A 69,459-nucleotide genomic window follows, 5' to 3' on the forward strand; every position below is an offset into this window, starting at 1 on the left:
AAGAGAGCTGTCAAGTAGGTGAGGGAACTGATCCACGGTATGCATGCTGCAAACCCTTTGCTTTCTTCCTTGTGGCTGCCAGTATACATGGAAATGGTTGTGTTTGGGTGCATGTGCAGGTTCATGTAGCAACCACGAAAGGTGCAGAGTTCGCTCTTAATGTTTGTGCTTACTGTTTCTTCTCTCTTTTTCTCCAGTCGAAGACCACCCCCCTCACCTACTCGGCCCACTGTAATTCGTCCATTAGATTCATCCCTGTTAGACTAAATGAAGTTTCTGGCATGCCACTCATTGTTAACCAAATATGTGGAAGCAAACTGCTTGATAACTGTTGCAATAACCAATGTATAGTCGCATGTATGGACGTCCATAGGCAAGTAACCAATTTTACTGATATATCTCTGTCCATTCCGCATTGTTTATGAGCTCTCAAATGTTTTGGGAAGGTCTGTGCTGTCTTGACTTTTCCTTCTGCGTAGCTGATGTTAGCTAATGTACTGACACACGTGTTCACCCAGGCACCCCTGCTCACAATCCTATACAGTCAAAGGAGGACTTGAGTCTGTGTTTGTGCACGTGTTGATTTTAGCTGCTTCTTTGTCTCTTACCTGCCGAAATCTTGCTTTTATTTGTACCTTTCATGTTTTCTGTCACGTGGTGTCTTACAGTTGTGCCCACTTTCTATGTTAATGGCTAAACTGGGCAGAGAAAAGCGTGGTTTCTTATCAAGCTCTTCTGAAGGCCTCACGCTTTCATCTCTCTTGCAAGAAGCTTGCTGGAACGCTGCTTCTCCTATCATTTTTTCTGATCTGCAGCTAAGTTTATAAGGAATATTGCTAAACTAGAAGGATGTGTGTGAGACAGTGTGTGCTTCACTTTCCTTCCCCTCTGCTGATTGATAGCAGAGCTGGTTGGGTGGCAGGTAAGGAGCAGGCTGCAGCACCCCGGCTTGTAAGGTGTGGAGCTGGCTCACCCTGCAGCAAAGATGTGAGAAGGGCATTTTGAAGAGCCAGTGTGTGACAGAGCAGGCTGTGCCAGCTTGCTTTGTCCTCTGGTAGCGCTCACTCACATCGGTCCTCCCACTGAACTCGTGTGAAGCCTTGTGTGTAAGTGAGAGCATGTAATATGTATATATATGCTGCGTGGAAGGGTCCAGAGAACTGAGAGATGTATATATGTATAAACATATGCACAGCTGTAAATGGGCCCACTGTGGGAGCCAGTTCAGAGCTATGGCCTAGATCTGCATCTGGGCTTTCCAAGCGATCCCATTTGGGTTTGAGATATTTGCTCACACCAGTCGATAAAGTTCCACAACGTCCACAAAGTATTTTCCCTTTGTGTCTCTTGACATTCTACTCACTTCAGATTAGGAGTCATTGTATCCAAAAAGGTGCTGAGAAATGCTCAGCTGTGCATCCTGGCCGTGCATTTTTTTTAGCAGATGTTCACTTTCAGAAGTTCTCTGCCTGTTTTACACTGTGTATTAATGTAATATAAAACCTTTTGTCTTAACTGCATTCCTTAACTTTAAACACTTAAGCTCAGCAACACCCCTGTAATTTAAAACTTCTTGAGTTGACAGGATTAAAACAGAGATGAATTTGGCCTTGTGTAGTCAGAAAATATTAATTGCTGTTATTGCAATTATGGTTACAGATCCCTAGGCAAAGCGATTGGTGGTTTCAAAGTCCCCCACTATAATCAGTCTAATAAATTCACTTATTGAAGCTGTATGTAGGGCTCCAGTATGCTGCAGCCCCGTGGTTAGGAAGAATCCAATCAAGGAGCCACAACCAGTGGGGATTTTGCCCATTAAATATTCCCAGGCTGCTGATTGAATAACAGTTATGTTCACTACCAAAGCAAATCGTGTTTCTGCTTGTAGAAGAGAAACGAGTTTGGGAAAGCATCGTGATTTGTATGCTAGCCTGACTTTAATTTCCTGTCAACCACACACTTGTGACACACACCTGGGGAGCTGAGGTCAACATCTGAAGCACGGGGAAACTTGTCAGCGCACCGGCATCTCGGTGAGCTCAGAAGATTGCTTAAATGGCTGCTGTTTGTTTGGGGAGTAGGCTTAGATCCTCCACGCGGAGCACACAGAATCAGCTTTCAAGGATGAAAAGGCTGTAAAGTCAACCACATTGTTCCACCTCAGCCACAGAAAGTCACCTTAATCCCAAATGTTGGTATTCATTCAGTGCTACGGCGAGCCCATGGGCTGTGTTTATCCCACTTTATCCTAAGCACTTGGCTGAGTTGTCCAAGGTCTCCCATTTGTTCTGTGGAAAGAGAAGGGATGACTCAGACTGGTGTAATTGCTTGGGAGATGAGGGTGGCAATGCCGGTAAGTTAGGAGCCTCAATTAAATGACGTAGGTTTTGACTTAAAAAGGTGTGCTTAAATCTTCTGTACTTGAGACTCCTTAATTTACTTTGATGACCCTTTCTGTCAAGAGTAAGGAAATAGCACAGCTCAGTGCAGTGGCCCCAGTGTCAGCAGCAGTGCATTCTGCACTCAGTTTTGAGCTCATGGGACGCGGAGTGCAGCTGCGCAGCCTTCCCATCCTCTACATCTCCATCACATCTAAATAAGAACCTGCTCCTGAAATGCAGAGCTTTGAGACGTGTAAGCTAATAACTGGTGTTGAGCACAGATCCATAGACTGATGAATTCACCTCGAATGTATTGCATATACACTTTTTAGAATAAACTATAAAGAATTGTTCCTAGGAAACATGCTGATTGCTTCCCAAGAAATTGCCACTTGCGATTGACTACATACTCTCCTCCCTAGCTTTGACCCATTTTCCTCGTGCTGTACAGTGCCTGGAATGTGTTTGTTTGTCCTGCTGGCTCCTGATTCTGGTAAGCTGTGTCTCTCCCATCCCTTGTTCTCAGAGGAGCAAGTTGGCAGTAGCTTGCTCTGTGCCTGAAGGACAGGAGGAAGAGCTCACCAGTATATTCTCAGGGATCTGCTAGGGGGACCGGCTGGCTGGGACTGGCCCCGGCCCCTCTGCAGGTACCCTTACCCAGGGACAGCTGAGCCTGGGCTCCCATAACAGAGAAGCACGGGTTGCTCTCCATTTGTTTGATACCCTCAGGCAAAGGGAAGATTGCCAGGGAGCAGTGGAGACTCCCGTTAAGCAACAGCAGGGTTTGCAAGCTTAGTGAGCTGGATGACGAAGGCAGCAAAGCTTCAGGAGGGTGCTTATCTAGTACTGCATGGAGGCTAAGCCTGGGCCTGTGCCCAGAGAACACATTCCACCTCACCTTCATATGGCTGACCAGCAGCTGAGGAGCTTGCTCACACTGTAAATAGCTCTTGGCCTTTAACGTCCAGGGATCTTGTGTTAGGATTAAAATGATTGTATGTTTGAAGAAAAGGCTTTTGTACATAGTTGATGTATGTTTGTTTTATTGCCGATCTCATTGCACTTTCTGAGTAAGCCTCATAAAAGTAGGTAATTATATTAAAGGAGATACTTTAGAGGTTATAGCATTTCATGTTGAAGTATAACGTAGAAAATATTATACTCTGTATTGCAGACAGCTACACTACATAATGTGTACAGCATATTAAGATTACTGCCTAGTTCTGTCTTTCTGTCTTAAAATAGTCCAAACCTCCTGAATTCTAAGCAGACCAATTTTGCACATGTGGCACTGGGAAGCATCGGCTCCTTGGTGTGCTCATGGCACACCTCCTCCCGCGGTGGCATTGAACCTCCTCCCCCGGGCTCTTGCAGAACAACTCCCTTGTGTAAATGAATGTTACTCTGCCTGTCTCTCCTCTTGCTTTGTCTGCAGGCGAGCTGATGCCGATGGCTCCTCCCGTCCAGACAGTCCTCCACTCTTGCTTGATATATGATTTGTCCCGTCTTGCTGGCCGTTTGCTTTACTTCCTGTCTCTTTACTTTTCCAGGATGGTGTAAACAATGACTTCTTTTTGTAAGAAGCAAACGCTTAATTTCTTACTGAATTTTGCTCTGTACGTTAATACCCTGCTTCATATGAACCAAAACATCTGCCTTTGGTTTCGTAGTCTGTAAATGGTATCTGGTGTTGATCTTTGAGCACAGCCAGTCTCGAAACCATGGTCATTACTGAGCATTGCATACACCTGCTGTAAACATGTTATGCTGCATTTCTGAACCTGAAATAAACTGTAACTCTTGATGGGCTTTTATTATTACTTTCTGATGCGCATGAGTGATCTCCAATCTGGCACTCTGCACCCTGCCTCTGTTGGGACTGCGGTGAGGATTGACCAGAGAGGTGTGTGCTGCAGCTCAGATCATACACATGTCGTGGAAGGGGCAGACAGAAGAGAAGCAGCCCATGGGAATCTTTCAGCATGCTGCCCTGCTAGGGGCTTGCAGAGCTGCAGGGGTATTTTGCTAAGTGAATGTTTGTCAGGCAGTGCATGCTGTTTGTTTCATTGCTGGGAAAAGTGTGTCTGGGGGGAGATTGAAAGCTGAGCGCAGGGCCAGAGCAACTTCTCAGGAGTTGGAGTAAAATTGTGCATGTGGACATGTCCTGCCTGGAAAGGATTTCCCCCCAGAGCGGTTGTATGTGCACATGCAGCTGCCTCAAAATGCCTTGATTACTCAGTTCCTCCTTCAGGTTAGTGTGAGCCAAGTAAGTGAAATTGGTGCTCAGAGATGATCTGCATGGCACAGTTATAACAGCACAACAGCAGGGGGCATTTCCCCACCAACCATCACCGTGCTGCTCCTCAAGTTTTGGGAAAGAGGGAACAAGAGGTGGGATGAGCAAAGCACTCACGTCCCCATTGTACTCACAGCAAATTTGGGAACCTTTTTTTTGTCATAGGCAGTCTGTGCAGCCTCCTTTGGTAAACAGCCACGTCACGAGCATGTCTCTGCCTGCATTATGTTACATACTGCTGTGTGAGCTGCTTCCTGGCATGCTGGCCAGCAGCACACAGGTGCTGTATGCCGGAAATGGGATGAGCAGCCACTCTCCTCCAACCGAGGCACTGAGGCACCCGCTGCCAGGGGTCACTCCTGCTCGTTTTTGGCAGCAGATTCACAGCAGTGCCATCACCCAAGCTTCTAACTTCCTGAGCAATGAGCAATCCCCCCCCCCTCCAGATACACGAGCGCAAAGATCCATCTTGTTTTATCACTCCTGATTTCATCAGAATCTCACTTGTAGAAGTGAGAACAGCGTTTGAAGCATATAGCAGTGCAAATTTTAAGGCTGGCTGGGGAAAGGCTCTTTTGGAGGATATTATTTCCTCCAAGAAAATTAGAAAGCCTCTGAGCAGCAACACACTTGCGATGCGATTGTCCAGTGTGATTGTTCAGTGTGATTGTCCCAGCTCTCTGGCGCCAGGACGTCAGATGGGAAGCGGTGAGGATGAAAGCTGAGGCTGTGCTGATAGCCAGCTGATCCTAATCTCGTTCTTGCTCTTTTCCTCACTGTGCATGTTCTGTGCCTTTTCCTCTTAACTCATTTTATTAAGATAATTTTGTATATGAGTCATTTTATTGTATCTTGAGCTTTTGTTTTAAATCTCTTCTCCCCCTCCCCACGAATTTTGGGTTATTTTTTGTCTTTTTCCTAGGCGACCTCCTCCAGCCGTTCCAGGAAGATCAGCCTAACACACACTTTGTTGTTGTTGTTGTTACATGCAGTCTGTCTTCTTTTTGTCCAAATTTATCTTTAATTTGCACTAGTCCATTTGTAAATGAAAGATTTTATTTTCAGATGTCAATGATAAGCTTGGATATAAAGAAAATAAAAATTCTGGCTACAAAATGAATGTGTGCTGTTTTTCAATGGAAGGGTCTATCTACTCTTTCTCAAAAGGAGCCATTAATGCTCCATGAAGCCTCAGCTCTGGGGAGACCCCCCACATCTGAGGTGTTGGAGGGAGGGAAGTGCTGCTGGGATTCCGTCACTGTATCTGAATTCATTGACCACCATGACTGTTCTTGTAAATGCCTTTGACTTAGCATCAGCAGGAAGAACTTCCAACTTTTTGAACAGCAGAGATTGCAAAAGGCTCCTGTAAGATGTCTAATGCACCAGCAGCCCCTGACTGTGCTAAGAAGGTTGTAGCAGTCTCTCCACTGATGAATCTGCACAATTGTAAACACATTGCAGCTGCTCTGACCACTTTTTTCAAGCTAAACCTCTGAATTCTCTGCAAGCTAACCTCACTAGAGCATCTGAGCTCAAGTATCTGTAAGTAGTTCCCTCTGGATTTCAAGTAAGTTTGACCCAGTGGTGTTGAGTGGAAGATAAAATCTGGAATTTAATATAATATTCAGAAGATGTTCTTGTCTTAGGTGCTAGAGAAGTATATAAAGAATAAGTCTTTAAAAAGTTTTAAATTTATGTTTTTATTGATTTATTTTTTTTCTCACATGAAAACAGTGAAGGGATATCTCACAAACAATACTGATAAATCAGAGGGAACTGCACAGACATGAACTGGAGGTACAGTGCAGCATCAGGATTCCAGCCTGTTCTTTGAAAGGTATGAACAAAACATTTCTTTATAGTAGGAAGGCTACAGTGAGAGCAAGCTGCTGCAGGGCCGCTCTGGGAGCAGACGAGCAGAGGAGATTCGTATCATGTGTAGAAGGAGCCTGACAACACACAGACTGTGCTCAGTTTCAAGCCAGGTCTGACACTGCTTAGTTGGGGCTGATTTACCTTGCTGCATCTCTCATCAGTGGAACTGGCTGTCATCAGATAGTAGCTAAAAAGCCCTCAGCAGAGTTCAGGAGTATAGAAAGTGGCATTTGTACCCGGCAGGCTGTTCAAGAGGCAAGAGGTTCTGGCCTTGCTTCACCTCCCAGGTAAGAGGGAATGGGACCAGATTGAATTTCACAAGCTACTTTTTTTTTTCTTCTTCTTCTTTCTGGGTTGTTGAAGAATTTGTTCTGGCCTGGGGGCAGCACTCACTGCTTTACCTCTATAGTATGGCAAGGTCCTGAGAGGGGAACAGGTAGAAAGTGGCTGATATTTTAATTCTAGAGCCTTATTATCTACAGCAACCCAGAAAGCGTTGCTGCTTTCCTGTCTGCCAGCCAGTGTCAGTGCTGTAAGGCACAAAGTTCTCTTTTAGGGGTGTTTTATAGTGTTAAATCGTTTACAGAAATGGTTACATTCTTCAGAAGTATTTATTAAAAACACTGTTGGAGATGGGACTCTGAACTTCATGGTTTTCAAGTAGCTCTTCTTAAAGTCTGCTGGGTACGGAAGGCATTGGTGATGAGTGCAGCAGCTTTTGTGCTGGAAAACTTTGGCACATGCTTTGGTATCAGCTCATGGGGTGACTTTTTAAAGAAGCTGCTCAACCCTGTGCTGTTTCCATTCTGCACTGGCATATGCTCTGAGTGTAGCTGGTGAAGGTGGAGGGTGCTGTACCCCAGCTGGTGGCATTATGCATCCTAGGTTTTCTTACAGGATGATTTCAGACCAAAAGCCAGTTTTGGTTTCCTGCTCACTCTGCTGCTGTGGCCTCCTCACAGCATGAACCTATATGATGTGCAGAGAAAAGCCTAGTGATTAGAGTGGGAACTGAAGAGATAAAAAGATCTTACCTTCAAAGACTAAAGCTTCACTGTTTCCAGGCTTCCCAGATGCTGTGCTCCCACGAGGAGGAGGGACAGAGGCCCCTGACAGCCTGTTGTGCCTGCTGTGGGTGGCTGACGCTTGCCTTTCCCTGCTGCAGATGCTGTAGATGGAGATTGCAGACGGCACGTGTCAGCGACTCCCGCAGGAGCACAGCTTAGCCCTGGTCAGTGTACAATTACTTGCATTTGGGCCAGATTCAAATCGAAAGAAAATGTCCTGCTGAGATACTGTATCTCAGTGGACTTGGGAATGGCAACTTTAGATAAAGGAACTGCACTTGTGGTGCAAACTAATGTTTAACTCTTCAGAGTTGCTTGATGGTGATCCAGTCGCATGCAAACCAAGATGGACCTATTTCTCTGTTTGGCCAAACCAGAGAGCTGTACACTCAGGTAGCAAGTGCTAAAAGGGCATGTAATTTCAACTCATCATTTACTGATGAGTTGAACAGTAAGTTGAGATCATTATGTTCCGTACAACATATTCTGATCTCAGGCATAAGGACATATTTATTGCAGCCATTTATTCCAGCAGTGTTGGTAAAGTGTGCAGGGCTGAAGGAGCTGGGCAGAGCAAAGAGGCCTGTGGCAACTTAAGGAGGTAAAACTGCTTGCAGCAAGCTGTACAAGACAAATCCTGCATCCTGGCTGGAGCAAGGAAGGTGTGGTGTGCTGGATCAAACAAAGGCCAGGGATCTGGCCCAAATGCAAGTAATTTTAAACTGCCAGAGATAAGCCCATTGGGTTTCAGCTGTGGTTGAGGTGACCATGGCACAGATACCACATGCCACAGCTGGCCTCCACTTGCCCAACAGGTCTCCATCAGCTTGAGGCAGTGTCTCCTCCTCCTCCTGGACATGACCATTCCACATCAGAGCAGGGAACCTGAATGTCCCAGCGTGTGCTGGATTGCTGTGCACCGAGCAGCACTGGGACAGCAGCTCCAGACAAGCAGAGAGCTCCAGTGAAGGTAAGAGCACAGCCTCTGGATCACCCCGAGTCCTTCTCAGGATCTGAGATGAAGCTTTGTTGGGGTAGCAACAGAGAGACGCTGTTTCTCTGCTCCTCCATGTGTTTCTAGCTCCCTTATTGCCCGGAGCCATGATAATCAGTGCCCATTGCCACATGGAATCATAACTGGATAAGCGATGTTTGCACTTTTCCTAACACAAAGCTGTTTAAGAGTCTGGATTTGAGAAGAGTATTTTTTTAGAAAACATTTCACTTTGGGTGAATGGGTCCAGCAGAAACTATACTTTCTTGTAGTCACAGGTCCAGGCTCAAAACAAAAACTCCAAGGCTACCTTGCCCCAGTCGCATTAGCCTAACGAACCACCAGATCACTGGTGCCTCCTTGGGCCACTGACAAGGGACAGCTGCCTCCTCAGCCTCACGTGCTGTGCCTGAGATGAAACAACTCCTATACACACTCCCTTTTGTCACCGTTAGCCTGGATACTGCATATTCAAAACGGAGTCAGGGCTGTGCTACATCTGAGATGCACCAGCAGTTGGTAACTGCAAAGGTTTAGGATGGCAGTTAACAACAGTTTGAGGACAGAGGTGTTTGTGCAGCAGCAATTTCAAGTAAACCTGACTGCAGAGAGCATGGCCCTACCAAGAGAGGCATTAACTGCAGGAGCCAAGAAAGCTACATTTCATTTGCTTCTTTGACAAACTGTTACTTGCCTTCTTAAATTTGATCCAAGCATACCAAAGCCTTGTCCAGAGATGGATTCTGTGAATTGCTGTGGATGGCATTGTTACAGCAGCATGAGTCTGACAGACTGGGGCATCCTGGCCACCAGCAACTGACTGACTTTCTTGGAAACCTCCTCATGAAGAAATAATCTTCTTTTAGAAGAACTGAAGACTGTCATCTTGATTGTGAGCATCTGGCTACTCTGCACTCCCTGTGAGCCTGGAGCACATACTCTAAACCTCTGCAGGTTTTCTTTAATTAAAAGCAAAATTAGATGTAGTCATCTCCATGACAACAACAGCAACATTTAAAACTTGGCAAGTTGTCGTAACAAAGCACTGGAGGTGTTGGGGGCTCTGCAGTGGGCTGCTCATTTCCTAAGAAGCTCATGAAGCCAGCGCCTGCTTGCTGGGATGAGACAACAGTGCTCTGAGCTGTTTGTCTGCAAAAGCCCTTCACACTCAATGGATTCAATCAATAGGTTCAAACCTGCACTTCTGCAGCAGAAGAGCTCCTCGCCCTTGTCATCTTCCACCACCCCTGAGCGTGCATGCAAAGCTGGTGCCACATCTTACTGGAGAAATTGGGTGTTTTAAACATCTCCTTGTGCTGCCTCCAGAGTAGGAGGGTTCTGACTCTGTCTTTTACTTTAAAAGGAGCAGTGCTTCCTCTCGTCTTAATGCTAGGGGTAAATACTGCAGGAACAAGCAGCTGTGGTCCCACAGTCTGCAGAGGTGCAGACTGTGTATTTGCTGATGGACATGGCAGTGTGGCTGTGCATGCAGGATGTGTACTCAGTGTACTCAGGCCTGTGTGTGCCCCTGTGCTTTCGGCCTCCTGCCCAGCATGAGGAAGGCTCTGGTAACAGGAAGCCTAGAATGCTATTCCTATGGCCAAGCCCATGCTCTGCTGGACCACTTGCCTCTGGAAAACAACAACACAGGGCTGGCTCATACGGAGATGCCCTCCAGTTTGACTTTTTTGCTTAGAAGACCCTCTGTTGTGGGGTGTGTGGAGTCAGACACCAGACATGTAAGTGCCAGGAAGGACTAGTGGATGTCCCATCACTGCTGCAGCACCCTGGGGCTGGGCTGGATGGCCACTGGGTGCCCACTGCTGGGACTACATCCCTCCACAGGAAAGCAGAGAGAGACCTTGCTCCATGCCTCTGGCTCGGTGGTTGGACAAAAATACTGCCATGGGTCTGCCAGCACCTCCCCGCTCACCCACAGCCCAGGGCAGTCACAGCACACACACATGCAGTCCCTGCTGTAGTGCGAGTCTTTATTGGGTTGGGTGTCCCCTTGGAGCTGTGCCCCAAAAAGGCCCCTCACAGCAGAGGGCACCGCTTCCCTCCTACATGAGGAACCTGGAGAGGTCCTCCTTGATTTCAGCCTCATCCCACGGCCCGTGGATGTTGTCCTTGAGCTGCTGAAGCCGGATGAGGCAGTAAGGGCAGAGGCAGGAAACAGAGAGCAGCAGCGAGGCAAAGAGCACAGCACCCACACTGGAGACGCTTGCCAGCCCCACAAGGGCAACCAATGCAAACAGCGTAGTCACCCCCACATAGCAGTATGGCGTCCGGGCCTTCAGCTTCTTCTGCAGCATGGGCCAGAGGGCAAAGATCTGCATTGCAAAGGTGACCATGACGAAGGCGTGCAGGGAGCGAGGCAGACGAGAGGCCAGGCACACCGAAGCGAAGATGGCCATGTTGAGGGACAGCGTGCTGGACACGATGGCGGCGTTGGCGCCGTAGTCAAAGAAGATGAGGTGGCCGAGGAGCATGAAGGCCGACATGGCGTAGATGGTGTCTGTGCTGATGGACTCTGTCAGTGTCTTCAGCACTGGTGAGAAGCCGTAGGTGAAGGCGGTGAACACCAGCGTGCTCTTCAGGTCTGCCCACCGTGTCCGCCCGCTCTGCCGCCGCCCGACCCCGGCGTCAACGGCATCAAAGAGGACGTAGCCAAGCAGAGAAGTGAGCAGGGCTGCCCCAAACAGCCCCTGCGGGCTCAGCACCCCGGCATCCATGTACCACCAGGTTACAACAAAGACACACACGCTGCAGAGCTGCTGCACCACCACCCCCGACTCGAAGACCACGTTCCAGTACTGGTACTGGCGGGCGTGGATGTTCTTCCGCAGCTCCTCCAGGAACCGCTGGTCCACGTAGTTATCGGGGAAGGGCTGCCGCTCGTACAGCACCTTCTGCCAGCACCGCCTCGGGCTCGTCTCCACCTGCGCACAGACCATCCTCCCACGGGCTGCCTCAGAGGAGGCCTGCACGCGGCTCCGCTCCTCTCCTCCGCTCACAGCCTGACGATGCTCTCAGAGACCTGGGAAAGAGCAGGGTGCGGGTTAACCGTGACGTAAGGTTCCCCCTTGGGCTGCGGGACGGCCACGAGATTCGGGCAGCCCGCCCGGGACAAAAGGCAGCGAGCGAGCAAGAGCGGCTGCGCATCCCTCCCTCCGAGCCAGCGATCCATTCTGCCGGCCCGCCCTGCTCCAGCCGCGAGGACGGCGCTCACCCCCCTCCCCGCCCGCCCGGCTACACCGCACCGCGCTCCGCGGCTCCCTCCGGCCGCCGCCGCCTCCGCCGGGCCCGGCGCGGCGCAAGGGACGCCGGGGCGCTCGGAGGCGCCCCCTGGCGGAGGAGCCCGGCCGCCGAGCGGGTGTCCGCTGCCCCCGGAGCTGGGCGGTGCTGGAGCCGGGCCGGAAGGGAGAAGGGCCGGGAGGGGCGGTGTGCAGGGGATGCTCATCGCCTGTTGGAGGCGATCGTAATCAATTTGGTAGCTGTGGGTAAATGAAATCGCTTACAAGCTTAGTTAGCGGCTTGGACTTTTTTTATTTTTTATTTTTTGCCAGAGCCTTCCCCCAGGTGCTGCGATCCCACGGCCTGGGGATTTGAGAGTTTGAAAGAAGCCGTGTTCCGCCGTGGCAGAAGAAAGCTGTGCCAGGGGGTGGACGCGGTGGGCCGGGGGCGATGGGCACCCTTGCCAGCCCATCCTGCACTGACGCTGCTTTCTGCTCACGTTCCAGGCTCTTGGCTCACCACCCACTGACTCCTGCAGCTGCGTCACAGCAGGCTTGGGTGCCTCCTCCTGAGACTGCTGTGAGTGACTGCAGTGCCTCGGGAATGGGAACACAGGGCACCTATTGCTGCCACTGCACTCGCATCCCTCTGGAAAACTCTCCACCCGCGGTCTAAAGGGCAGCTCAGCCCTCCAGGTGGCCCAGACTCTGTCTGCGGGAAATGAATCACCTGCCTGCACAGCAGTCCTGCACCTATGACTATGGGACAAGCCACGTCACCGGCTGTCCCTGCCAGTCGGAGGGAGCACGTGCTGTGGAGTCACCCCTCAGCCTTCCCACGGCAATGTGGACTTGGCAGGCATAGCAGAGCAGCTGGCAGAAGGACGTTCCTGTCACACCCCGAGTGGTGCCTAAGGTCAAGGATGCAAAACCCCTTTGTGTGTGTCTTAATTCCGTGCAGCAAGATCTCCCTCACCAGCTGCAGGGGGGGGTTGTGGACCCCAGACAGGCTGAGCCCTCTGTCATACAGCAACACACTTGGTGGTGCTACCCGTCCTGCCACACAGTTAGCTCTGAGGAGCACTTGTGGCTATGTTGCCATAACGCCAGCTCTGGGGGACGCAACTGCTCCCACCTGTGTTTCAGATCCACTTGAAGCTCACTGCTAGCCACTGTGTTGCACAACTGACCCCACTGCAGACTTGTTTAGTTTCTGCAGGGCTCCTGCACTGCAATATGCTGCTAAAGCTGTTTGGAAGCCATGCTGGAAAAGGTGACAGGCTGGGATTTATATAGCTGTGACTGATCTAGGCCTATGCTGAAGGTATTTGAATATCAAAGTATTCAGGGCATGGGTTGCCTCAGAGCCATGTCTGCATCTTCCCACAGTGGGACGAGTGTGTGTGAGCTGGCATTTGTGGTGCTCCTCCAAACAACTGTGCCTTGCTTGGGGACAAGAATGCCAGAGGCTGTGGGGACAGGCAGATCCTGAGTGTTCCCACATCCCTCAGCTCAGGCTCTTCCTCATCATCCTACGGCTGCTGAGTCTAACATGCCACCAAGTGCATTCTGTGTCCACAGGGTGTCCCTGCAGCATGGGCTCATTCCTTCTCACCAGCAGTCCTGAGCTGCTTCTGCCAGGTGTAGGCTGCAGGACTGGCAGGTCTGCCTGCGAGCACAGCTATGTGCACCCAGGCTTTGTTTCTCTGACAACCAATCCCTGAGTTTTTCCCTTTGACCCTGGAGCAGAAACCTCCCTTTGGAGGAATGTTTTTGGGGGGAGGTTGGCGTGGCTCCAGCAGCTGAATTTTTCCATGACCAGAGACCATTTCCTCCCTTACATGGCCCCAGAGCTCTTGCTGCGGCTGCTCTCCTGCAAGCACCTATTTAGGAATTTAAGTCCCGTGCATGCGGATGGGGGGTTGGAACTAGATGATCTTTAAGTTCCCTTCCAACCCAAGCCATTCAGTGATTCTGTGACACCAGGCCTTAAGCTCTGAGCAGACTTACAACTACAAAGCTGCTGGGGAGGGATGCTGGGGCTCACATGGCTGGTTGCCTGGGGTCCTGGATCCAGGGCCACTTCCTGGTCCCAGGGAGATGCCAGAAATGCCCTCACCATGGGCAGGTTGCGCTAAGGACAGATGCTCTCTTATGCTAGCCAAGAAGTGGTCTTTTTGACCAGACCTTCCTGGAGCTGCCCATGAGGCCTGTGAGCTCCTCCTCAGCGTCTGCCAGCACCTGGGAAGTCTGGAGAACTGTGACCTGCAGCATGAGGTTTGCTGAACCAGCGGCAGGGTAGAAGGATGGAAAAGGTGTTGTGGAGCTAGGGCAGGAGGGGTGCAATTTGGAGGGACGCACACACAGGGATGTGACCTCTGGCTGCAAACTGAGCTCCCTGATGCTGGCATTCCCCAGCGGTCAGCACATAGCTCTGAAACCCTGCGGCCAAACTCCCCCAGCACCCATGCTGGGAGGAGAACAAGGTGGTTCTGCTGGGATTTCCAGCCAGCTCAAGGACAGGGGACAACTGGTTCCTGTTTTGAAGGAGGCTTCTATGCAATTAATGTGGTGGGAAAGTTTTTGCTTTTTCACTGGCTTTTTAAATTTTTTTTTTTTTTTCTTCTTAAGTCCCTAGGAAACTGCCTCCAAGAATGATGTCAAGGATGTGCCCTGCCAGCTGCAGGTTGGGCAGCGCCGTGTGGGAGGAGGCCAAGTGTCAGCTGCCCAGGTAACCTCAGCTCAACCCACACTGTACGTGGCACATCCGTAGCACACAGGGAGGAAAACAGACCTCAGGGTGTGAGGATAAAAACCTGTCTGCATGAGCAGTGTGGGGGTAATCACTGAGGTTGAGGGTGAAAAAAGCCAAAGCTGTGGGAGTAAGGGGGGGCTCAGGTTCCCAACCCCAGACAGAGCAGGGCTGGGGCTCCCAACGAAGCCTTTTTGGGGTTGTTTCTGACTGTGTTCCCCTTTGTTTTGCCCTGAAGTTGAAGCGTGGGGATGGGATTTGAGGTGCTGATCCAGCTCAGCCATGATTGGTGACAACACATGGAGAGCTATGAGTGGTAAAACTCATCAAAAATCACCCCCTGGGGGGAGGAAAGCAGACACACAACGTTTGGGGGTCTTGCCAGCTGCAGTCTCATCCAGCAGCTGGTTCCTCCCAATGGCTCTGAGACACAGTGAGAGCAGTGTGAAAGGACACAGTGCCTCCCCACAAGGTTCTTCCTCTGTCCAGGAGAAGTTTTTGTTCTTTGGCTGCATAAGTACAAAGAAAGCCAGAAATAGACCAGAGGAGACTGGACAAAATGAAGTGAGAATGCAAACAAGTCATCTTTTGAAGGAAGCACAGATGGGGCTGTTTCAGAAATGCGAGCTGAAAGCAGTTGTAGGCAAGGTGCCACTGGCTCTGCCCTGTCCATGGGCCATGCAGGCACCATCCTCAACAAAAAGTGCATTCTGACAGCCTTGCTCCTGTCTGGCTTACATCTTATGTGTTCCTTGTGCCACTGCTAAGGAGCTGTTGAGGATGGCCCCAGTCCTGGGGTGCTCACAGGTTTGGTTTTGCCTTGACAAAGCGACAGATGTGCCAACTGTGCTGCTTTGCAGAGCTTTGCTTTGCTTTCACCTTGATTTGCATTAGAGCGTAGAAGGGAAACCAACACCATGTTGTGGTGCTAGGTGCTCCCCTGACCCCTCATCTTGTTGTGAGCAGCTTCAAGCCATGCTGTCCTCTCAGAAATAGGGACAAAGAATAGGTCTACACCTCAGTTTCTGTGATGAGATTTGGTTTCTCTTTTCCCAGATGGGCACAGAGGGTGGCTTCAGCAGCTGGATGGCACAGCTGGCTCAGAGCAGCGGCCTCTGCACTGGAGTCACCTGGGCCTGCAGGGCCAGGGATGTGCCCTTGGCTGGGTTGCAAATGGGAGATTGCCAGGGCAGCGGTAGGAGCCCAGGATGTGTCACACTGGTCACTCATCTGCTTTGACTGTGCTGGGATACAGCAGCATGTGGAGGCCTCTCTGGACCCCCTGGCATTACCTCTGCCCCTCACCTGCCCCTAGCACATGTGCATCAGGGCTTTAGGAGCTGTAGGACCATGCCACAGTCTACCTGTGCCAGACATCAAGGCTCTAGATCAGGGCTGGTTGGCCAGAGATGAAAGCAGTCACTCCCACACAGGGTCATGCAGTCCCTGCCAAACATCACTGATTGCAGTTCCCCTCCCCATCTGCCTGGCAGAGCTTCTCACCACCCTCAGTGTGGCCGCACACACAGATGAGGGCCATCTCTTTCCTGCAAAGCAGAAACAGTACAAAAGCATGCAGATGTGGGGGGCTGCTTGGGGACAAATGTAACTGTGGGGACTGGTTTGTGTTCAGAGTGAGAGAATGGCTCACTGCCCCATCTCGGGGTAACAACCTGTGAGCCTCCTTTAGGATCAAGTAGAACCACCCCAGGAAGCCACTGCTCTCAAGTCATGGTGGTCAGGCAGGGTCCCTGTGGATGGTGCAGGGGCCGAGGAGATGAAACAAGTGATATCCAGCAGTGCTCAGTGCTGCCCTGCATTAAGCAAACATAATGAGGCTCTGCACAGAGTGTGCCTCTCAGTGACCCAACCCCACTGTATCTGCCATTTAATCGGGGTCACCGTGACCGCTGTCTCACATCCAGGAGTCTGGCAGCCCAGCAGCATAGTGTGCCATTCTACAGGCTTGAAGCAGCACAGAGGACAGCTGTGGGAAATCAGCATGCATGCACATTTGGGATCATATCAGAACACAGAACCCGTGCCACTGATACCTACGGGGCCGTGCCATGGTGACATCTCCCTAACAAAAGCCCTGTACCTCAGGGTGAAACAGCAATTACCAGCTGTGCTGAACGCAGAGTTTCTCCTCTTTAGCTCTACAAGGAAAAAGATTCCAATCCCACTTCTTGCACAGCTCATTCCCCCTCATTATGAGCCCTGGAAGGTTTTGGCTTCCCAGATATTTCAGGATTGCTTTTAAAAGTTTTATACTGTTTTGCTGGATTCTCCCCTGACAGGGGGAATGGTTCAGCTGAAGTTAGAGGAAGTTATCTGAAGCAATCTTGAAATTTATAGCTCTTCCTTTACTAAGTAAGAAACGGTCAGGAAATTAAACAGGAAATTGCATCTGGAAGGAAAACTCAGACAAAAGTTGCGTTGTCAGAACAGGCTTAGGAGAGATTTGTTTTATTTTAACCAATAAGGAGCCAAAATTAATAATCAGAAAAGGAAGGAGCCTTGTGCAAATTAAATCACACATTAGAAAGGAAAAACACTTGGGGAGAAAAAAGATACCTTTGTGAAGAGAAGGTGTGGATATTCTATGCTAAATCAGAGATCAGAATTAGCATTTTCAGCAAACAAATACTCGGAATTGCTGAAACACAATAGCCCCAGCTAAGAGCTTCATCTCAGCATGGCAGCCTGGTTCTTGGCACTACCCTCACTACGCTCTCTCCTTATGGTCTTCTCTGTGTGAGACAAGGGACAGCCACCAAGAACTGGGCACAATGCAGCTGCATCTAGAAGGCAATCCTTCCAGCCACCCACTTCCAGCAAAAGCAACTGAGATGATGGGAAGGGAAAATGCGGCTGTGGTCACTGCTCAACCTTCTGCAGCACTTTTTAAGACTCCCAAGCAAATATTTGCTCCTAGATCACCTATGTACATTGTTCTCAGAGTTAATTATAGGCTCCAGTAGGGAGACTGGGTAATCTGCCTTGTTTTTTACCATTACATTCCTCATCTTATCATTGTTTGAGATGCAAACTCAGTGAGTGCTGAGCCATGCTGGTACGTCAGGGCTGATGACCTGCAGCCTTTGCCTGGCTGATGACACCAAAGGTCTTCAGGCATTGTACCTCGTGAGGAGTGACTCGAGAATGCTTTTCTCCGGGATCCTGCTCACTCACTGTCATGATTTCCTGAAATGATCTGTCCTCCCTGACTGCTCTTTGCCTGTGTTTGGTCTAAGCTGCATGTGATTAATCCCCTGCTGATAAGTGGACCGTAACGCATGTGGGAGCTGTGCCAGCCCAGAGCAGCTACGTCGGCTGAGCAAATGTGGCTTCAAAGCTTTTTCCTCAGCGATCATAAGTCCCTGCCACAAAGGGACCTAAAGGAGGCAGCTGTGGCCAAGGCTCACATGTCACCACGTCTCCACAGCCCTTTCAGGATGGTTTTGGGCACTCAAGGCACAGTTAAAATAGCTGTGGGTACAATGTGTGCTGTTACTGAAGTTTTGAGGAAATTTACACCACCAAGGCACCTCACTGGGGCTCAGCTGGAGGACTGCAGATTGGTTTTACCCAAAGGAAGAACTTGGAGCTTGATACGCATTTCCAAGGGGGCATTATAACAGAGGACTGCCCTCCTCCTACAGATGCCATTGTCTGAGCTGGCAGCATGTCCTGAAGGTGAGTGCTGCTCTCCTGCCATCTTGCCCTTTGCAGGAGGAGGCGGAGTAGTTTTGCTGCAAGTAGCACCAGAGAGGTCATCCACTGTGTTATCTCCTGTCTCTGCAGGAAGGTATGACAGTACAGAAGGGCAGACAGCATGAAACCATGGTCAGAAATGTGGTATGGGACTTGGCAGGCTGGAGAGCTGCACCACAGGGTAGCCCTGGGAGGGAGGTGGCAGGCGGGTAGCCCTCCTGCTATGGGTAGCGTGGCTAAGAAAGTGTTCTTTCTAAAGAAAATACCTCTGTGCCTGCATAGGAACCTCACCACGGAAAGCAGAGCACTGCAATCTCTTCTTTTGCTTAGCAAGCTGGATCTTCTGCTCTCCTCTCTCCCTTGAGTTTCTGGGCAGGTGCTTTGGTCTGTTTGGAGCTGTTGGTACGCAGAGCTTTCAGAAGCACTGAGGATGCCAAACGTTTGTGAAAACCCAACAATTTCAGGGCAAAAACCACCAAGGGCAGACACAGCGACTCTTGTGAGCTTTCCACCTCGCCAGCACCCAGCTCCATGTGAGCTGTGCTCCTGCACAGCTGGGGAGCAGGCACCTGGGGGCAGGGCAGGGCAGGGCAGCCCTTGGTGCTCAGGGCACTGACACACGTTCATTTCCAGCACAGCGCTGGTGACTCATTCACCTGTGTACGTGAAGGCTCTTCCCCGAGTATCACCTCAGAAAGGACAGCACTGGGGAAACCCGCCACCATCACACCGGTGGGTCCGCCCTTACTCTTTATTTAGTGAATAAATCATTTAAAAACTCTTAACATTTCTCTGGCGCTTTCTATGCCCGCACACCCGCGAGCTGCCAGCGCCGAGCCCCGACCCCCGCAGCCCTCTCGGGCTCACTGGCGCCCGCAGCAAAATGGCCGCCGGCCCCACTCGCCCACCGCAGGGTGGGCGCCTCCCGCCCGGAACTACAGCTCCCAGCAGCCCCCGCGCCCCGCCCCGCGCGGCCTGTTGGGAATTGCAGTTCTTCCATCGCCCACCTTCGGGCTGTTTTTCTGCCGGGGGGCCTCAGTAAACGCCAATCGACGCTCGCCTCGGCGGGGCGTCTCGCGGAGATGCCTGGTAAAAGAAACAAAAAAGAAAAAGCCGAGTCAGAGCAGAACGCCATTCCTTAACGCGCCCCTCGTTCCAGAGGTAGCCGTGCCTCCTGTTCCTCGCGGACTTGCCGCCAGCCGCCCCTTGTCGCAGGAGTGTCTCGCTCTACAACGGCCCGGCCTACGCGGACACCTCGGAGAGGTCCTTGGAGGGGCGGGGGAAGAGACGTCTGCTCTCTGATTCGCCGCCGCTCTGGCAGGGAGGAGCCAATCCGCGCCAGCAACGGGCCGCGAGGAGGCGGGGCTTACCCCCAGGCTCGCAGGCGATTGGTGGCGGCGGGGCGCGGAGCGTGACGCGTATCCTTCCAGCTCAGCGCGTGAGGGGCTGAGGGGCAGGGGGAGGGGCCGCCGGGCAGTAACGGCCGCGCTCGCGCCGCAACGGCCGTATCGGAGTCGCGTTAACGGCCGCGCACCTCAGCGGCCGCTTCCCGCGCTTTCCCCGCGCTCCCTCCGGCGGGGAGGATGCGCCGCCTCTCCCCGGCCGCGGCAGGTAGACCGGGGAGACGATGAGGGAGCCGCCCTGCCGGCTCCTGGCCCTGGGCTCCTGCCTCTTCCTCTGCGCCCTGCTCTGGTGAGTCTCGGCCTGGCCTGAGAGCGGTGTCGGGGGGAGAGAAGGAGAAAAAGGGGCTCGGCGGTAAGGGCTGGCCGGCACGGAGCTGCCGGGAGCGAATGGGACTGCGGGGTTTGGGGGCTGCGCCGTGTATTCCGTGCCCCTCTGCTATCCGCTTCTTTCCCTTCACACCGAACTTTGGCCGCGTTCTCCGGCGGGTCGCAGCGCCTCGTTCTTCACAGCGGTTTTCTGCGGCTGCTTTGAGTCGCGTTATGTGAAAGTCAAAAGCTCCGTTCGCTTTTTGCATTGATTGTGTTTGGAACTGTTCTCCTCAGCATCTCGTGTGCTTTGTTTTTCTGCATAACCTTACGGCAGTACAATATTAGGATGGGATAGCCGTACAGATTTGCAAGCTTTGTCCTGCTTTGAGCTGTGTGAGGTGGAGCGGCGCTGGCCAGTCCCAGCGGTGTGCCTGCAGCAGGTGTGGGCAGCCCGAATGGCAGCAGCTGCTGGAGTTAAGTCTTCCTGCAGATCGTTTGAATAGTCTGACAAAGGGTATGGGTGAAGCGCTCTTGAAATTTGTGGCTGTCTCAGCTGAGCCTGGCCGTGTGGCTGTGGGGAAGCCCAGACACCTGTCTGTACCCAGCTGGTTGCAAAACTGCTGCCGACGCTTGCGTGAGTGGGTTGTCCAGCTCTTGGTTTGTGTCATCGCACTTCTGGTTTCAGGAGACAGCAGCGAGTATGAAAACAACCTGAAAGCTCAGTTTCCTTGTTTGTGTTTAGCAAAGCTTTAAAAGAAATGAAAATCTCCTCCTGGCTGTGCTGATCTGACTGAGAACCTGGTTTGTCTGTCTCCAGGCAGTGCTTGGGCACTGCTGGAGGGTTGCATGTCTTATCACAGAAGATGCTTTCCTGTTTGGATTCTTATTAGGGTAATATATTTTTGCTTCTCGCTGTTAATAACCTGTTTCTGCACTGAGATATGTTGTTAAAGGTGCTGTTCTCATGTTAACAGTAGATAGACAGTGGCTCTTCTGTTGCTTTTAATCTATTACAAGAGAGAAAAAAATCAGGCATCTATTTCATATAGATAGAAGAATATCATGTGTAGCAAGCTCTTTAAATGAGATGCTTGCTCTGTAAAGACTACTTTGCATTCCTCTTGTATGTTTAGGAGAAAAACTGCCCTGAGATCTCTTCTTACTCTTTCAAAAGTTCACTCTTTCAAGAAGTTGTGACTGATCCTAGCTTGCCCTGTGTCTCCCAAAGCTCTTGCTATTGAAGTTCAGATTGTGTTCAGCACACTCACCCTTCCTATTAAGGAGCTGCTCAATTAATTCGGCTGCTGGTGAGGTTGCAACTCAAGTTCTCTGATCTGTTGCACAAATGCTAATTCTTGTGAGATAGTTTAAGATTCTGTTTGCAGAATGACACTGCAGCTTTGTTTCAGTAGCCACGTCAGGAGCATAGTTGGAAAGTGTCAAAGTCTTCAGTCCTTCATTGTTGGCTGAGCTGCCTAACCACGATAAGTGCATTTTACTTTTTCCCAAATAGAAGATGGTCACCTTTATGGCTTTACCATACATGTGAGCCATTACACAACTCTCACAGTAATCAGTGGAAGGCTTTGACTGCGTTACAGATGTTGGCATGAGTGCAGATGTTGAGTTCTTAAACCTAGCTGTCTTGTAACCTTGAAGGGATGTTAATGGTGGCAGAAGCAGGGCTCTTCTTACAGGTCAAAGTCATGGGCAGCAGGTGATCAAAGTGAAACAAAGCAGGAAAAAAACATGGGACAAACAGAATTACTGTAAGAATGCTCTTGGCCACTTGGACTTTGATTTTCTTCCTGGATACGTGCTTGCTTCCTTTATTTGATGAAATTGAACTTGAAATAGTTTCTCCAGTGGAGAAATACCCGTTTGGATAAAGGTGAATATGACAGGGATTTGACAGCTTTCCAGTCAGTTGAAAAATGTGGCTGTGTATTAGGAAACATGTAGAAACAAGAAGGTTGAGTTCAGGGACTCGTCAACTGGTGCCTTTTCAATAAAGGCTGCATGGTGCTCGTTGGGAATGCAGGGTCACTGTTACAGTTCTTCAGACTTCCTGAAGCAAACCACATGGGGCAAACACAACTTTCTGGGAAGCTGAGCCAGTGAGGCTGTAGCGAGGGGTTCAGAAGAGTGGAATAGCTGCAGGGTTTTAGAGAAATATTTTCAATGCAAGTAGGGCTTGGAATATGCAGCTCTAAAAATAATACTTCTGTGCAGATTGCAGCTTGAGCTATGTGACAATGATTCCTGTTCTGAATTTGCAGAGTTTTTTTGTTTGGTTAACCCCTTTCTGTAAAAAGGGGCTCATTATGTAAAACACTTAGAGAAATGCCATGTTGCATAGCTGGATGATGCAGGGGGAGCTGAATGCATGGAGGAGATACAGAGGCTCCCGGCTGGCGCTGTGTGAGACCGGCTGTGACAGCTGTTTGAGCAGGATCCTGGGCACATTGTTCTGACATCAGCTTTTGCCTGCCATCAGCATTTGTTTACCATGTTAGCTATGCATTTAATAAAGAAATCATGCGTGCGTTAATTTGTCTTTCTGTGGTTCATTCTGTTCTGGAAAGTGCTTTGACATCCAGATCTGCTGAGCTTTTATGAACCCTTTAAGAATTCTCAGCTTTGCAAATATGAATGAAAGGAAACTGGGAATAAAGTGCCTGCATGCACCGAGGTTCCTCAGTTGTAGCTGTGTGTGAGTGTGCTGCATCAGGGCAAGAAGGCTTGTAGCAAAGTGAGAGACCAGCAGCACCAGACCTGCCAGCACGCTGTTGTGCTGGGAAGCCCTGGAGCACTCTGGCTCTGGGAGCTGCCGTGCAGTGTGCCTGTGGTCTGAGCAGGTCAGGCTGGGCACGGCATGGCCAGGGCTAGTGCTGATACGTGCCTGCATTTCAGCGTTACTTGGTGTTCCTCCCTGTAGCAGCTTCAATGTGAGGATTTAGGCAAATCTTAACGAAAGAGAGTGGTTTAGGTTTCCTGGTCTTTGGATTGTGTTTATAGCCCTGTACATTTTCCAGGGAGTCCTTGTCGAATGCTTCTGCAATGCAAGAGCTGTAAAAGGCTGTGTTGTGCTGGCAGCCTGCTGGTGTTTGTTTTGCCTCCTCTGCTCGGTCCGGTCAGCAGTGAGGTTAGTTGGGTTAGAGATCACAGGAGCACAGGCCCTGCTAACGAAGCACTTACTGGCCCCATCGTTGGCTTCTTGCTTAAACCTCCATCTCACATCTGTTCATAGGGTACTGAGTGGCAGAGCTGGAGAATGAGATGGACTGAGGATAGCGTGGGTCTCGTGCTCTAGAGTGCGGTGCTCCTCTTGTCACAGAAGTCCTTTTCTCAGTGGGGTGAGGCTGGCAGCAGGCTGCCCTCGTGGTCTGGGTGAGTGCTGCTGGGTAACTCGTGTCGTGGTGCTCACAACTTCGTGTGGGGATTCTCCCCTTGTGTGAACACGTACATCTCCCCCAAAAAGACCAGTGCTGAAGGAAGCACTACGTGTATGTGTTTTGTGGCAGGAAGAAGGAAGTAATTTGGACACTGTTCATATAATCTGAACTCCTGCTTCGGACTGCTTATTTCAGAATGAAGAGTGTATTGTTAGATACAGAGCGTCTTGCTTGGAAATGCTTGTGCTCTGTAGGTGAAACTGGGACAAAAGCTGCATTGGAACTGTTGGGCTCTTAAGGTCTGGGTTGAATGCCTTGCTCGTCCTGTCCAGGTTGGAGGTGATGTGCACAGACAGGCTCTGGTGTCTTAAAACATGTCTCCATTATTTACCCTCATTGATTTTCAAAGAGTTTGGGAAATACTTTCATGCCACATCTTCTGAAAGCTTTGTCCTAGAAACTTCAAATTATTGCTTGTGTAACAAGCAAACTAAGCAGCATGCCACGTGGTGTGTGCCCTGTGAGGTGGCTGTGTGATGGGCCTGGCTTCAGCACTTAGGCACAGCAGAAGAAGACAAGACTTTCTCTAACCCGTTACCATTCTTGCTGTTCTCTGTATTTTCTAGAATGCTTTTTTGCTTTCTGTTCTCTTTGGCTTCCACAACTGAAGGGGAGGATGTACAGCTTCTTCTACTTCTGTCTGTTAGCAGACAGGTGCTGGCTCCCCTGTGCCTGGGGAGGGCGGTAGTTCTGAGTACTGAAGCTCTCATCTCTTCCAGCTGAGAACAGTCACACAGAGCCGTGAGCCCATCACAGAGTTTCTGTCAGTTCTTTGGGCAAATATTGAGCTGGTGGGATGGGCACCCCGATCCCCAGGCTTGTGCAGGGAACTTGCTCAGGGCAGTGAAAATGTTCATTGTAATGACTAAGCTGTTTTAGATTGAAATATCAGTAAGTGGTTCCTACTACTCGAAGTAGGTGTTCAAAGGAAGCTTCTTGGCTTGGATGGATTTTGGGATGGTAATCAAGATACTGTTGAAGTCTATTAAAAATGCATTATGAAATGTCTGGGAGTTGGCTGATAGCTGTACAGTGATGTAGGGCAAATTCCTGTTGTTAGATTTATGCAAGAATTCTGCTCCTTGGCACTGTGCTGCACTTACAATGGATTGAATGTGGGAGTTGGTGCAGGGCAGCTGATGACAATTCTGAGCCTGTCGCTGCAGCGTTGAGTCCGCGTCAACAAGAAGGGAGGAAATCTCCAAAGAGATCTCAGTTAAACTTTACTACAGACACTAAGAGCCTTAAGGCCTAATGGTGTCTATAGCTATTTTACTGTCCTTCTGTGTCTTCATGGTCACCACCAGATTTTAGGGGTCTTTTCCCAAAAACTCGAGTACGGAAGTAAGTACATGTGGACAGTGCAGGGAAGGTCTCCCAGGCCACGGTCTTGGTGCAGAAGTGTGTTACCAGGGGTCTCTTGGAGCTGCATGCTCTGTTCAGCCCCCTTTGGGTGGGACTCCTGCCTGCTGGCCCACGTGGTGCCCCGCTATAGGGTACCTGGGGACTCTTGCCAGAGGGGGAGGAGCAGCTATCCAAAGAGCAAGGCCCAGCTGCAGCCTGCCTTTGCAGCCTATGCGTGCTCATGCATTGAAGAAATGAGAAAGCAGTACTTTAAACTGCAAAAACTGACATTTCATTTTTTGAAGGTAAGGACTTTGGCATTGTCAGAAGTATCTTTGTGTTGGGCTCCTCTTGTAAGTGAAGTAACTCTTGTGTTTTGTGTAGCATTCCAGTTAAGGGACACTTGGGAGAGCACATTGTTTATAAAGAGTGGCAAAGATGCTAAAATCCTGTATTAACTGCAAAAGAACAATATGGTTAGTAAAGGCTTTGCAGAAAAGCTCTGCTTTCAGGTGGTTGTCAGCATATGAACCTGGCACATGAGAGCGTTGTGGAGTTGGTGGATAGTGGTAGGAAAAGAGGTGGTGTCAGTGCCTTTCTGGCAGCATCTGCTCCTCGTCTGTCTTCTGGTGCATCTTCAGCTTTCTTCTGCCTTAAAGAACCATCAGAACTTTTAAAATAATCTTGCTGGTGCATGCTGCTCTTCTGTGAGAATGAATGGCTTCTGATAAATGGAATGTGTCTCCTTTTTTTTTTTTTAATGAGCATTAAGGAATGCTAGCAGCTCTGAATTGTGCTTATCAACGCTTATTTCCTTTTCACACATGCAGAAGTAGTGCTATATGCAGGGAGGCTGTGCTCAAGCAGCCCATGCCTTGCCAGTGCCTTTCGTCTGGCTGGCTGAAGCAGTGTTGCCATCCTGAAAGCCCAGGCTTTTTTTTCTGACCTTTCCTTCCTTCTGTGAGTCCTTTTAAATGCATTGCTGTCTTGTTGAACTCCTCTGATAGATAGATAGATAGATAGATAGATAGATAGATAGATAGATAGATCGATCCCACTGCATAACTGGGACAGGGTGAAGGTTTACTCCTCCTTTCCCTGTCTGTTCAGTGGCTGAGCAGCAGCGTGCTGCTGGCTGGGGTCTGCCTTTGTGAGAATGGAGTGTGAGATTCAGTCTTTTTTGCTTCTTTGCAGTGAGGCGTGCAGAGACCTGCAGGGTTTATGGAAGGCAAACCGATTCTTCCTTCTGCACCCCTTCACAACTTACCTCCCTTTTTAACCGATGAATCCAAAGCTCATATCGAGAAGGTGGGTTCTGCAGCCATCAGATGGGCACCTCTCCCCCTTCTCCATCCTGCTCTGATCCAGATCCCTCCCCACATCTCTTGCAGAGGGCTGTTCTGAGCTGCTCCTGTGGATGTGCTGCAGGGACAGCTTTGTTGTAGCTGCTGGGTGCTGCTGCTTCTGCACCCATTGGCAATGCAACCCTCTGAGAGGTGTGGGAAATGTCAGTAGAGGAATGGCTCCTTTGCATTCAAGAGAGTCCTGGTGATGGGTGTGCTCGTGACAGCTTCTTGTTACCTTTCCTGTGCTTGAAACTACCTCTCAGGTGTCAACTTTAAACTCTGTGAACTGCTTCACTCCCTGCTGTCCAAAAATACGTCTTGTTTGGGGAGGATTTAAGAAAACTCTGCAGTCATTCAGAGGACAGATGTGTTTGAACTGAGTTTTGTGCAAATGTTACTGTTCTTGTATGGAGTCTTTGGGTAGGAAAGCTTAGGCTTTCCTCTGGGAAGATCAGGTAGTAGAAAAACTGCTCTTTCCTTTGGATTTTGCAAATTTGGGTCTGGTTTTGATCAGCTGCAACTCGTGCAGTTCATTTTTCTTAGCAGTTGTTTACCCTCAGCTTGACACTCACGCTTGTTGGAGTGGTCATCAATGACAATATCTGTATATACTGTAATAATAATGTATCAGTAACATACTGTGGTGCAGCTGCTGGGAGCCTGCTGAGCCTGCCTCTATGTGGAGGGCTGGGATAGGGCTGAGAACTGGATGGTGCTGCCATCCCAAAGCCACCTGCACCTTTAAATTTCTGTGGGCTCTCTTCCAAAGGGCTGACAGCCGTCAGCAGGCCTTAGCTAGTTTGTACAGCACTAAGTGCCCCTTGCTGTTACCGTGGGGGTGAGCAGGCCTCTCCTTCAGCAGAGAGCCACAGTGTGGGCCTGCCCTGCAAAGAGTCAAGATCTTTTTTTCCCTCCATGTTTGAGCTTGCAGCTTTTGCTTTTTGCACGTATCAACCTGAAAAGTTCATGGCATATTAATGGAAATAGCTTTTAAATACATTAATGATAATACTAGAAGTCTCGTGTTTAAATTTCTTTGTTCTTTGTGAGCTTTAATAGCATCTGCTATTTTGAGTCATACTTAGCAAGAATGGAACTCTTGCAAGCTTCTCTATCCCTGCTAGGTGACGATGTGTCGGTGAGGTGTTGGCAGCTCCCTGTAGTGTTTCTGCACTCAGCCAGAGCACCCCTTGTGCCTGAGATGCTGCGGCTGATTGAGCGATCGATCGGTGCTGTGTGCCGTTAGGGCTGCTGGCTCACATGTGGGCGTTAGAACATTGCTCCTGTGAGAAAGGGGAGGCCAGGTCCATGCATAGGCTGCAGGACCTGCTGTGCTCACTGAAGTGAGGCGAGTTTCTCTTCTCAGTAAATTTGCATTTAGCTTTTCATATTCGTTTTCTGGGGGAGACTTAAGGAAAGCTTGCAATGGTGCTTTGTTGGCAAGAGTTTTCTTATGGGCTGTATCACTTACCTGTTAATGGCTAAGGAAGGCCATTGAATGAACGGTAAAAAGGCAGGGAGGCATGAGGGGAAAACATAGTGCCAGTGGTTCTGAAAGGTGCTCAGTCTGCCTTCCCACAAAAGGGCTGGTCTGACACAGCCTTGGCTGCTGTGCATTTGCAAAGCTGTATGGCAGCTGTCAGTCTGCCTGCTGTCTGTTGCAGCAAGTCCCGGGCATTCCTGTGCAAGCAGCTTAAGCTGGAAGAATGCTCAGTCCCCTCCCTGGCTTGGAGGGCTCTTGGCAGACTTGCAGCATCGTGTTTGAGGTGGGGATTAGACCAGGAAGGATTTTGGGAAGATGTTGGATGCAGCTTATTATGTCGGACCCGCTTACATCAGCGAGCTGTCAGACTGCATTCTTCTGAACGCTGCTCTCTTGAGGCGTGTTTGGTTGTGTTTGAAGGCAGTGGGTTGGTACGTGTATGAATGGCACTGAGCGTATGCCTGCCTTCCGTGCTTGGTGCTTCTCGTGCCTGCAAATGCTCAAGTAGCCATCGGTGCAGTTGTGAGAATGTACCTTGTGTTCAAAATGCTGATTCATAGGCAGCTGTAACTTTGCTTTGCTACCATAAGTGGCTTAATATTGCTGTGTGCAGTTTCCTAAGATCCCCACCCCCCAATTAGGAGAAGCAAAATAGGAAATAACATTGCTGTGTATGTGTAACAAAGGGCTGGAGTGAGCTACCACAGGTTTGTTGTAATTGTTTGTCTTTACCTCGTATTTTTATGAAGAAATAGGGAGTTGCTATAGCTGGAATGGGACTTCAGTGGTGCAGAAATTAAAAGCATGAGGAGTCTCCAAAAGTAAGAGAGTTATTTTTCCAAGTGAGGGCTAGGAAATCAGATCAAGACAGGCCACAAAGTGTAACATTGACCTTAATACAAACAAGTAACTACATGATGGGAATTGAACGAAGCCCCAGTTCCTGTTCTGCTGCTCCGCTGGTGGTGAGAGGCCTGGCTGGGAGCAGTGGCACCTGCATACTGCTTCCTCTGGAAATGAAACAGTGGTCTTCTATCAGCAACAAAAGCCTGCTTTGGTGTTGGCTGCAGCCTGAAGATATAGTGCTCTGTACGGCTGTGTTTATGTAGGAGGAATCTCTGCTACATCTACTTCCCAATAAAGGTGATCTCCAAGCTGTTAAGGCAGGTGGTAATTCAGATTCTAAACAGTAGGCTTATGTGTAATGTAAGCAAACGCTGACCTGTTAATATTGTTTCTGTTACAACTGCCTTAAGGCTGTGTTTAGCTTTCAAATCTCATGTCAGATTGTTGCTGCACGCAGTGTTCTTATGCTTAAAGATCTGCAGACTTGTGTCTCTTCTTTGTCCTTTGTTTTTGTATTCAGGGTATGCGGTGGTTTGTGTGAGTGTGGGGGGTCTGAAGGAGCACCTGGCCATCATGTCAGTCACTTCACCACTGGTGACCCCTCTGCCTTTTGCTTTCATGCAGCAGGGGACTCTAGCGTTGGGGTACAGCTAAAACCACACACAGTGCTAGTTCCCCATAATATTTCTGTGCAATTCCAAGTCTGCGTGAAGACTTTTGGCCTTTGGGCCTCCAGGTGTAGATGAGTGCTGTATGGATGTTACTTACAAAGTGGCCGTGTGCTGTATGCAGCAAAAGCTGCTGCTCTGATCTGTTGTGTGTGGTTGTGTAGTTGTTGGCTGCTTTATTGCAGATCCTTTCTCATTTGCTACTTAGAAGTTAAGCTGTTTGAAACTGAAAATACAATAAAGAAATAAAATGACTGTGCAAGTGTAGCTGAAGTCAGTATCTGGTTTTCCATGTCTGTTTTCATTAAATTTTGCATGGACCTTTTTTCTAGTAAGCCTATTGTTGCTAATCATCTTAAATGTAGTTGATGCTGTTGACAGAAGAGAATTTTCTCAGGTATGACTTGTATAGAGAAGACAGGAGCCTTCTTCTTAAATGTTGAATTCAGCTTTTCCTTATTAATCGCTGCTAAATCTTTCTTTACTGTATGGCTAATTCTTTCTATCTTGCAGTAACTTGCATTAGATTCTACTTTGTGGTGTGGCATCACCACAGTATCTGTTCTGCTGACACTTTTGTCTTTTGAAAGTAGTAAATATGGAGTGTGCTTGCAACTAATTTCTTCATGTTTAGTCCTCCAGTAGCATTGGTACGTGAGTATTCACAAACTGCACATGGACATTTTTATTTTTAGGCAACTCTTGGTACAAAGAAGGGAGATGATGTTGAGGGAATACTAAAATATTTATTCATTTGAAATCAGGACTTTGACTTTTTTTTCTGTGTTCTTGAACAGGCTTCCTGTTTGGCACGTCTTTTGTAAAGACAGTCTTTTATCCACAGTGCAATATGCTTCAAGTGATGCTTGTGTCTTGGCCAACGATGGTGAAAATATCCAGGAAAAGGTATGTTAACTGGCTACTTAGTCTGACTTGGTATTTCAAGAAGCAAAATGATGCATATGCTTCAATTCATAGCCACCTTGGCTGAAATGTTCAGTAGTACTCACTAAATCACAGAATCACCAAGGTTGGGAAAGACCTTCAAGATCATCCAGTCCAACCATCCACCTATAACCAATAGTACAAATGTACATACAGCACAAATAGAACAAATGTGCACACCTCCTCTGAGAGGGGATGATAGCTGCCCAAGTTTTTCTTTTCCTTGTCTCTGTTGGTAGTGCAGCTTGAGGGTTTGCGTGTCGGAAGGAAACAAACAGTGAAGGTAGTAGTGGTGACCCAGCGTTCTTTTATCTGCATCATGGCTGTGAGAAGGGCCTTAGGGACAGTGTGTGGCTCTGTAGAGACCATGACAAGAGGAGGTGACTTAAGTCTAGACCAAGCATACTCATTGCATCTGTTTTGTGTTAGAAACCCTGTGTACAAATGACTGCTATCCTAAATAGATTTAACACAAGTCTGTCTTTTTCTTTTCCCCCCTGCTCATTTAATGAAAATTAACAGAGCTAAAGTACATTTTTGAAAATGCTAATAAGTAAGATTCTGTGCTGTTCTTACTTGCATTACTTGGCACTACTGAGAGCAATGGGTTCTACCATGAAACTTGTCATGTGTTCCTACATATTTCAGTTTCATAGTGAGCTTGCAGGCCACTGAGTCCTACCAAAGTCATGGTAATTCAGTTGCTTTATTTATGTGGATAAATAACAAATCCTGTGGTAAGCACAGATAACGTTGATGTTAATGAGCATCCTGTTTTCTCTCTCAGTTGGTAGTAGTGCCAGTTATGGTCTTCATTCCAAGAAAACTATGTGTCACCTTAAAAATAAAAAACAACAAAGAAACAAAAACGAAAGAAACAAAAAAGAAGAAAAGCACACCAAAATGTCTTGAGCGTTCTGCTTGGCTCAAGGAGAGAGCTGTCTGGTTAGGAAAAGTTGTATTTAATGCTGTCTGTTTCTTAAACATTTCAACATCTCGGGCAGCAGTATTTTATTTGTGTTGTCAACTCATGCATCCAAACAGCATTCAGTCCTATTCTTATAGCTGCCTGAATTTGGCAGGCAAGCTGTGGTTTTAAAGCCACAAGAACATGTAATGTGTGGGTTGTTTGTTTGAAGAAAAAAAGGATGTCCTACTCAAGTTCAATGGCTGATGTAATAAACCTGGAAAGATGAAGTGAGCTTTGATGCTGGGAAACTGCTCATGTGTATTTTCCTCTTTTTTTTTTTTTTTTTTTCCAGCATTCTTCCCTTCATTCCATTAACATCACTGCATTATTAAGCAGATTTCTCTGCTTAAAAGCCGAGGAAAACTCATACGTCATACTGTGCTTATTTTTACTCATTAAGCAAATGTCTCTTGGGTGTTCGAGAAGTCTTAGCGTGTGCCTATTGCTTCTAACTGGGCTGCTGGGGACGTCTGGCAAAAATGAGAGCGGCCTTGCAGTTCTTGTTCAGTTTTCCTTAGATCAGTTGTCTTCTTGAGGCACTGATGCTGTTGAATCTTGAGCCCGTTTCTGAGTCTGAACACTTTCAGTACTTGACAGGGATTTTTGATTGCCTTATTAAAACTAGGGGCATGCACATTCTATCAGATGTATTCATATATTTTAAGGTATTGCTGCAGAAAGGATGTTCTCAGAAATGGCTTGTACATGTTGTGGTCGTCCTCCTTAAAAATACTGTTTCAGAGAAAAGAAAATTCTTTAGTTCTATAATATGAGGTCTCTGAAACTTTTTTCCCCCCTCAACTGCACGTTTCTTTTTGCTCACTGAATTCCTTATACTTCTTTTTACAGCTGAAGATTTATAGTCCAAAGTTGTTTTGAAAGGTTACAACAGTCTTAATCTAGCTTTGCTGATAGGAATACTTCAAGGCAAATGTGCCAGGTGTTACTTTGCTGTACTTTTTAATGGTTATCTGTTGCAAGTCCTTGTAGGATTGCGTTCCCCTGTTTTGGGCAGCACTAGGAGGGGGAGAATTTGTCAACACTGTAAACTGTAGCAGAACAACTGATCTGCCTTAGCACACAAACTGGATGGTCTTCAATTCACCTCTGTCAGTTGAACTGAATTGTTTTACTGTGCTGTAGCTCTTGTACTGATGAGCATTTAAACATATGTGGGCAGTGGCTCTGCAGATTCACCTAGTTTAAGTTCTTGGTCATGTTTTTGGCAGTTAGATAATATTATTCAGTTGCTACGAAGGCTAGCTTTTCTTACTATAATAAAAGGCTTTTGTTACTGCATATTTACTGTTGTTTCCCCTGTTAATATACTAGGGGAAGGAGGCTGGTCCTGGGCTGGAGCCGGAGCATGCAGGTTCAAGTACACAGACCTACTCCACGGAAGAGCTACTTGGTGACTTTATAAAATCTGAACAGGCAAGTCAATTATTTCATTCACTATTTCCATACAGTCTTCAAATGCTTCTTGCATTTCTTTCTTTCCTTTGGCTGGTCTAAGGTCCTTGGAAAACATCTTTCCTTTCACTTGTGAGGTTACAGCCAGCTTATGTTTCTGTTGCAGGTTAAAACCTGTGAACCAACAAATGTTGCATTTCCCATGTTCATAAATAACTGTAATTTAACATTGTGTGTCCTGACTAAATCTTTCCAAGGTAAATTAAAATGTGGTATAATAGGTATGAATGTCTCAAAATACATATTTAAAAAAAAAAAAAAAAAAAAACCTTCTCAGAGAAGTCTTTTATGTAGGTCAGACTTGGTGATTGTAGCAGTTGTGCTTAGCTTTGATCTTCCGTGGCTTCTATCAGTTTTATTTCCTTTCTTTAAAACAGAAACTTTCCAAGGGGTTCCTTCAACTGTATGCACAGTTGATCATAGTAAGTCAGTACAGTTCATATTACAAAGCCTGCTGGTACCACCTTTTATTGGCTGTATCTTTCTGTCCTGTAGGTTACAAGATAACATAAGTAGAACATACTTCTGAATATACATTGCATGCTTTAAATGTGTAATGGAGTTGTTTAAACCTTCTCTAGAAGGCTCTTTGTGTGTAGTTGGCCGACTCAGAGCTCCCCTGGTATTGACAGGAGGCTCTTATTTGAAGAGGCTGTATACTCTTCTAGATCCAGAAGTGCATATTTCGGTAGTCTAACTAGTGCAAGTGCTTATAAAAACTGAAGAACAGTGTAAGTACAGCTCAAGATTACTAGGCTCTCAGAAATGATGAACAATTCCCTTTGCATCTGTTACAACGCAGAATAGACTTCTAAATGCATTCCTGACCTCCCTTATTTAAATGGAAAGCCTTTCCACCTTCCCACAATTCAGCTGAGGATGAAAGCAGTTTACGTAGATTATACTGTGTTGGAGCATGCAAATAGAACTGCTTGCTCCAGTTGCTGAAATTTCAGGCTTTTTTCTTGTTGCACATGCTTTTCCAATTAATATTTTTATGCTTTTGTTCTTGTGGACTATGAGAGAATGCTTTAACTGCCCTGATGTAGCACAGAACGCCAGCTAGGTTTGTGAAAAAAGAACTTGTTTTTGAACTGTCTTGCTGTCTGGTTTTCAGGTTCATTGTTGACAGAAATGCTAACTACTGAGCTGTTAATTTTCCTACTATATGTTCTTGTATGAATACATTCTCTATGCAAGTTTAGAAAAACTTAGTTCATCTGCACTGCTTTCACAGGCTGCTGAAGTGAGTGAAACGAGCCAGCCTGAAGCTCAGACTCCACCTTCAGTAGATGTAAATGAAGCTTCATCTAGCACAGTTGCAAGCACTGAAAATAATTCCAGTTCACCTACCTCAGAGATACCTACAGTCTCGCAGCCTGAGTAAGCTTTTCTGTTTTATTGGTTTAATCTTGGACAGAGTGCTACTTGATCTGAGGTTGCTTAAAGGGATTGCTGTTTAGATTTAGTAGGAATGAGGAACTGTTCTTCTCTAGACTGTTGCATGCTGGTTTTTTTGCAGTGCCTTTGTTTATGATGTCATGCTAATAGAATATGCCATCACTTATTTGGTCTCTGGAACACAGTGTGCCTATTTGCTTAAGAGTAACATAGTTGCCATTATCAGTTCTAAGCTGCTGCTTTCAGAGAGGAAAGCATCTCCAGCTACAGAGTCTGTACTACAGGCCTTCATCATCGGGATTCTCAAGTGTCCCAGCTGCTTGAGTGGTGGCCTCTGCGTTCAGTTAAGGAGTAGCTTTGAAGGATTTTGCTCTGTAAGACTTGCAATAGAACAGTCTTAAATAAGTTCAGGTATTAAAAGACAATAAGATAACAAAGTTTGAAGACAGCCAAGGTTGTTTGTACTGGCACTTAGTAGTGCAGTGCAGAGCTGCCTTTGCTGCAGACAGGCAGCTCCTTTAGGGCTCCTGCAGGACTTCATTTCCCTACTTTTGTTTCTGTCCTTGCATGCTGTGCAATGTAATGTGAATGGTAGTTTAGAAACCACATGTGCTTACTTCCAGGTGCTTTCACAAAATTCTCCTGGTCTTTTTAAATGTGTGCTAAAGGGAATGTGTTCCTCTGTTTAAAGATGTAGTATTTTAACAGATAAAAATTATCCCACTGAAAATGAAGTAGATTTTTCTTGTTCTCTTTTTTGTGTAAAGGTTTTGTTGGTTTTCTAAATTCAGTCTTTTTACCGTAGGAGGGCCTGACAATCTTATCTGCTGGCTGTTCTTAGTCAGTTGCTGGTGCTAATGCTGACTCGTGGTCCTTTGTAGAAGTTCTTCTTTGCAAGTCTTGGAAAATCAAGCTCCCAAAACTTACAGTTTCCATAAACCAAAGCTGGAATGTAATTCCTGTGTTTCTTTTTATAGCTTTTGTTGTCTTCTATACTGACTTCTGGTGTAACTAGATGCAGGCCATGTGCTTGTCAGGTCTTAGAAAGAGATTCAGGATCTGTGTTTAAAAAAAACACAAACATTAGCTTGGTGTCTTGTAATTGTTGAAAGTAGACTTGTGGAGTACTGGGGTGGTAAACTATGAAGACTCAAATTAGCAAGCAAATGGGTATTGAAACTTGTTTTGAAGCTCCTGATTTATGAGTTCATGCTGTGGGAAGTAGCGCTCTGGTTCTAGGACCAGTAACAGGAAGAGGGGGCAAGATGAGTTTAGGGTACAGATATATTTATAGGTGGGTTGGTTTTTTTTTTTTTTTTGTTGCTTTCAGATTTCAGTTTGGCTTTAAATAGTGATAGGGAGTCTCTTTCCATGCAGCCTAACTTCAGTATCAAAAGAGGGTGTAATCTGATTTCTTTGTTACACAGGATTTTTAAAAAGGTTCAGCTTCATCTGTTGCCATTAGACATCAGTTGTCTTGTTTTAGATGCTGGTTACTATCAAGTGTTACAAAACATGGCTTCCTTAGGTGTTAACTTGTCTGATACTGCAGCAGGACTTTTAGCTGCAGAATAATTCAGCTGATTTTACTCCAAACTACTTCATGATAAATCCTTTTTTAGGACAGCATGGCGACTGTAGCTTATCTATGCATACCTAATTTGGGGGAAGCTTATTGAAAAATAATCTGAGCTCCTCTTGTGGCTGTAAGGGACAGCAGCTGCAGTGCATAGTGAGCTTGGTAATGCACTTCAGAAGTGATGGTGGGGATGCTAACAACTGAAAGCGCCTGAAGCCGAGGGGATGCTGCAGCTGTTAGCTCACGTTATTTGCCTTCCACCAAAATTACTTAAGGCTGGTCAAGTACACCCTAATGTACACACGCACACACACACACACACACACACACACGTATGAAAGTTAATCCTTGTTTTGTATTTTATTCAGTTGGTATTGTTGTTCATCCACACAGATCAAGAATATGTGGAGCCTTTTACTGTTGAGAACAGTGGTTAGTTACTAGTGTTAGATGTGGAGCTCATCTGTGTATCTTGGATGTCTGCAAAACCAAAAAGATTGCCTTTCAAATTGCTGACGTGTTGTTTGTGTTTTTGCAATTCTGTGTTTTGGTTGAAATGTAGGAGGCAGAATAAAGGCTTTTGGTTAGATCTGGTTTACAACCTCCTAGATCAGCATCAAACTCATTCCTGCGCTGGAGAAAGAAGTAAAGTCACAGAAGTTATCAACTGAAAGTTACCATCTGTCCATCTTCCTCTTGGCCCCTCACCCCATCATTCCTAAGAAGCGTGTAGGAAGGCTTTCTTTGCATTTGCCTTAACACCTGTCTGATACAGTGTGTTTATTCTTAGTGGGAAATGAGAATTGGAGTAACGGGCAGATTAGTGAGTTCAGACTGTTCATACAATTAACAGGATTACCTCATTTTTATTGCACTGGTGAGAAAGAAGAAAGCTAATCGGAAAAAAAAAACAACCTTGCTGGTTGTGCTGCATGCTGTTGTGCCACACCATTCTTTGCATAGATTTAGCCAAGCTCATAGCTGGCTACTGATGTAGTAATGTTATTAGTGGTGGGACTCAGTTTCATATTAAGGTTCTCTTTCTTGAAAGAATAAGGTTGCTAGCAGCCAGGGAGGCATGAAGCTCTTAGCTGGTAGCGATGATGGGGAAGTTATCCATTGCAGTGTTCATAATATGTTGAATGAGAAATCTGGAGAAGGAGAAGCTGGCTTCTAGTTCTTCTGCTGGGACCAATGGGTGAAGGAATTCTGTTCTCGCACAGCTGAGAATGCTGTCCCACAAATATGCTCCATTCCCCTTCTGTTTTCTTAATTATTTCTCAAGCTGTTGGTTTTCTTTTTGTTCTTTTTTTTTTTTTTTTTCTTTTTTTTCTTTTAACTTTGGAATATCTTTAGTTTATGTAGTTCATTAGCAGGATTACTTGTTTTATCCAGAAGGGTAAAAAGCATGTTATTTTTTTCCCTTCAGTGCAATAGAAAATACCCGTGCTGATATCCCTGTAGTCAGCTCTATTGAAGCTGAGCAGTCAGAACCTGACTGTGATATTGGTGGGACACTTGAGGCTGACCCTCAGAGTGAGCCTTCCTCTTTTGTCAGTCCACAAGAGAGGTGAGTATTGAAGTAGGTTGTGAGTCTGAATAATTTAATGGTAACTATTTCTTCTGTCCTGGCCTTGCAACGAAGATTTGCATGTGCTTGCTTATCTCCATTTGCGTGTGTGTGTGTTTAATATTGGATATGAGTGAAAGGGTGATCGTTTTGTGTGTTCTAATGCTCTCAAAATTTCAGCCTTGCAGGCCAACATATAGAGAACGTATCATCTTCACATGGCAAGGGAAAGAAGACAAAATCTGAGTTTGAGTCAAAAGTCGAAGCAGCTGAGAAGGGGGCAGATCAAAAATCTGCTCTGAATGCCTCTGAGAACTTAAAAAGGGAGGTAAGCAGTACTGATATCATCCACTCAGCACACACACAGGAGCATAATGACCTTTGTTTGGTTTTCAGTGTTAAAGATAAGTGAGCTCTTCTGATTTCCACCGTATAAATTCACAGCTCTTATGTTGTGAGCACTGTCTGCACATCTAGTGGAAGAGCAGAGCAGCGAGGTTGGCGGTTTGTCACAGCTGAGTCTTTTCATATACAAGATTGAGGAATTGAAATCAAAGCTGTCCAGAGCAGAATCCAGAAGAACTGTCCTTCCTGTAATGGATAGCTAAGTTGGGACTTCCTGCAGGATGCTGACTTTCTGTACGTACGTTAAAGGAGAACAAAGAATAGGAGGAGGAATTGTGGTTCAGACCATGTAAGCCTGTAGAAGTCAGTGTTGGCTTTTGATTGAGGACTGAGTCAGGAAGTTCCTGAGTAGCAAGCAGATGGCAGGGGACAAAGATGGCACTTAGAGGACAAATAAAACGCTTGATGTGCTTTTATTATTTCCTGAGTATCTTATTTGGCACCTGATAGAATTGGGATACTTGGCTAAACAGGACTTTGTGTGACCTGTGTGACTGCTTTTTTGTTCTTACTGCAAGGCACTTTCTAAAGCTTACTGGTTTCATATAGGTAAAGAATGTCCATTGCCACAATAATGCTGTATTTTCCTATTTTAGGATCACATTTAGATTGTCACTGCTGTCTTGAATATTCTTTTTTAATGTGTAGTCTTTCTGAGAATTTTTTCCCAAAGGTATTGAGCAGGGCACATTGTGCCTTTATTATTAATGATGTGCAGACAGCAAGAGTCTTCTAGAAAGCTTACTGACAGAAAATTAGTGTAAACTTCTAAAATAAGTTCATTAGCCTTATGTTTTAAGGCTGTGGTGTAAATAATTGTCACTTTGGCTTGATGGCATAGCTATGCACAGGCATTATTTATTCAGTTGGTTGGGTTTTTTGACTGACTGCTAATTTCCATATAGTGCAAGGAAGACCATGTATTTCTGAAATGAAGAAGACAGGGTTTTGGTTCTCTCACTTTAAATTACGTGCACACATACCTGGATATGCCAGCTCTAAAGTTCTGTTGCACTGTGAGTCATGTGAAGAACTCTGTCCTGTTACTCTTTATCTAAGTAGGCGTTTCTTTTTTCTTTTTTGAGGGCTTTCAGCTGTAGAACTTTGTGGTGCAGTTCTTACCTTAAGTGCAGAGAAAATGTCAACCTTCAGAGCTGTCCTTCTGAAAACTGTTCTTCTGTAGCCAATATTTCACAGAGCTCAGTGCTTGAAATGTCTAGCAAAAAGCCTCAGCTCATATGATGATGTGCTAGGAGCGTTCTGCATGAAGGAGAGGTTGAGGCTTCAAATGATAGGTGTAGCCTATGATTCACTTAGAAGGGTCACTTACACAAAAAACACGTTGTTTTGGACTCAATATTAAATAACAGTTGTCAACTAACACCTAATTCTTCTGTTAATTTTTTGTGGTATTCAGAAACTCCAGAGAATCTCTGGAATTCTGTCATGATCAGCATTTCTGTTTGAAGTTTTCTATTACAGGGGAACATTTTTTCTTTAGGGAGAAAAGCAAGAATCTTGAAGACATAGCAGATGTTTTATTAAGCAGAATGCTTACGTTGTACTCGAAACATATTAGTTCAGCCACAAATATCATCACTGTCTCAATCCAAGTCTATAATTCTGGGAGGAAACCATTGCATGTTTATTTGGCTCGTGAGCATACCTTGGCACTGAGTTTTCAACATGAGTTCAGATGATGGATTTGCTTTTGACTTGATGTATATTATAAAGTTTGCTTTTGTTTCAGTGTTTGTATTGGAAAAGTATTTACAATCTGTGGCATGTTTTTTGTTTTTTTTTCCCCCCTTTCAGAAAGACTATAAAAAAACAGGAGAAATTGACCCTACATCTGTCATAACTCCAAAGGACCCTGGAGACATTCCGACATTTGATGAGTGGAAGAAGAAAGTCATGGAGGTAGAGAAAGAAAAGAGTAAGTTCAGGGTTTGTTTTCTTTAAATACAGACCACTTTAATATTAAATTTGAGTAGTGAAACTGTCTGAATTCAGAATGCACCCAAGAAGTTTTCTTTCCTACTAAAATGATGAGTGGTAGCATTCATTACGTAAAAGCCTTAAGCAGCAGTTTCCTGAAAGGGAAAGCAGTTATTGTGTAAGCATGATAGTACTGACATCTTCTTGTTCCTAGGTCAGTCAATGCACCCTTCTGCTGCTGGTGGACAGCATTCCACAAAAAAGGTCCAGAAAAACAGAAATAACTATGCCTCTGTGGAGTGTGGTGCCAAAATTCTGGCAGCCAACCCAGAGGCAAAGGTAAGCATTCACCAGTTATTATTGTGCATCTCTTCAGTTTGCTTACTCTCATGCAAGTAGTAATGCAAAATACAGTTATATAAAAGTGAACACTGGTTTCTGAAGTAATCTTTTATTTTTTGAGTTTATGGTCTATTCTTATAAACCCAAAGATCACCATAAAATACAGTCTGTATGTCTTAAACAACAGGGATTACTGTAGAGAAGAGTTTCTTTGGAAATATTTGGAAGAGGGAGCAGAGTCTGCTCAGTATGGAAACTGAATGAGACTGTGTTAGCTCACCATAGTAAAGAAGCTGTGATTGCACAAAACCAGCGTGGTGTTCTGTCTCCTGTATATTAGCATGCTTTGAATGTTATGAAGCCCAGTATTAGTCTATAGAAGTAATATTAAATTCATTGCTGGGAAGAGGAGGAAAAATCCTTGGCGTTGTCATCGTCTACTTGAAATACTTATTGTCCTCTTCTTTATACAGAGCACTTCAGCTATTTTGATGGAAAACATGGACCTTTACATGTTAAATCCATGCAGCACAAAAATCTGGTAGGTTGCTGAAGTTTGCTTGTATGCAAGGAATAATTCTAGTTTCTTATCGTGTTGGGAGTGTGTGCACTGTGGAACTGGCTGGATCTTGGTGTGTTTCTGCCTTTGAAGAACATGTAAGGAGATTTAATTGATTTAGCAGAGGACACTTAATTGTGTCCCCCACAGAATTGTCTCTGCTATTGAGTAGTATGATTAAGGAGATAACTTTATTCACTTCAGCATGTGTAGCTTTGACATAATTAACATCTTTCAAAAGAAGAGCTGTGTTCAAGTAAAGCTCTTGTTTTTTTTCCCCAGCTTTCCAATATTTGTAGGACTTTGTTAAAATTTGCCATATATAAACAACTAGTCTGTCAGGTGTGACTTACTTAATGGTTTCTATCCATAGTTTTCAGTTCTGTGATTTATTGGCTTTGAACACAAAGTGGATGAAGCTCTTCTAGCTGCAGGTGCTACCTGGAGTTACTAAGTTAGACACACGTGTAAATTTCACTGGAGTGTCACTAGTGATTGTTGAAGGGAGCAAGAATTGACACCTCCTTATTCTGCAGCGTTTCTGTAGTGTTGCTTTATAGCCAAGGAAGGATCCAGCAACAAAGTAAAGGGCTGAGGAGTGCAATTGGACAGGTGAAGTGCTTTTATTAATGTTTCCTTTTTGTCTTCAAGGTTTGTTATTGAGCTTTGTGAGCCAGTCCAAGTGAAGCAGCTTGACATCGCAAATCATGAGTTATTCTCTTCCACTCCTAAAGACTTTCTGGTGTCCATTAGCGACAGGTATGTTAACAGAACTAGCTCTGCTTAATGAAGAATTAAATAATTGCTAAACAGATGGCTTCAATGTATGGCTTCAACAGCATGTCTTCAATTTTGCAAATAGAAATGCGTTGTGAAATGACTTGATTTTTATTTTGTATATGATCATTTAATAGCTTCCCCCGCCTTCCACCCCCCCCCGGCTCTCTGTGTTTTGTTCTTTTTCCTTTTCTGTCTAGTTTCAGTCTCCCTCAAAATTTTACTGGCTGAATTTCAATAGGGTTTCCTCCTTTAAGGGTTTAAACACAGAATGAAGTATGTGAAGAGGTACTTTTGACTTTTCTGTGGTGACCAGAACCTTATCTTGCAATGCTTCTCTGCATTAAAAAGCACAACACAGCTCCCATGAAACTTCAGAAGTACTTTATTTCTTGTGCAAAAAAAAAAAAAAAAAAAAAGTTTTGGAAAGCATAAGGCTGTAAACAGTGTGTCCTGGAGTTTTGCATGTCTTTATCTGACTGTATTGGTTTTTTCCAGGTATCCAACAAACAAGTGGATTAAACTGGGTACTTTCCATGCTAGAGATGAGAGGAATGTCCAGAGCTTTCCTCTGGATGAGCAGATGTATGCCAAATATGTTAAGGTAACTGAATGCTGCCAAAGCATTTATGCTTCTCGGGAAATCACATGTTGACCTTACCTTTTGTACCAGCATCCAGAGACGTGTGTTATCAAAGCACATTTCGCCATTATCTGCACTAGTTTTGTTAATGTCCCTAAGGGCCACATGTTAAACCCTTATGGCACAGTCACAAGTGTGTTGTCCTCCTCAAATAGTAACTGAGTGTGTGTTGGAAAGTACGTGTTACCTTGTGTCTGAGAGCTTGTAATTGCTATATGAAGTAAGAAAAGTCCAGGCAATGTTCTGTTTCACTTGACCTAACGGCATATTCTGAATATATGATTAAAATTATCAATCCATTTTGTCTTTTGGCTGTACCTGCATGTGTGCATATGTGTGTATGCTCCCTGAAGCACAGATTAGAACGTGTGTATTTCCTGGTACTTTTGTGCTGTGTATGCTATGCAGTTTTAAGGAATCTGAAAGAATAAACATTTAAATTCTGCTTCTCATCAGTAGGCACACAGAGCAGCTTTGCAGTCAGGCAGTTGTAACTGCTGCTCATGTGAATTGTTTAGGCTTGCTGCTACTCAAGCTAAATAAATCATAAATCCGGATTTTCTTGACATTACTGTAACAGAAGTTTGTTTTTATCTGACCTTGTATGTGAACTCAGAGGTAAAATTTCATTCCAAATACTGCTTCACTTAGAACATCTTCACTGTGTAAAGCCCATAATGATAGTTTCATGATGCATTCAGGTACTTGCTAAAGTAAGCATTGGTACAGCATACAACTGAGTCTCAAAGGTGAGATTGTAGTCTGGTAAAGTAATAGAATCTGTTCCCTTCCTGTGTTACTGTGGCAGTTAGCGGAACTGAAGCAGAAAGCAGCTGCTGCCCCATGGTAGCTGCTGAAGTTGGGTTTGTCCTGTTGGTAAATGCAATATGGAAATCTTTCTGTGATCTCTGCCTGATCAGATATCTTGCAGCAAGCTGTTTTATTCAGAGGATTCAACCAGAATAAAATGCCATGAGTAATGTGGTACTTGGGTAGGGTTAAAAGCTTTAGTGAAAATACTGGGATGTGACAAGGCTGTAATTCAAACAGAATACAGGCTGAGGGCCTAAAATCCACCCTGTAATGATGGTGCTTGGAGGAAATAAAAATTGAATTGTGCTACTGACTTAAGATTTGTGCTCTCTTCAAGAGGTAGCTGGGAATTATAGTTATCTGTTGGACTTCTATATGTAGAAAATCTGCATGAGTCAAACAAAGGTTTCATGTATTTTTAATTCTGCTTTCTGGCTGAATTAATGCCTTAAGGTAGCCAGAACCTTCCTTGTCCCTGAAGTTCCAGAGTTAGCAGTAGATGCTTCAGCACTTAATCCTCTGGAGGGCACAGTGTTTTGCCTTGATTCACATAGCATGGCAACGCTTAGAAAGGATTGTTATTGTGATGTTTGTATTTCATAGCATGAAATAGAAGTGAGTTTTATGTGTGCTTGATCTACAGCAGAAGAAGAGTCCAGAAATTATCAGAATGTTTGATTTTGATTTTATTTTTTGAATTGGCTTAATGCAAGTATGAATTTTTTTTGTAGGAGTGCTTTCATGGAACTGTTATGTTGATCTCTCATGTAAATTAGTACAGCTCTTACTGGGAGCATCTACATAGTGTCTTAATAAATGCATTGTACATTTCTAAATTGAATTGAGACTAAATACCAGTGTGTAGCCACATTCTCCCTAGGGATAAATTGGATGAAGCTTTGAAATAAGGTGCTCTGTGCATCATCTTCCACTACCTTCCATAAATTGCTGAATGTGAAGCAGTAGCAGAGTGTAGAATGCATGCTATGATGGACTTTTTTTGAGTCACTTTCTGTAACCTGTGCTCTGTGAGAGAAAAAGCTACATAGTGAACTTAACTCACTTCACTGCTCTGTCTGGCATCAGAAAAATGGAATAACTTGACAGATTTCATTAATAAAACGTTTGTGTTGCATGTTACCTCCTATCTGCAAGGTGTGAAGACTAAATCTTGCTACTTAGGGCAGATAAAGTAGTATTGCAGCTTCATCCTTCATTACTTGTCTTAGGCATTATTGAACTGAATTAAAAACAGTAATGCTCTGTAGTTGCCTATGGCATGTGTTCAGCCTTTGTACTGACATCCTTTTTTTTTTCTTTTCCTTTTTCTTGCTTCAGATGTTCATCAAGTACATAAAGGTTAGCAACCTCTTCTTTTGGAATGCTGAATGCATAGGGCTTGGGGTGTTCTCTGCTGCGGCTCAGCACCTTAATGCATGGCAAGAATAAAGCTTTTGGCCTTTTCTGTTGTGGGCAATCTACAAATCCCCTGTAAACAAAGCTACCCTAAATGGACTCCGTGGGGTCTTTGGTCTTTTATTTGAAGTTCCTTTCATTCTTTAGGTGGAGCTGATATCACACTTTGGATCAGAACATTTTTGTCCCTTAAGTCTTATAAGGTAATGTCTTCAGTGTTTCGCTTTCGCTTTCTACCTCTTTGCAGTGAGACTTAGTGCACTCTAGTAAAGCTGAGAAACAAATTCTAGTTTTCAGTACACTTTAGCTAGCCAGAAATACTGCAAACTAAAGCAGTTGCCTAAGTTGGCCTGCTACATAGTGTGCTGCTTCACGTGCGTTTAAAGAAGCCTTGAATCTTTTCATTCAGTTTCCCTTCTCTATGAGGAATATTTGCAGGGAGGGTGGGGAGCAGGAGCACAAGCAGCCTCAGAGCAGGGTATGAATGTTTCCATGCTGACTAAGCAAAGCAAGGCACAAGTGGCACATGAAAAAGGGCAGGTGTGGTGAGTGCTGCTGAGAAGCTGCTGCGTTGCATGGCACCCCAGGTGTGTACTGCTGACTGTAGTCAGTCATACCTGAAGCACCTAAATCAGAACAACTCTGTCTGTAGCTCACAGAATAATCACATCTGTGCTGTTCCTGAAAGCTGCTTTTAGTTCTTCTGTTAAAGCTGTGCCTGGATTTGAACCTGAGAAACTGGAGTCCTAAACAAAATATTTTTATCAAGTAATGGTGCTTTAAACTGTGTTTATTTAAGTTGATTTCAGCAGAGTAGGTAAAGAATATAGCACAAAAAATCAAGTAGTTAGGAGGATGTTCTTAAAGTTTGTTGAAGGTAAAGCTGGAGAGATGTTCTTGTCTTGAGGTCCCCATGAGCTCTTACCTCTAGATAAAAGTTCAAGTTAATTCCAAATCTCCTTGGAATTACTGGAGTTAGAAATTTTTTGTTTTTGTATAGCACTGAAATGTGCAACAAACTGGATAGAAGTCTGATAAATATATTTGTTTCTAAATGAAGGCAGCTATTGCTTATCTGATGGGTTTGTCACACATTATGTGACGTTAATGTTTATGTAATTGTCTGTCCACCATGTCAAGTAATGGCTAATAGACTAATGCTTGTTTTTATTTCTGAAACTGTTCATAGGGTATTTGGTACTAGCATGGTTGAGGAGTATGAAGAAATAGCTGATTCTCAGTATCAGTCTGAACGACAGGAACTCTTTGATGAAGATTATGGTAGGCAAATAACTTTTTGTTTCTTTCTTTTTTTTAAGCCATTCAAGCATGCCTTCTGCAAGTCTGACTTAAAAGGATTTGACAGTTAAATCTGCTTTCAGTCTTGTTTGACATCATTTAAGTATTTCTGGGCTTACCCAAGCATCGTTTTAAACTGTTGTAACTATTTTGGAGGATTGCTTTCAATCACTGATAATAAGCCTCTATTTCTTTTGGCAGGCTAGGCAACAATGTCTTCATATACTATCAGCTGCAAAAGATAACTGTGATCATCAAAGTAGCTCACACAAAGAACTTGATTCATAGTGACCATAGCCTTTTCCCTGGGGTGGTTGGCTCCATTGGTGCCCCTAACAATTGGGGAGGGTTTAGATTGGCTGGCAGGCTTTGTAAAAGATGTACACAAACATTTCCCCCTTGTTGTCCAGCCCTCATGAGGAGGAGGGTGGAAACCTGTGTAAGCATAGTGAGCTGTTGGCTGTGTGTTTCTGAATGCAGGGAATCTGAGGATTGAACTGTGAATCTCCCTGTATTTCTAATTGCATTGAGCTTGTGATCTCAGTGTGCCATCTCTGTATGTATTTCTGTAGCTGTATTTTTGCACCGTCAAACAAGCAGCGTTGAATGGATTGTTACCTCTTGAGGTTTATTTTCATTGTTCATGACATTTTATTTAATAGTAATGTGTTCTTTTTTACATAGATTATCCATTGGATTACAATACAGGGGAAGAAAAATCTTCAAAAAATCTCCTTGGTTCTGCTACAAGTAAGTATGACTGACTAGATAAAGCTGTGCTGAAATAAAATGAGCTGTTTCTCAGTGGGATGATGTTTCCACCTGCAAAATCTATGACTTTCTCTGTGATTTTTCTGCTGAAACCATTTGTTGTGATTCCTATTTAATGACATAGGAGTAAATTGTAGCAGTTACAAGCTGGGTTATCATTCTTAAAATTTTCTACAAGTCCAACTTTTTTTTTTAGATTTTCTTTTCAGAAACCTTATTTTCTGTGCATAAGGATAAGGATACTTAAAACACTTAAAGCACTCTGAGTTTTACATGGGGCTGTAAACAACCAGTATTAACATGCAGTCACACCTTAATTATTCAAAACTTGGAAATCCATGCATAATTAAGGTGCCTTTTTGGAGGCAGTATAAAGATTTAGTTCACAGCCTGAACAGAGGGGATGGAGGATGCTTTCTGAGAAGAGCTTATGCAAATCTGAAGCTTCTGTGTCCTTCATGAGAGCTGTGTAATTTTTTTGGACAGAACTAATGGGTCTTGGCCATCTCTTGTCACTTTTCCCCTTGGAAAGCCTCCAGATGTGGGTATTTTTTGGCCAGGTATACTTGAACATTCCATTTTAATGGTATTCTTAACTTCTGAATTATTTAGGGTGGTATCAGGTGCCACACACCCTCTTCTACAGGGCTCTTACCCTGTGCCACTCTTCTTTCTGGCACAGCTAAGGAAGATTTGTTGGCATCGTGTAGATGTTCAGTCACGTGAATGTTGTTCAGACTCAAGACAGCAAGTTTAAGGGCTCAGGCTTCTTTTTTGTTTCCTAACATATTGGAGCTGCAGAGTTCTTCACTGCTGGTTCTGAGAGTGATTGTTGCTTAAAAAGGTCATGGCTGTGAATATTGCTCTGCTTGGTGCTGTTCTGAATGGGCCGACAGTGGAAAAGACAGTTTATGTCCAAATGCTTTCCTCTCACAGGTGCCAGAAAGCAGGATGCTCTTCCATGACAATACTTATCTTTTACCTGTGGCTGAAATAAAAATTACAGAATGTTTTTCAAGTTGTAGTCACACATCCAATTCACAGCTGCTGTATTCCAGATCTTTTGTTCACAGTCTGAAAAAAGGAATGACTGCTGTAGGGTGGTTTTGTTTGTTTTTAAGTGTATTTAAGACTGTGATGAAAAGATTTGGAGTGCCTCTTCAAGCACTTCTACTGCTTTATCAGCACAGCTGAGCACTGAAATTAGCAGTGTTAATTACTTAATCCTGGCTGGTATATCTTGGTTTTGAGACTCATCTTCAGAATATATGCTCTCTTTTTTCAAGAATACCAAGTTTGTTTTGGGGATTTGTGTGTGATTGCTTGAACGAACAAGTCAGACATCCTTCTGCATTGTCTTAAAATATGGACTGAAATGCAGTGAGGGAGAAAGATTATGGAGGAGGTGGCTATAATGAGCTTCTGAGATATTTCAACTAAGCAATATTTTAGTCTTCTGCTAGTCTGGCTTGTGAAGGTAACTGTTCTTGCAGCTATTCTCGTAAGACTGTCAGGCTTCTGTTGCAACCTTTAATTCCCCCCTTTTTCCTTCCCTCTCCGTCAGTAACGAGAAAAAAAAATACTTAATGTTTGAATAACTTTGGTTACCAGCTTTTCCAAGAAAAAAACCTCAGACGCAGCGTAATTCAAGAATGTGGTTTCTGATCCATTTGAGGGGAAAGGCAGTACTGAGTGTCTGAGAAGAGCTTCTGAAGTCTTAAGTATTTTGTCAGAAGTTCTGAAATAACTGTAAATTTGACCTTGTCCATATAACATATGGGGTATGTTTGTATGTTGGAAGGTAGAGGAAGAATGAGCAAAACGGGGTTAATTTTTGTACGTTTACAGCACTGTTGTTCATTTTCTAAATAAGCCCAGAAATTATGTTTGTTTTCAGTCTCAAGGCCAAAAAGTTGGATATATGTATCATATATGCCTGTATAGGGCAGACCCTCTTTGCCTTTTACTTCTGTGATTTCTTTTTTAGGGGAGAACTTTAAATATTTTGAATTGTTGCATTGCTTTGTGTCAGCTGAAAGTAGGTTTGAGGATTCGGAAGGTTTGCAGTGGCTGTCAGTTCAGGTTAATTTTGAGTCCTTGTTCTTCTCTATCAGACCTGTTGTGGACACGGTGTTTAAAGGCAGAATTTTGTCTTGCACGCACAGCATGATAAATATTTTATGATAAATATGATAACACTTCAAACATTATCAAACCTGTTCCATAGTCTGAGTATTACAACTCTAAGTTTCTGGCTGGAGACCTCCCTCACTCATTCACATGCTCAGTGTTCCTAAATAATTGTCCGTTTGTCTTGCTGTTTCCCAGTTGCAGTGGAGTAACAAACAGTCAGTGCTTCCCACCACTTCTTGCCTTTGATGTCAGAAGGTCTGGCTGTGTGATGCAGCCCTGCCATAGTTGGTTCAGCTTTTTCTGTGAGGGAGTTTTGTACGAGGAGGCCAGGTATTTCCTTTCAGCAGGACTTGCCAAAGCTAATACAGGAAAGCTACATCTAGAGCACAGTGTAAGGCAGTGTTTAGAGATGTGTACTGACGTGTGCATAGCCAGCTCTTTGGTTAGCTGCTGGAGCCAGCTCTAGTTAAGTACCTACACAGAGTGGTACTGTGTATTGAGATTCTCTTTTTTTGTTGTTTGTGAATCCCATTTGCCATGTAAACTTTATTTTAGCTTCCTGGAAGCCAACAGAAAAAGAGATTTCTTTGCCAGTCAGTCTACTGATTAGATAGCAGTTTTTAAATACAAATTTCTATCTTTTAAAAGAAATCTCTTATCCTTAAAAGGATGGTGGAGCATTCAGTATGGTAGAATGATTGTTTTGTTCATTTTAATATAGTGTGATTTGTTTCAGGTGAGTGTTATGTAACAGCAGATAGCAGTGTGGTGTGATCTCTGAGCCCTCTGAGTATGTCCTCATTGATCACTTGGTTTCCATTTCAGATGCTATCCTCAATATGGTGAATATTGCTGCTAATATGCTTGGAGCTAAAACTGAAGAAACTTCTGAAGCTGAAGGTATTTTTATTTATTTTTTTTGTTTACATTAAAAGCATTCCAGGAAGCCTTGTCTGATTGAGCTGTAGGTGGTGTCCTTGTTCATTGCAGGGGAGTTGGACCTTTAAAGGTGACCTTTGAAAGTCCTTTCCATTTCAAATGATTCTGTGATTTCTTTTGAGGATTTCTTTTGTTCGCTTGCTAAAATTTTCCAGGAGGAGTTGGAGGATGTGCAATGAAATGATTGTTCTTCACCCTCTTTGATGGCATGTGTGATCAGTGTCATAGAACGCTTACCCTGTTGACAGCAAAAGTTTAATTTGCTGAGAAAGGAACAAAGATTCCAGATACTTGTTCAGCCATATTCTGCTTTCTTACTCTGTGTTACACAGTTCTAGTTGTAGAATCTGACTCCTCCCTGGAAGTATTTTAAGGCTGTCCATAGCATCTTATACACAAACTGTTGCTAGTACTTTCAATTAACTGGAACTTTAATGACCTGCAGTTGTTACTGAAGAAGTGTTAACATCTAACACACATCCCCCCACTCCTAAATATGGAAGGCAAACATGATTCTTGAATCTTTGTCCTATTCTTTCCTCCATCCTGCAACAGGGAACAAAAGTGTATCTGAAAATGTCACTGTCACCACTCCTGCAAGTTCAACAGCTGCACCGAGACTGCTTGAACCAACTCCTGTTCCTTCACCAGAGTAAGCTGTGTGTTTTTCAGTGTGCTTGTAGCACAGACTAGCCCATACCAGTCAGGCATCTTTGGTAGTAGAAAACTCAGATGTGGCTTGCTGCCTAAAACAAGTAGAAATGAAATAGTGATGAAGCAGGGAAGAAGTACTAACCAGGAAAAATGTTTGCTTTAGTAACTACTTATAGCTCTTTTCATTATATGCTTTAGCATTTGATTAAATATCAAAATGCTCTGTAACGTTTTCAATTATTTGTGTTATTTCATTTGGAAGCAATAAGAGAAAAAAGAGAATAAGAAGAGCTGTTCTTTTTCTATTTTTCTATTAAAGATTCTGGGGTGGATGCTGGCTGAATATTATTTGAGGTTTTGCAGGTTGTCTCCTGCAAGGGAGACTAATTAGGAATGGAAGCTGTATTTCTGAAACTTCAGTCAGATTGTACTGACAGAAGTTTGGAACCGTATGTTGTAAGGCTCTCCTTGATGAAAATATGTATGCAAATGTATGGACTGAGATGAGGAGGGGGAGTATATCACAGATACCTGTGTTTTTCTTAGTTGGTTAGTTGTTTAGAGTTGATTTAGCTGCTTAGAGCTGAGTCTTTTTGTGTGTGTGGTGGTGTTATGGCTTCTCAGCACTCTGAGACTGAGGGAAGTTAGTTGGAACATTTTCTTTCTTACATTTGAAGGTTGAAGTAGAAGAGCAAAATGCTTGCTGTGTGAAAACTTAGTGATAGCTGAACTGGTAACTCTTTGGGGGTAAGGAAAGAGGGGCCTTTCCGATTGAGGAGTTTTGCTGTGTCAGAAGCCAGGGTTGAAAAAATTGGGTGGCAAATCAAGTTTGAAACATATTGAGGAAGAATAACTTGCATGATTTCTGACTACATTCACGCTGACTTTTGATCATGAGAAGAAACTTTGCAGTCTTCTAGAGCAGTCGTGTAAAACTGTTGAAGTAACATCCTGTGTTTAACTCTCTCCTTGTAGACTTGCTACGACAGATATTCCCCAGATAGATAAGGAGCAGTTACGTGTGGATTTGACAAAAGAAAGTCCTATTGTTCAGCTGGTACAAGAGTATGAAGAAGACACAAGCCAGTCAACAGTAACCTTGTTGTCTAGTGATGATCAGGAAGAAGAAAAATCTGCATGGTTTGAACTTGAGACAGACACCTATTGCTATGACTTGGCTACAGTTTGTTGCATTTCTACTTTTACGGAATATCTGTTTAAATGCTGTTCAGTTACAGTAGCCATGAATCGGCAACATGGTAAAACTGAAGGGAAACAAGAGCAAGATGGCTCTGCTCATGCTCAGCTGCCACAGGTCGTTCTGCCTCAGTCTGTCCCTGTGTCAGATGAACTTCTGCCTGAGCAATTAGACACCAAAGCTGACAAAGTACCCGGCTCTACTGTGGCAGTTGATTTTAGCAGTGTGGTTCATGAGATCATCAGTAATGAGACTACAGCTACTATTGAATTGGAACCAAGCCATCCTCAAACTGTCTCTCAATCTCTGCTCTTAGAAGTTACCTCAGAAGTTAAACCTTTGCTAACGACAGAGATGGTGCTGGAGCCTTCACAAGAAGAGGCAGCCCAGGAAGCACCAGGGGTCACTCCTCAGGTGGATTCAGCTGAAGTCAGTGCAGCAACAGAAAAGGCTGAGAGCTCTGTTGCAGAGGAAGCTGTTGTAGTTTCTGAAACCAGTGTGATCACTGAAGTAAAGGAGATGAGCACCAGGGAGACTACCGCTACTCCAATGATTTCAAAGCCTACGGAGACTGTTCTGCAGCCTGAACATACAGTGGGCATCTTAGCCAGTGATGCTGGGGAAGGAAAGGAAAGCACTCCAGAAGTGCAGAAACCTGTTTCGTCTCCTGTTGAGTCTTCTGTATCTGTTGAAACAAAAGAGGAAGATCAGGCAACTGAGGAAGCTTTTATGTCAATTCCGGTCTCCGGAGGTCCACAGAGAACAGCTACAGACTTCTATGCTGAGCTGCAGAATTCAACAGATCTAGGCTATGCTAATGGAAATCTTGTTCATGGGTCTAATCAAAAAGAGTCCGTCTTCATGCGCCTTAATAACCGCATAAAAGCCCTGGAAGTAAATATGTCTCTCAGCAGCCGTTACTTAGAAGAACTGAGCCAGAGGTAAGGTTGGGGAAAGGTCTGCAGTCTGTAATTGTGGTTCCAGCCAACTATTTTAAGGAATTATTTCATATTTGTATGCAAAGGATTATGTGGAAGTTACTTCAGCGGGAAGCTTTATGGAAAACTGAGGCGATTAGCTGATTTTGAAAAGCTGTCAGAGATCTAGATGTGTATGGGTATCTAGGGTGCCTTTTCTGTATTTTCAGCTACAGTCACCTTTATTTTGTGTTGAAGAATATTGAGTGCTGTAGTTGGGTTGGGGTGGTGGTGGTGGAGTTTTTCATCTTTTTTATTTTTAAAGGATGAAGTGTTGCTATCTTCAAGTACTACTCTTCTCCATAGTTCCTTCTGCAAAAGGGCACGCACTCCTGCTGCTGTTACATTCAGTAACACAGGCCTACAGTGCCTTTTACTGGATTATTCAGTTGCTTGCTTCCTATTAAACTACTGTGTTATCTGTAGTAACTCCTGCTGAAGAAGGGAACATGGAGGAGGAACCCAGAACTTTCTGTGAGGGATACCTACATGCTGGTGGTTTATCTATGATGGACTTAGGATAAGCAGGAAATGTACCTGTCTAAGAGCTGGTTCCAGAGAAGGACTCTGCTATGTTTAGCACGCCGTTGTCTCTCTTGGCAGTCACTGCTTAGCAGAAAATTCTCCGTAGTGCCAGTAAGTTAGCACTCAGCTGTTAAGGTGCTGTGAAACTATATTTGACTGTAAGCTTAGAATAAAATCACACAAAGTAGGTAGATGTGTGACTGTATTTGAAGCTGGAAAAGGGATACCACTTGAATCTTAAATAAGCTGCTTTGGACAAAAAACAGTTTCTCCTTGCATAGTAGTACATAGTAGACAAGCCTAATGCTGAGGGGTTGTGTCAACTAACGTGTCAGGTCTTTGTACTTTTTTTTTTTTAGGTACCGAAAGCAAATGGAAGAAATGCAGAAGGCTTTCAATAAAACAATAATAAAACTTCAGAACACCTCAAGAATAGCAGAAGAGCAGGTATGATTTGTTGAAGTAATTTCCTAGTTAGGAAATGCTGCTTCTGAGAATGTTACAAGAAGGTGCAAAAATACTTTTGCTACTGAAGGCTTTTCTTAGCTGCATATCTGCCTTATAAAGCAAGTCCATTCCGCATTTCCCAAATTCTTCCTTGTAATAGAATTTTGCAGACATGCTCACAGTCTCTTTTTATAATAAAGTTATATCCAGTTTGTTTCCCAATTTTTATATTTGGGGAAATGTGGTTTAACTCAGCAGGTGCTCAGCACCATGCAGCTGTTTGCTCACTCCCCTGCCTCCCAGTGGGATGGGAGGGAGAATTGGAGGGGGAAAAAAAAAAACAAGGTAGAATGCATGGGTTGAGATAAAACTACTTAGTAAAATAAAGGGGAAAGGATAATAATCATGACACACACATACATGATGCACAAGCGATTGCTCAGCACCCCCCAGCTGATGCCAGCTAGCCTCTAAGCAGCGAGGGAGAGAGAACTCCCACCCCCTTCAGAACTGCTTCTGCACAATATCATGTGTATGGAATATCCCTTTGGCCAGCTTAAGTCAGCTGTTCTAATTCTGTTCCCTCCCAGCTCCTTGGGCCCTGAGCTGAGAATGGCCTTGGCTCTGTACAGCATAGCTACAACTGTAAACATTGGTGTATTATCTACATTGTTATTCTCCTAGAACCAAAACCTGGCATCACACCAGACACAAAAGAAAACAGTTCTGTCCCAGCAGAGACTAAGACAGGGAAAAAAATCAGCTGTCAGCTATTAGTGGCTGACAGTCTTTAAATGTATTTATCAGTGAGCTATCCATGATGCTTCTGGCTCCTGTTTCTTGCAGTCAAACCACATATTTAAGTTTCCTTCTTTTTGCAGCTCTGGTATTTAAGCACAGATAGACGATTACCCTGATGTTGCTGAAGAGACCTAACCTCTAGAAAGGGAAGAGAGGTCCAATAATGATTTAAGCCAGATTTGCAATTGAAAGGGTGGTGCATGTAGCAGAAGTTTTAGTCCATTATGTTAAGTGTGATTAAAGGATGTGGGAGCTGCAGTAGAGGTTTTTGTTTTTTTCCTGTTTTCCTGCACTGCTCCCCTAGCTTTTGTGAGCTTTCAATTGCAGCATTACCTGTGTGCTAAATAATCACAAAAGCACTTGTGCACGTCACAGCAAGTTTAATCAGAAACTCTCTGAAAATCTCTGAAGTGCTGTGCTGGGCCTGTACTGTGCTTCTCTGTCAAAAGCAAAGAAAACTGCAACTTTCCTTAGTTGACATGCATGTTCTTTTTCGCTTGTTTTGAATATTATCAAATGCTGGTCAGTCTGAGGGCTCTCTTCTTGGTTAACCTCCTTGATGCTCTGCTCAGCTTTCCTACTTTCTCATAAGATGAAGGATCTTGTAAGGGTGGCAGGAGAGGATATCTTCAAAGGGCTTATTGCTAGCTAGCTTGGGCTCCTGCTTCTAAGGCTAGCCACTTGATCACAGAGCAGAAGCAATGTTTCAGCCTTTAGATTTCAGCTTTGTCTGGTGATCTGCACATGTTTTGGAACATGACAGTGCTTGGCTTCCTGATAGTCATTGCACAGAGCTAACTACTAATCCTGCCTTTAATAAAGGTAGTAGTAGTCACTGTAATGAAAGACAACAGACATAATGTTACAAAACATTGTTGTGTAAAAATGTTGATGTTCTGAAGGCTTTCTCTGATTAACATTACATAAACAGTTTGAAATGTGAAGTGAAAGTTTTGTTGGAAACATGCTAAAAGGATCACAGGGCTACCCCATGCCTGGCTCTGTCAGATAGAATGCTGATGTTGTGCAAGAGTACGGGATAGTGGAACCCTGAACTAAATAGCATGGGCATGACTCTCCTCAATACAGGATCAGCGGCAAACAGAAGCAATCCAGCTGTTACAAGCACAGCTCACCAACATGACGCAGCTAGTTTCCAATCTGTCAGCAACCGTGGCGGAATTAAAACGTGAGGTAATTATAAATTAGCAGTATGGTGCAAGCTCTCGAGCCAAGGAAATGGATGCATAAACATATCTCAGTTTGAAGAGGCCTTAAAGATTCCTCAGTTTGAGGAGTCTTTAAGTAAAGCTTTTCAGTCGTTGCTTCCAACCTGCTTCGGCAACTGGCCAAGGGAGGAGGAGAAAGGCTGAGTATTTTGAGTTGTCTTGCGCACAGCAAAATTGGTAATAGTTTGTACTACAGCCCTGCGAGTCCTGAAATTGTGATCGCAGCTCGTGGTAAAAGAAGGAACTTGCTTGGAATAACTGAATATCTCAGCCTTCCTGTAGTACGTTACAGTTGATACGGTCCTGTAAAACGACTCAGTGAAATTAGAAGGCTAAGCTCTGAGTTTGCAATGGCAGCAGTAGGATTTGTTACACACAGTTTGAAACATGATGGGGGTGGTGGAATGATGCATTCTATTCTTCAAGAACTTCCCTGGCATCTAATGTGTTGCATAACAAGTTGTGTTGCATGGCTTTACCTGTTTCTCAGCTTCAGTAAAATGGAGGTACTTTACATTTCCAGCACTTATATTGACCACTTGAATATTAACAGCCTTGCAGTAGGAGATCTAGTGTGAAAGTGGGTCTGAGCGCTGCTGGATCTGGACTGTAATAATAGATGAATGTGCAGAGCATTGTGCTTCTCCCTCCTCAGTGGCAGACCAGCATGTCTAAAACACCCCTCTCCTTCCCTCTCTGGCTATTGTGATGTGTGTAGATGAGGGGAATCTTGGCACCAATATTAGGAGTATTTCAAATGTTTACGTTCTTCAGCCTGAGATTTCAAACCATATTTTAAGTATGACTCTTTTTGTGCATGTTGCCAAACAGTGTCCTGAGCTGTTTTCTAGCACTTAGTGACACCCTCGTTGACGCCTAGTTGGCTAACCACCCATTAGTGAGTGCTGTGCTTTTAAATAGGATCTGACCTTGGTGATCATCAGGGTATGACAGGCAAGTGTCCTGGGATTTGAATACGTACTTTCCCTAAACTCTAGTCACCTGAGTCAATTTGTCTGAGACATTTCATCAGTACAAGATGGAAAGTCATGTTCCTTCTCATCCCTTAGTGCATTTGAGATAGATTGGTATAGGACACTGCTATTTATTTTGAAACATAATTTGCTGAATTTCAGCTTCTGTGTAATTCTAGTAAGCTTCATCGGTGAATGCTCAGAAAGGAACATACTGGCAAGATCCTGCTAGGATGTGAAATTGAATAGTCTGGAAAATATAACCCATTGAATCAAGTGAACGTAATAGGATTCATTCAGTACTGCAGTGACAAGTGATGAAAAGCATAATATTGAGATATTTCCTATCAAAAGTGAATCAAAACTTAACATTTCTGCACTAGGTTGTGGGAACTGCATCACTTTCAGAAAGACTTCTGTATTCATTATAGGGGGCAGCTTCTTTAAGCAGCAGTGGTGCCGTAGTCAGTGGAATCTTGTCCCACGTTATCAGATAGTGATTTTCAGCCTTTAGTCCTCAAATGCCAGGTGGCATTGCACTAAATCAAACCTCTGGGAAAACTACTCCAACTTGAATGTTAGCGTGAAGTAGAAAAACAGGAAAGGTGACTTGAAAACATATCAGCTGTTCTTTTGAAGTTCTCGTGTTGAAAGCAAGGTAATAGAGCCATTGCATTGCTGGTTAGTCTTTAACAGCTGTATCAAATTCTTCCAGGTTTCTGATCGACAAACCTACCTTGTGATTTCTCTGGTTCTCTGTGTCATTCTGGGCTTGGTGCTTTGTGTGCAGCGGTGCAGAAGCACATCTCAGTTCTGTGAAGGTTACCTCTCAAAAATTCCTAAAAGTAATCACTACCCTAGCCCCAAAAGGTAATGTATTTGAAACTTAATTGTTTTTGCAGCTTTTGTTGATGTTTCCTAAATCCACGGGGGCTGGCAAATCTGCTTTAACCCCAGGTTTACTTTCTTGATTGTAAAGCGCAGTTACTGCTCTGTAGCAATTGTGGAGCCAGAGAACTTAAGATGCCTTGGTAGCATGTCTTAAAGGCAGTGCTGTGCCTGTTTGCTTGGCCTTCTCAGGCAACTGGGTGAAGGACTGATTCTATTCTGCCAAAAATGCTTCTTAATGGAAAAATGCATAGTCCTGAGAAAGACATGTTTTAAAAAAGCTTTGTGTTTTGCATTGCTTTAGATGCTTTTCCTCTTACGATGATATGAATTTGAAAAGAAGAACTTCTCTCCCACTGGTCAGATCACAGTCTTTCCAGCTATCTGGTAAAGAAGGTATGATCTACCTGTAAGGCTAGTATTACTCTGGCACTATGTGTTGTGTGTTTTATTTGCAAGTGTGCGTATGAAAATGGCATCGGGGGTTCATGTCAAAGTGTGCTGAAGTGTAGTAGTTCACTAATACGTTCTGTGCAGCAGGGTGGTTCATTAATGTTACCGCTCCCAGAACGGTGCTAAATTAGGCTAAAACACTAAATACATGATTAGCATTTTGTAGAGTATAAATGACAGCCTCCCTGAGATGTGTAACAATCGATGCAGGCCTACAAAGCTATGAAGCTTGTAGGAAGTGGTATTTTTTAATGCCAGAAACCAAGTCTGAATGCCCTACCTCTTGGAAGTCCTAAGTAGTCAATCTTGAAACTTAACAGGTATTTATGGATCCAAATTTATCAGCTGTATTAAGAAAATTTACCTCATTTGTCCTGGTTTGACTAAGAGGAGCAATCTCATCACTTCAATATTTGTGTTAGATTCAGAACAAGTGAATTCTGCTTTCTTAGGTCATCATTGTCATGCAAAAACAAAAGTGGTGCAACATTATAGTGACATTAACTACTGGGTATGCCACTGATGCAGTGCTTCCAGGTGCATCAAACCAGCTTCACAGTTCTTGTACAGTGAATAAAACTGCATAGAAATCCATTACTTGAATTGAAATGTTATTAGGCTCAGAAAAAAAAATGTTCAAAACGCTGATAGAGGAATGCTGATGTCACATCAGTCTGAATGTCTGTCCTGTCTGTGATGGGTGCTTTTGCTGCTAGGTGCACGTTAAGCACTATTATATTGCTAGCAGTTTGTACATTAGAAGCTCATTTCTGCCAACTGCTTGTTCCTTGTCCCAAAGGGTGTTGTGTGCTCTGCTCTTATGGCCTCCTATGTCAGAATGTGAGATGTTTTCAGGTGACAGCTGCCATGTCAATGAGGGGGACTTCTTCAGTGTTGTCTTCACTTCTGTGTACTTGTGTTGTCCATAAGTTTATAATGGCAGCAAAAATGTGTGATAAATGGCATATCTTATCCTGTGTAGTTAGAACGGTGGTGTTCTGTAGCTGGCATTGTCAGTTAGAAGTGCTGAATGTGTGTGCCCTTTCTTACAGTGGATCCCGAGGACCTGTACATTGTAGAACCCCTGAAGTTCTCCCCAGAGAAGAAGGTACAGTAGGTGCAGGGGTGCAGGCTGAGTGCGAGCACCGTTCTGCCTGCAGGTGGTGCCTCTCAGCTGCTCTCTGCTGCCCTGCTCCCCAGGGTTGGGTCTTAGCCCTGCTTCCCTTTCAGAAGCTGACTGTTTCTCTTTTTACTTGTGGTTTCAGAAAAAGCGTTGCAAATACAAAAGTGAAAAGATAGAGACTATCAAGCCAACAGCAGAGCCTCCCCATCCCATAGCCAATGGGGAAATAAAAGGAAGGAAGCCGTTTACAAACCAGAGGGACTTCTCTAACATTGGGGAAGTTTATCACTCTTCGTATAAAGGCCCTCCATCTGAAGGAAGCTCAGAAACGTCATCGCAATCTGAGGAGTCCTATTTCTGTGGCATTTCAGCTTGTACGAGTCTGTGCAATGGACAAGCCCAAAAGACAAAAACTGAGAAGAGGGCCATAAAACGAAGACGGTCTAAAGTTTCAGACCAAGGGAAGCTCATAAAAACTCTAATACAGACTAAGTCAGGGTCAATGCCAAGCCTGCATGACATAATCAAAGGAAACAAAGATATAACAGTGGGAACACTTGGTGTCACGGCAGTTTCTGGACACATCTAAAACTAGCTGAACTTCTCAAACAGGAGAGTGTTTGTTCATTTGAGAACAGTCTGTGGTATTCTGTGGGAGGATGGTGGGAGACGAAGAGCTCGACTAATTGGAAAGTATTCAGAAATTTGGTTTCTGCCTTTTTTAAATAGATGGGATTGTGTCAATCTTGGCTATAAGCTGCAGCTTTATGAGGCTGAAAGTTTCCTATGAGAACAGCATGGGGGGAGGGCGGGCAGGGGGGTTCATTTTTTTAAAGGTTTTTTTTCACAGTTCCTGGGGCAGAGATTTTTTGAAACCCAGTTTGTTGGGTGGAATAGGGATAAAAGCCTAATCCTCTTCCTTCAGCTTTGTTCCTATTTCTTGCACCTTCCCATATTTATGTGCCTTTTGTCTATTTATAATGCCACTGGAAGAGGGGAGATACAATTGTTTGTCATTTGATTTATTTTGTAATTTCTCTAGCTTTTTTGTTTTTGTTTTTGAAGATGCAACACTACAGTGCTGTAAAGGGACGTGTTGGCTTTCAGCTGGACTCAGTAATGTGGACTGGATACTGTAAAAATACTAATAGATGGACTTGCCTGACTGGATTCTGGTTTTGCAAACTCCATTGAGAAAAATGTCTCACTGGGAATGGTAGTTACGTTTATCTTCACCTGCAGGTACAAAGCAGAGCTGTAGCCTGATGTGCTGAACAGATGACAGTTGCTCCTTAGTGTTTCTTGTGAACATCTTGTGACGACGAATGCTTTTGTTATCAAAATCCACTGCTGTAGTTTTCCAGAAGAGCTGAATGGAGGGCACTCCATGTGTTTCTGTGCTGAGAGCTGGGGAGAAAGCTCAGCTGGAGAGCACGAGGGGAGGGTGCGTTGGGGCAGACGAGGCAGAGTTTTCCAGAGCAGCTCTGGTTGTGCTGTGTTTGCAAAGCCTTGAAGTCTGACCGGTCGGGTTGGTTCAAAGTGGGTATTTCCGTAGCATTTGCTTTTGTATTGGCTAACAAATGTGCAGTGTTTGTATGGTTGATATTTTCGTACAAGAGTTTTTTTTATTTTTGACTGTGACTGTATATTTGGATACTATAGGATGTGTGAGTGGGAAAATGTTGTGTGTATCTGAGTGAGTGGAACAAAAGGTTGTTCCTTTTGACAAATGTTACAGGTTCACATTGTAAAAAAATAAGTTAACTTATTGAGCACTTTTAGTGGTACCCTTTTTAACAGATCTAATGCCTTTCCTTGGTATTGTATGTGACTTATTTAAAGCCTTTGTTTTTGATGTTTTGTTTTGCTGCTTTCTTGTTGGTTTATGAATACTTTAAGGTGATGTACTTTTGGATTTGACCTGCACAATTAGCCAGTCAGAGCACATGAACCAGATTTGTTGAACCTGGATTTAAGAGTTTTAAACCTGGATGAGGAAAATGCATACCTGAGTGCAGCATATGTTGTTGTGGAACAAGAGTTTGTAACTACAGAGCTGTAGTGCCATTAGAAACTGTGAATTTCCAAATAAATCTGAACACTTTGTCTTTAATTTAGTGGCACTTTTCCTTTGAAAATCTGTCTTATGGTGTAAACGCATCTCCAAGGAGGAGTGACCTTTGCATTTCAGCGTGAGGCCAGAACAGCTTACTTGCAGTGAGCCTAGCTGCACTGTGTGCAGCCAAATGGCAAATCCATTGGCAGTGCAGCCCCTTACTCCTCTCTTCAAATGTGACCTCCCCAGTGCTAGTTTCTCTCACAAAAGTCTCTATCTTCACCATGGGAACTGCTTTGATTAAAAATAAATAAATAAATAAATGGAGAAGTGCAGGAAGGGCTGCTTTGGGGGTGTGTGGCTTTCTTGTGGTGTGGGTTTTCTGTTTCAATTTACCTTCCTTCCTCTTGATGCGTCACTTGTAGGAAGTTTGCTTTTCTTTTCTGTCTCGGTTGTAACTGAGCTGTTTTTCTCGTCAGACAAGTGAAGCTGGACACGACCGAATTCTTAGAAAAGCCCCTCTTTGCTATCGTGTGCTGAAACCTCAAATTGAGAGGTATGGAATGAGGCCAAATGACTGATGATGGGATATGCAGTGTCAAATGCGTTTCCAACTATCAAGTTTTTATTTATCCTTTGTTATTGCTGGCCTCTGAGCTCTGGATAGAAAAAAAAAGATTGTGAAACTGAAGTTAAATCAAAGATGGTGGTGGTCTTATAGTTATCAACTGTTGTGTGAGGATTGCTGTGAGGCAAGGAGGCATTGCCTTTCCTGGAAGCAGCTGCTGAGGGCTTGGTGAAACCCAAGCTTCTCTGGAACCATGGTGGTGTGTGGACAGCCAGAATCCTTCCTCTGTTTTGCTGGACTGGACAACTCTTGTGCCCTTTCCTCACCTTTTTGCCTAGACTAGATTACCCCATAGCACTGGTGAGCTATCCTTGAGGATCACGTAGAAATAACTGAGCAGTCAGCAGCGCTCCTCTGTGCTTCCTCATACAATAAGAGTGCTTTAAAAACACTTGATGTACCTACCGTGTCCTCTTTAGGGTGGGTGATACTTGGCCTCGAACTGAAGCACCTTCTTGATTTCTTTTGCTGCTGTGATCTGTTTTGTACCTCAGGTGTTGGTAATTGTGAGTAGGCTGCATGTTTAAATTCCAAGCAGATGTACTTCCTTGTCAGTGATTTTAGGCGTGCAACTAAATTCCTTTCAAACAGTTTTGTATTCCCTACTATCTACTGATTTTAAACCTGGGCAGGGCTTAATAACCTAAGGAATGATTGTGTTTGGTGAAAAAAAAAAAAATAAAAAAATACCAGCAATAAAGTTTTAATGTACAGGCAACATGCTATGGGAATAATGCATGTCCAAAATAGAGCAGAGCTCTGTTTCAGCTATGTGATTTCAGGCCATGTGGCTTGCAATCCATGTGGGAGATGTGGCAGGTGCCATAAGGTGCAGCTAATGTAAGGTCAGGAATGTTTCTCACTCAGTCTCTCATGTTTCAAGACTGTCTTTGGAGGACCTCATAGTATTCATGTAGTTCTGAAGATATTCTTCAGAATCAGTATTTAAAAAACCCACATTATAACGTCATGAGCTTTGTAGCTTCACTTTCCTGAAGGCTCCTTACTGTTCCTGAGAAATGCTGCCTCTGGGCTGAGAGTACAGGAGCTCACATGAATTCCTCTGATGTGATGGGGAGAGAAAGCATTGCCCACAGTGCAAACTTCTTCAGTATCTGATTAACTGGACATACAGTGAGAGACATCAGCCTAAGAGTCCTGTTGTGCTGCTTAGTGGATATTGATGTTAGCACTCATGACTCCTGTCAATAAAATATTTCTGTCCTAGGATCACTGCTGGTGCATGTCAGTTGAGGGGCAACTTTCCATATTCTCATTGCTGTTACCAAACAGTACCAGACATTTCAGCTGTGCCTTGCTCTAAACTTTCCAACCGACCACATCGCGCTTCAACTGCTGGAAAGGCTCATATTGGGAGGAGCCTCCTGGGCTGCTTGTGCTCTTGCAGCTGTGCATTTGCTTCTGGCAGTAGGATGGAACTGAACCACAGCTTCCTCTTGCTGTGCTTGCTGCTTTTAATTATTTATAACCACTTTTTTATTTTCTTTTTCAGAAAAGCTCCTAAAGTCATGTTCTCATTTGCTTAATGTTATCCTTTCATGTGGGCTCTTGAGTAATTTTTAGCTTCCTATTTCACTTTTATTAATATCACGCTGACTAACCTGATTTCTTTGAAATAAAGGCTCTCCTAAGTTGATTGTGCTCTACAGAGACGGCGCTTTCTCATGAAGGTGGCTTATAAAGCTTGACAAATCACTGAGGCGGTGTGGATACTTCAGAGGAGGGCCTGGTCCATCTTGTGGTATGTTTTGTGCTGTAAAATGCCATAAAAGCAGCATGCGTATTGAGCAGCGAGGGCTGTATCCTTTCTCCCCAGCACGTGCTCAGTGTGTGATTGTTCCCAAGCCTCCTGTGGCTCAGAGCTTGCCCAAGCATCTGTCCTTCTCTCTGCTTCCTACAGATCGGGTGGTGAAAGCAATGTGCTCTCAGGATTTCCACTGGAGTGCAGTGTTCCTTCAGGCTGCTTGTCTTCTCGAGATTCAGGCATGTAGAGAGGAGTGTCCAACTGCTGTTCTATCTAAGATTTTTTTTCCCCTTTAAACTAATCTTAAAATTAGATGCCCTGCTTTAGAAACAAACAAACAAAAACCAATTCAGTTTCCAACCAAGTGGTTATTGAATAGAATTGGCCTCCTGGCTCTCATTGTGGATTTCTGGAGTCTTTGAGTTATATTGTGCCAACCTTATTTATTATATTGCTTAAAACAAAACCAGATTAGAACAGCCATGAGAAAATTGCTTTTGCATTAAAGCATATCTCTGTAAATAAGCTGTTGACTTTGGCAGCAGCCTGTATAACAAGAAATCTGGCTGCTTAATTATGGAAACCAAGGGTCTCATCTCTTAGGATATAGATGTAGTACATCTGTAGAGGTGATGGCAGGGAGGGAGCCCTGAGCAGGATGCTTGTGGGAGTTCTGTGGATCTGTTTGAGCTTCTGGAGCTCTGCTACAACCTCAGTGTGCTGAGGTGGTTGTACAGACAAACCACAACACTCAGCCAGCAGGCCAGGCGGTCACCTTGAGGAGCCTGTCAGAGCACAGAGAGCTGTTGTTTCCTGTTGCAAAAAGCTGTCACACACAGGAAAATTTGGAACACTTTCATGATCCCTTCATGTAAGCCCAGGGGCACCAAATATTTAAGTAACACAAGTGTTTCCATCAGAGAAGGGATAATCACAAACATATGCATCATATAAAGGTATTGCTAGCCATGTTTGCTGAAATAAGACATTTTGTTTATATGCATTAAGCATCAGAGTGGAAATGCAGTTTCTTTTAAATATGTGAACTCCTTTAGCTGTGGTGGGGAGAGAAGTGAAGTGTAAGGTGGCTTCTGCTTTTGCCGGTGTGCAGCGTGAGATGGGATGGAACAGCTTAACATGCTTCACTTTGGTGCAAATGTTCCACTGCTTTTGGAACAAAGCATAGAGCTCTGACCACAAAGTGCTGTGGGTAGGCAGCCATCAAGCAGCGTGTCTTATCTTGTGGAAACCTTGAGTGTCAAACAGCATCAGGTGTTGCTAAAGAAAAGAAACTTTCTGGGGTTTGGATCGGCTTGAGAAGATCTAATGTTTCCAGACCTTTTTCAGATAAAAATGGGTTAGCTTAGGAATGGATAGGAAAAATCGTGCATCTTTTTTATGCATCTCTTCCCCAATTTGAAAAATAATAAAAGGGGCCCTGGCACAAGAAAGATGTGAAGCTGGTGGAGTGGGTCTAGGGGAGGCCATGAAGATGCTCAAGGAGCTGGGAGCACCTCTTCTGTGAAGAAAGGTTGAGGGAATTGGGCTTGTTTAGCTTGGAGAAGAGAAGGCTGTGGGGAAAGCCCATTGCAGCCTTCCATGCTTGAGTGGAGCCTACAAGTGGGAGGGGTACCAACTTTACATGGGCAGATAATGATAGGACAAGGGGAAAGGATTTTAGAAGAGGAAATTTAGATTAGAGGTTAGAGGGGTGTTTTTCACTCAGAAGTGAAGCGCTGGCACTGCCACCCAGAGATGGAGGTGCCCCAGGCCATGGATGGGCCCGGGGCAGCCTGAATTGGGGGCGGCCAGGCCGTGGCAGGGGTGGAGCTCAGTGATCTTTAATGTCCCCTCCAACCCAACCATTCTGTGTTTCTTTGATGTGACTCCTTAGGACATAAAAATGGAAGATAAATGCTGGCTGTCTTGAAACTAGTTTTTTCTTTGCTAGATGTGTGCTGGGTAGAGAGCCTGCATCCTACTGGGTCCTCTGCAGTCTCACAGCAAAGAAGAAACTCTACAACTCTTATTAAATATAACTTGAAACAGCTGGTGAACATCTCTTAAGTTGTAACACGGCACGGTTACTGCTGACTTGAGGGTTGCATGCACTGCCCAGGGGGCTACGGCACAGGCATGGTCAGTGTTTGACAACCAGCCGGTGTTTCCCACTGCTGAGGCTGGCTGTGTGCTGGCAGCGTGGGGCAGGGCGTGGATCCCACCTGAAGGGTTTGTGAATGCACTTACTGACTGTCTGGGGATAATGGGAAATCAGCATCTGCGTGTTTGCTGTGGTCTTCCTTGCAACCTCTGAGCAGCCACAGCAGCTGTTCCATTTTCTCGTAACTAGGCTGTTGCATACAATTAGATCACCTGCATCTTTGTTTCCCGTATGTTCAAGCAATTGATCCCATTACCTCACAGCCCTGTACTTAATTTCCTAGCTTTTATTACAGACGCAATCAAAAGAAATGGAATCTTACTTTGCTGCTTTCAATTCTCGGCTGCAATGGCTCTTTGTCCTGCTGGATTCTGTCCTGCCTCAGAAGGTCTCTGTAGAGCTCAGTGCCCCTTCTGCTGGTCCTGGTGCCCATTGGGAGCAGGGTGTAGTTTGCATGTGCTTAATGAACAAGAGAGAGAAAAATGTCTTGCTCTCTGGAAAAGGGCCGTGCTAACCATTGCAGTGCCATAGAGCTGGGGGTTTGAATGGGGTCAGAAATGGGGTTTGAATGCTGCTCTCTTGTGAATGTGAACATCTCTCTAGGGAGCTGTTGGTACCAACACACATCTCAACACGAGCCTCGTGTTTCTAGTGAAGAGTTGACTGTAGAGGGAAGTGGAAAGCATCACCCTTGGCTGGAAAACTGAACTGTTAAAAAAAAAAAAAACATGTAATAAAGAAACAACTCTGAGACGTCTGCGCTCACCGCAGCGTTGTGTAACCCAAGGATGCTGTGAGCTGCTGCTGTCTCCATGGGCTGTCCTGGGGCAGCAGGGTCAAATGAGGAGAGTGCAGTGGGATCCACAGTGCTCGTGCCTTACCATATGGAGGAGGCAGCTGGGAGCACTGTGGAACTGTGTAGGATCCTCAGTTGCGTCCCTGCCATTCTGCTCTCAGATAAACCAAAGGAGATGCTTCTGCTGTCTGTCAGTTATTGTCACTCCTTTCTGAGCCTCTCTGAAGCTGAATTTAAACTTGTAACATGCATTCTGAGGCTATCTGCGTCTCCCCATGTATTAACCTGGTGCTATCTGTGAGCTTGAGCTCCTGGGCCCTCATTCTTTCCCTGCTGCAAAAAAAAACAACCAGAAGCCTTCTCTTGGGTGGTGCTCTCAGTTTCTCTTTCTGAGGTACCCATTAGTGAGCATGAACGGGGTGCATCCATTTTGCCTTGTGTGGCTGGTACTTACCAGTATTGGTCTGACTCTGGTTGCCAGGCCTAGCCTGGGACAGCAAAAGGTTGTCACCTCTGGAGTTAATGCTTCAAACAAACACAACCCTACCTTTGAATGCTGTCTTTTTGTTTGTTTTCTTAACTACATCTTCAGTTGCTATTGGGTGTAATTTATGCGGCTCTGTGGGCTTTCAAGAGTTGCTTTTTAGCATTTCTACTAGTCATTATTGTAACAGGAAATATCATCTTCAAATACATATTTTACTATGTCCAGAACCTAATAAGTTTTCCTCCTACACAGCATTTTTTAAAATTGTTCTTTAAATCCTTGCATGCAAACTTGTACCTATATGTATTTTTTTAGCTGCTGGCTAATTCTAATTGCTGTCAGCACAAACTTCAGCCTGACCATCTAACCATGTCTTGTCTTTTGCTGTTCTTTGCTGACAAGCTTGGCGAAAGGGGGGCTTAGGAGGCAGAGAGAGAAATCTGATGCCCTTTTTCCCCTTCTCCTGTCCTTTTATCCTGCTCAACTGTTCCTGACTCCTATGTTGGGCGAGATCAACTTTGCCAAAATTTCGGTTCCTTGCTTTCTATCAAAAGAGCTTGCTGTGACGTGGGTGTCTGTCTGTGGCAAACAGTCCTGCCATCACTTGAAAACCCTTGTTAGCCCTGTGTATGGTTTGAGCAGTAGGAAACCAGCAGAAAGCAGAGCCTGCTGGTGTCGTGATGTGCCATGTGGATGTTCTCCCACTTGGCTCTGCTTACCAGCTGACCTCTGAAGGTGGCTACAGGTGAAACAGAGTGTGACAGCAGGCAGCAATGGCAGAGAGTGCCGGGAAGGGAGAAGTCTCTGAAAGTGTGCTCAGCACTGAGATGGATTCTTTGATGGTAAAATAACCCTCGTCTTCGGTTTGCCACAACGTGTGGTGTTAAAGGGCTCTTGATCTGAATAGAGATGATGCAGCAGGCATGGCTGAAACAGGGCTTTCATCAGCTTACCCACAAATTACAAAAATATATGTGCATTTTGGTGAAAATAGGAAGCAGTGGGTCAGTGGCAAACACATCTGTGACGCTTAAGGGATCTTGCTCACGTGCCTACAATCCCACCAAGATGAGCTGTCTGCATTGAACTTAATCAGTGTCAGAAGGGCATAGAGGGCAGCCTGGAGGGGGAAGACAACTCAAACACCTGACCATCCACCTGGGGGAAAGGTAGAGATTGCCTGATTTGAAGAGAGAGCTCAGGAGGGAGGAAGCTCTCAGCTTTGCCCCTTGTATTTTTACAGAAGTTGAAGGGCCTCAGAGGGCATTAAAGAAATAGGAACTCCCTGGCACCTGTGTCTATTTTGCAGCAAGTCACAGGGGCGGTGTCCTCAGCGCTCTGAGAAGGAGTATTGAGTAGGCTTGAACTGCTGGAGGTGCATTTCAGTTGCTTTTATTTTTTGTGTCAGAGCTAGAAGTACAAGACCCTAGAGGTTGCTGAAATGGTTTGTGCTGTGGATTCTCTTTTCAGCAAGGAGCTGCGGTGAACGTTCTCAAAAAGCAGCAGGGTGTCTGGTGGTGCACATCTGACTGATTGGTGTGGTTGGAGGCACAACTCAGCCCTTGCTTTGGAGAAACCAGTGTGCACACATTGTTAGAGCATGCTAACCATGAACTGCAGATTTTGATGTTCAAGATCAAAATCTTTGTGTTGGGGCTGCTTTCTTCAGCCACATAAGAGACAAAAATTACATTTGTTCTTGCATTAAGCACTTCATTTTTAAAACACTGCCCTCCTATAAATGCACTTCATTATGTCTATGAAATGAAAGAGCAAATAGCTATGGACAGTCTTTTGTGTAAATTTATGGTAAATTTATGGGAAAGCTCCTTGCCACTACTTAGAAATCAGCAGCCAATGAAGACTTAAATTGAGAAATGGAGATGCTGTCTCTCCTCATGATTTGGCAGTGAGCCTTTAAAAGCACTGGTCCCTGCAGTGTGCCTAAACTCTGAATCCTTCCTTGAAAGGCAAGGAAGTTCCACCAAGATGAGTAGTGCAGTGTCTGATCAGTCACCCAGCCAGGTGAGGTCCTACTGCAGCACTCGCCGTTGTTCAGAGAAGACTGAAAAGCAACAAGAACTGCCCTCTCCAGCATTGCTGCAAGTCGGAAGAGGACAGCAGTAAGTAATTTGTCCTTTGCAAAACGAAGCAGTTCTTGAGTGCCTGTTGCTGTACTTGATATAAGATCTTCATATTTCTGCTAAGGGGAAAACTCAGCTCTGCCTCTCAGCTCTCATGCAGGATGCCAGAAGCAGAAGAGTGTTATTCCCCCTGCTTGCAGTGCAGGACACCGCAGTGGAAAAGCAGCTGCCTCTGCCTGAGTGGGCTGCTGGAAAGGGTGGCTGGCTGATTACTCAGCCCCTGCCTGACAGCACCGTGCTGCTCTGTACACCTCCTTCCTGGGGCTGGTGCTGTGTGAGTGCAGTCTGCCACTAGCTCTGTCCGGCTGCATGTGCATGCTGCTGCAGTGTGGGAGGAGCAGGCGGGTGCCCTCAACTTGCAGCCGAGGGTGGAAGCTTTTTGGGGTTTGCTGTTGCTGCTTGAGGCTTTCATAGAGTTGCGGCATCTGAGCTGGGATGATGCAGGCACACAGAAGCAGAGCTGGGTCTTCCCCCAGGGCTCAGTCTGGGCCAGCCTCGGCAGTTTTTGGCTGCCACATGGAAGATCACACAAAGCGCGTCCAGCCCATCCCACTCCCAGCCATGCAGCAGAACTTGAACTATATGCACCCCCAGATCTTTTGGGTGGATGGCTGTGCCGATGCCAGTACCTCCTGCCATCCAGCATCCCCTGTCGCTCCCTTCCCTCCACCGGTACCCGATCGGAGGAAAAAGCCAAAGAGCAACAGAGAAAGGAGCAGCGTCGGCTTCCTGGTGATCTTCTTGCTGATCCTGCTGGCCCTCACTGGAGTGGGGCTGAGCATGTTTCAGATTTTCCACCTGGAGAAGGAACTGGCTGAACTCAGAGAGGTAAAGTCTGCCTGCTGGCCACACAGGCTGTGGGGAGAAAACTGTGGCAGTGACGTGTCTGCCATGTCAGTGTGCGTGGGGCTGTTTGTTACTGTGAAGGACTGCTCTGTTGGTGACTGTGGTACATATCTGGTTGTCCTGATGGTTGAGTGCTGCAGGCTCTCTCTCCCTGTGCAC

General features: G+C 44.9%; 4 protein-coding genes across 12 annotated transcripts in view; 3 read left to right on the forward strand and 1 right to left on the reverse strand.

Moving 5' to 3' along the window:
- DNM3 (dynamin 3) overlaps nt 1–5,796 on the forward strand; it is a 167,029-nt gene extending 161,233 nt beyond the window's left edge. For 3 of the 7 annotated variants that reach the window (XM_042873023.1, XM_042873024.1, XM_042873025.1), the window contains 2 exons: nt 2,804–2,874; nt 5,600–5,796. In XM_042873023.1, the coding sequence (XP_042728957.1) occupies nt 2,804–2,874; nt 5,600–5,796 (268 nt within the window). Of the gene's footprint in view, nt 1–197; nt 2,897–5,599 lie in introns of those variants that run through there. The other 4 variants (XM_042873028.1, XM_042873029.1, XR_006179285.1 and 1 more) reach the window with 3 other exon arrangements.
- A 4,785-nt stretch (nt 5,797–10,581) lies between these two features.
- PIGC (phosphatidylinositol glycan anchor biosynthesis class C) lies at nt 10,582–11,921 on the reverse strand. The gene is made up of 2 exons (XM_042873827.1): nt 11,880–11,921; nt 10,582–11,656 (listed from the first exon to the last, which is right to left on the reverse strand). The coding sequence occupies exon 2, from the start codon at nt 11,571–11,573 to the stop codon at nt 10,680–10,682; it is 894 nt and encodes a 297-aa protein (XP_042729761.1). The 5' UTR covers nt 11,574–11,656; nt 11,880–11,921; the 3' UTR covers nt 10,582–10,679.
- Nucleotides 11,922–19,877: 7,956 nt separating this feature from the next.
- On the forward strand, nt 19,878–60,530 carry SUCO (SUN domain containing ossification factor). Of its 3 annotated transcripts, XM_042873829.1 has the most exons (24): nt 19,879–20,013; nt 29,973–30,081; nt 32,423–32,524; nt 33,801–33,946; nt 36,973–37,113; nt 37,294–37,441; nt 39,334–39,454; nt 39,671–39,795; nt 40,272–40,339; nt 41,009–41,116; nt 41,633–41,738; nt 43,929–43,949; nt 44,154–44,209; nt 45,196–45,287; nt 45,990–46,055; nt 49,035–49,109; nt 49,704–49,800; nt 50,778–51,941; nt 52,862–52,949; nt 54,840–54,944; nt 56,669–56,823; nt 57,146–57,237; nt 58,347–58,402; nt 58,560–60,530. In XM_042873829.1, the coding sequence occupies exons 1-24, from the start codon at nt 19,949–19,951 to the stop codon at nt 59,004–59,006; spliced, it is 3,753 nt and encodes a 1,250-aa protein (XP_042729763.1). In that variant the 5' UTR covers nt 19,879–19,948; the 3' UTR covers nt 59,007–60,530. The 3 variants fall into 3 exon arrangements, with proteins under 3 accessions (XP_042729765.1, XP_042729763.1, XP_042729764.1); XM_042873831.1 differs by lacking the exon at nt 54,840–54,944 and having other exon boundaries at nt 19,878–20,013; XM_042873830.1 differs by lacking the exon at nt 43,929–43,949.
- Nucleotides 60,531–68,343: 7,813 nt separating this feature from the next.
- FASLG (Fas ligand) overlaps nt 68,344–69,459 on the forward strand; it is a 4,509-nt gene continuing 3,393 nt past the window's right edge. The window contains exon 1 of the mRNA XM_042873872.1: nt 68,344–69,282. Within this exon, the coding sequence (XP_042729806.1) occupies nt 68,890–69,282 (393 nt within the window). The 5' untranslated portion in view covers nt 68,344–68,889. The remainder of the gene's footprint in view (nt 69,283–69,459) is intronic.

The sequence above is a fragment of the Lagopus leucura genome, unplaced genomic scaffold (assembly GCF_019238085.1).
Source record: "Lagopus leucura isolate 7727_CA_CO unplaced genomic scaffold, USGS_WTPT01 Super-Scaffold_100009, whole genome shotgun sequence".
In the NCBI taxonomy this organism is placed as follows: domain Eukaryota; kingdom Metazoa; phylum Chordata; class Aves; order Galliformes; family Phasianidae; genus Lagopus; species Lagopus leucura.

Coding starts and splice junctions, on each gene's coding strand:
- PIGC (XM_042873827.1), bottom strand. CDS start 11,573: ATGGTCTGTGCGCAGGTGGAGACGAGCCCGAGGCGGTGCTGGCAGAAG.
- SUCO (XM_042873829.1), top strand. CDS start 19,949: ATGAGGGAGCCGCCCTGCCGGCTCCTGGCCCTGGGCTCCTGCCTCTTC. Junction 56,824..57,145: donor CACTACCCTAGCCCCAAAAG/GTAATGTATTTG, acceptor GCATTGCTTTAG/ATGCTTTTCCTCTTACGATG. Junction 58,403..58,559: donor AGTTCTCCCCAGAGAAGAAG/GTACAGTAGGTG, acceptor TTGTGGTTTCAG/AAAAAGCGTTGCAAATACAA.